Source organism: Taudactylus pleione, unplaced genomic scaffold, assembly GCF_031769625.1.
Source record: "Taudactylus pleione unplaced genomic scaffold, aTauple2 ptg000824l, whole genome shotgun sequence".
NCBI classification, from domain to species: Eukaryota; Metazoa; Chordata; class Amphibia; order Anura; family Myobatrachidae; genus Taudactylus; species Taudactylus pleione.
Window position 1 is genome coordinate 1667680 of NW_028285226.1, and position 72089 is coordinate 1739768.

The 72089-nt window shown below is 44.9% G+C and overlaps 1 protein-coding gene and 1 non-coding gene across 5 annotated transcripts; both read left to right on the top strand.

The window, feature by feature from the left end:
* The first annotated feature begins 11050 nt into the window (after positions 1-11050).
* Positions 11051-60709, top strand: ATPAF1 (ATP synthase mitochondrial F1 complex assembly factor 1). Of its 4 annotated transcripts, XM_088458292.1 has the most exons (9): positions 11051-11300; positions 22028-22136; positions 23307-23348; positions 30966-31028; positions 33208-33258; positions 44332-44379; positions 55067-55162; positions 57919-58026; positions 59861-60708. In XM_088458292.1, the coding sequence occupies exons 1-9, from the start codon at positions 11086-11088 to the stop codon at positions 60026-60028; spliced, it is 900 nt and encodes a 299-aa protein (XP_088314418.1). In that variant the 5' UTR covers positions 11051-11085; the 3' UTR covers positions 60029-60708. The 4 variants fall into 4 exon arrangements, 3 of the variants coding, with proteins under 3 accessions (XP_088314418.1, XP_088314419.1, XP_088314420.1); XR_015872865.1 differs by lacking the exons at positions 55067-55162; positions 57919-58026; positions 59861-60708 and adding exons at positions 47921-48220; positions 48521-48686; XM_088458293.1 differs by lacking the exon at positions 55067-55162 and having other exon boundaries at positions 59861-60709.
* Positions 26598-26762, top strand: LOC148474650 (U1 spliceosomal RNA). The gene has a single exon (XR_015872867.1). It is a non-coding gene; the product is annotated as a U1 spliceosomal RNA (small nuclear RNA).
* Positions 60710-72089: the final 11380 nt, after the last annotated feature.

Genomic DNA, 72089 nt, shown 5'->3' on the forward strand with positions numbered 1-72089 from the left:
GAGATGACGTGTAATGCGTACGAGAAGGGGGCGTATTTTTTGTCTTACGACCGCATCCTCCCCTTGGTCGGCCAGCTAACGATCCGATCTTAAGGACGCAACTTGCAAGTGCATATCCGGCCCCTTTTCCCTTACGACCGTGCGGCTGCAACGACCGACTCTGAATGAGGTCCATAGTATCCCCAATGACAATACTACACTGACACAGTGTATCCCCAATGACATTACTATACTGACACAGTGTATCCCAAGTATTATTACTACACTGACCCAATGTATCCCAAATATCATTACTACACTGACACAGTGTATCCACAGTATCATTACTACACTGACCCAATGTATCCCCAATATCATTACTACACTAACACCATGTATCTCCAATGTCATTACTACACTGACACCGTGTATCTCCAATGTCATTACTACACTGACACCGTGTATCCCCGATATCATTACTACACTGACACAGTGTATCCCTAATATCATTACTACACTGACACAGTGTATCCCCAATATCATTACTACACTGACCCAGTGTATCACCAATATCATTTCTACACTGACCCAATGTATCCCCAATGTCATTACTACACTAACACCGTGTATCCCCAATATCATTACTACACTGACACAGTGTATCCCCAATATCATTACTACACTGACACAGTGTATCCCCAGTGTCATTACTACACTGACACAGTGTATCCCCAATATCATTACTACACTGACACAGTGTATCCCTATTATCATTACTACACTGACACAGTGTATCCCCAATATCATTACTACACTGACACAGTGTATCCCTATTATCATTACTACACTGACACAGTGTATCCCCAATATCATTACTACACTGACACAGTGTATCCCCAATATCATTACTACACTGACAGTGTATCCCCAATATCATTACTACACTGACACAGTGTATCCCCAATATCATTACTACACTGACACAGTGTATCCCCAATATCATTACTACACTGACACAGTGTATCCCTATTATCATTACTACACTGACCCAGTGTATCCCCAATATCATTACTACACTGACCCAGTGTATCACCAATATCATTTCTACACTGACCCAATGTATCCCCAATGTCATTACTACACTAACACCGTGTATCCCCAATATCATTACTACACTGACACAGTGTATCCCCAGTGTCATTACTACACTGACACAGTGTATCCCCAATATCATTACTACACTAACACAGTGTATCCCTATTATCATTACTACACTGACACAGTGTATCCCCAATATCATTACTACACTGACACAGTGTATCCCTATTATCATTACTACACTGACACAGTGTGTCCCCAATATCATTACTACACTGACACAGTGTATCCCTATTATCATTACTACACTGACACAGTGTATCCCCAATATCATTACTACACTGACACAGTGTATCCCCAATATCATTACTACACTGACAGTGTATCCCCAATATCATTACTACACTGACACAGTGTATCCCCAATATCATTACTACACTGACACCGTGTATCCCTAAAATCATTACTACACTGACACAGTGTATCCCCAATATCATTACTACACTGACACAGTGTATCCCCAATGTCATTACTACACTGACCCAGTGTATCCCCAATATCATTACTACACTGACCCAGTGTATCCCTAATATAATTACTATACTGACACAGTGTATCCCTAATATAATTACTATACTGACCCAGTGTATCCCTAATATAATTACTACACTGACACAGTGTATCCCCAATATCATTACTACACTGACCCAGTGTATCCCTAATATAATTACTACACTGACACAGTGTATCCCCAATATCATTACTACACTGACCCAGTGTATCACTAATATCATTACTACACTGACACAGTGTATCCCCAATATCATTACTACACTGTCCCAGTGTATCCCTAATATAATTACTACACTGACACAGTGTATCCGTAATATAATTACTACACTGACACAGTGTATCCCCAGTATCATTACTACACTGACCCAATGTATCCCTAATATCATTACTCATACGCGCAGTTCCAAGTACCTAGAACACCCCCCCTGCCCGCCACTCAATCGCAGTGCAGTTTAACAATATGTTTTTTTTTTGTAAAGAGACCTGAGCAGGCAACTGTTCCTGGCTGGGCTGGCTGTAGGAGGAGCTGCAGTGGTAGCGTGCAGCTGCTCCCGGGCAGTTCCGGGCACCGGTATTGATTGTGGGAGGCTGGGAGATTGGATCCCGCTGGGTGAGTCAGTGACCGGTGCTCTCTCCCAGAGCCGCACCGCAGGTGGGTGTAATGTATTACATGTGGGGGGAGCCAGCGGGGGGAAGGGGGGAGTGAAGGTGGTGGGGTGTTCTTTAATAAGCCATGCCAGCGCTAAATTTATATGGCTGAATTTGTGTTATTAAGTGAAAGGTGCGTTTGCGTCAGTGTGTGTATTTTGGCTTTGTCAGTGTGTGTCTAGGCTTTGTCAGTGTATGTGTGTCAGTCTGTGTGTGTATAGGGTTTGCTAGTGCAGTGTGTGTGTCTGTGTCATTGTGTGTGTCTAGGGTTTGTTAGTGCAGTGTGTGTGTCTGTGTCATTGTGTGTGTTTGTGTGTCTGATTTGTCAGTGTGTATGTGTGTCTAGACTTTGTCAGTATGTGTGTGTCTGTGTGTGTGTATAGGCTTTGTCAGTGCAGTGTGTCTGTGTCAATGTGTGTGTCTAGGCTCTGTCAGTGTGTGTGTCTGTGTCAATGTGTGTGTCTAGGCTTTGTCAGTGTGTGTGTCAATGTGTGTGTGTCTAGGCTTTGTCAGTGCAGTGTGTGTCTGTGTCAGTGTGTGTGTCTAGGCTTTGTCAGTGTGTGTGTCTGTGTCAGTGTGTGTCTAGGCTCTGTCAGTGCAGTGTGTGTCTGTGTCAGTGTGTGTGTCTGTGTCAGTGTGTGTGTCAGTGTGTGTGTGTGTCTGTGTCAGTGTGTGTGTATATGTGTCAGTGTGTGTATCTGTGTCTGTGTCAGTGTGTGTGTCAGTGTGTCTGTGTCAGTGTGTCTATGTCAGTGTGTGTGTCAGTGTGTCTGTGTCAGTGTGTGTCTGTGTCACTGTGTATGTTTGCAGTGCCGCCTTTTTTATTTCTTGGAGGGGCTGATAGAATTAATCCGAATTTGTGGTAAAGTGGCGATAAGAACCGAGTAAATCCGAGTAAAACCGAGCCTGCACAAGTTTGGTATATAGACAAGTAGACCGGCACTCCAAATAAAAAAGTTCAACAACCAGGGTGCAGGTCCTAAGAACTAAGCAGAGCGCTCAGTCTTGAACATGCAATCAGATACAGGCAGCGCTCCTCGGGTACTCAGTAATCCAAGCTTGTTAATCCATTACTGTGCAACGTTTCAGATGCAATTATTACATATTTCGTCAAAGCATTGACGAAATATATAATTAATCTGTGAGATCACTCTTATATGCACAAAAAACCACTGGATTCTGGTAGGAAGCTACCTTCACCTTTTGTGGATATATCAGCTGTGAAGCATTGTTGTATTTTTAAAGTCATTTTGGAATTCCATCATCTGGACATATCCAATTAAAACATCTTTTATTTTTTTGGAAATTTGTCTCCTGTTTTAAACGTGACTTTTCTCCATTTCATTATGGACACATGGAGAATACATACCTGAATGGGTTATATGTGTTTTAATTTGGGTTGGATCATATATACCCTTATATGTGAATTATCGTGCACTTAAGCGAATTCTTATACGTCTGCACTAGATTGTGTTTTATGTTTTATGTTCCCACATATTCATTAACATCGGAACATATATCCCATACCTATTATACAAAGTGTCTATTACAAAAGGATTTGAGGTCCCAAGATCAGGACATCATATTTAAGATAAGTAAATCTTATACTTTAAGTGAGCGCAGAGTGGTATTCTCCGAATATTTGTTTGTATTAATGTATTTTTGGTGAGGATAATACCAAGGAGATTTACTCTTTAGCAGCTTTTCTTAGCGCAATTGTTGGCAGACATCATTTTCTATACTCTTCAGAGAAAACGCTGTCTGACAAGATTTCTGAGGTCCATGTGGAACTTTCACTTATCTGTCATGATATGCAGACAATGTGAGAGCGTGTTGGTGAGGCATAGACCCGCATTTCCACTTTAGGAGATGTCACTGCTTCGGTTGCGGGATGACTTCTGGCACTGAAGTCCCAGATGGTGGCCTGTCGCACTAAAATCTCTGATATTGAGGGCCGACTTAGAAGAAACAACATCCGATTTGTTGGCTTGCCCGAGAAGGCGGAGGGCTCTCAATCCGGAGACGTTTCTGGACAAATGGATGGTGGACACCTTTGGCAGAGAGGATTTCACCGCCCAATTTGCAGTAGAAAGAGCACACTGTATTCCTGCCAGGGCCCTTCCTCCTGATGCTTCCCCACGCACTTTTATCGCCAGGATCCTGCATTTCAAAGACAGAGATGCGATCCTTCGTCTGGCACGATTACGTGGTCCTTTGGAATACAATGGAAATCGTGTAGCTGTGTTCCCGGACTTTTCTATGGATGTCCAAAAATCTAGATCTCAATTTGTTCAGGTTAAACGTCGCCTCCGTGATCTGGGCCTTTCCTATGCCATGTTGTTTCCTGCCCGTCTGCGTGTGGTGGCTGATGATCAATCCCATTTCTTTGATTCCCCCCGTGAGGCTGCGGTGTGGCTGGAGCTCAATGGACGTAGTGCTGATGCTCCTCCGGACTGACCTGGACTTGCTGTCTCATGGGATGTGCTTGTCTTTTTTGAGTGTTATCTTTTTTCATTGGACTCTATTGTAATACTATGTTCTTTGATATTACTAGTCTGATGTTTATTCGTTCTACTGCACTCTCTAAATTGCTATTATATTGAGGTATTTGTTAAATTATATTGCGACCTTTTGGGTCTGTTATTTTGGGTGCTTGGGTGGGTACTTTTGCCTTGGGCCTGGATAACACTTTATTTTTTGGCCAAGGTAAGACTTGCTCCCCCTCTCTTACCCCTAAAATTAACTAGGGTTCGTTAGTTTTTTTAAGATTTTTTTTTTATTTTTAGATATTAGGTTCAGGGGTTTGTAGTTAGTAGGTTAGGGATTCAGGTATACTAGGTTGGGATGGGTATACAGGGTGGGGGGCGAGGTTCTTCTTGGGATCATTGGATGAGATTTAATTCTATATTTAAATTTTTTGCCAATATTTGGGGTTATTGTTTGGGATTTTATTTTTTGTTTCTACTTCATGCCATTGTCGTGTTCAACTCAAAACTGTTATGTTTTTATTTTTTATATTTTCAGTTTCAACTCTGCCCTATTTCTGCTGTGTTTGTAGTGTCTCACCGGGTGCCTCCATCTGTGCTGTTTCAGGCGTTTGTATCTCCTCCCACTGGTGTGTGGCTGCCCCGTGATGTCTTCTAACTTGGGTCCTCCTCTCCAAGTTCACTCCTGGAATGTCCGGGGCCGCAATGACCGGGTCAAGCGCTCTCTAGTTTTGAATCAGGTGAAAAAGGCTCAGGCTGATATAATATGTTTCATGGAAACACACTTGGTGGGTGGGAAAGTCTTGGCTTTGCGTAAACCTTGGATAGGTTGGGTCATCACTCCACACATTCCTCGTATTCTAGAGGAGTGTCAGTACTTGTCCGTAGATCCCTCGTTTTTGTGCTTGATGACGTTAGGATTGACCCCTTGGGTAGATATATCTTTATTCGGGCATCTATTCACTCTTCTTCACTACATATTATTGCTGTTTATATTCCCCCTCCTTACACTAGTGAAGTCCTGAAAAATGTATTTCTTTGTCCTCTGATACCCCGGTTATTTGTATAGGGGATTTTAATAATGTGTTACACCCTACTCTGGATAGGTGGCGTGAGAGTTCGGTGGTGTCTGTTTCTTCCCCTCATTCTTTTGCCAATTTAGTGGAGGAACTTGGTTTGGTGGATATTTGGCGGGTTCGGCATCCTCGCCTGGCTCGGTACTCTTGCTTTTCAGCCTCTCATCTTTCCTTTTCTAGGATTGATCTTGCTCTAATATCCTGGAGGCTAGTCCCGCAGGTTGTTAAGGTGGAGTACCGGTCTCGTGGTGTGTCAGATCACGCCCCTTTAGTGCTGGCTATTGATATTGCTGTTCCACGAGGTCACTCTTTTTGGAAGTTCAATCCTTTCTGGCTCACATTAATGGGTGCTGGTTCGGAATTGGAATCCCAATGGTGTGATTTTTTTATTGGAGAATACTGGTTCCGTTTCCTTTGATATTTTGTGGGATGCCTTTAAGTCTGTCCTACGCGGTTCTTTAATTGGGAGGGTGATAAGTATCAAAACTTTTCATAGGAAAAAAGGGGAACTTGAAAATCGTTGTAAACTGCTTGAACAGCAATATCTGCCCTCTGGCTCTACTATTGTTAGATCCTCCTATATGGAGACAGCTAAACTATTTTCTGATTTTCTTTTAGATAAGTCCAGAAGGTGCCTGCTATTTGTTAAGCATAGTCATTATTCAGATTCAGATAAATCTTGAGCTTTCTTAGCTTATCTATCCAGGGAGGTTCGGCCTGTTACAGTTATAGCTCAGTTTCGGGACTCCTTAGGTAATTTGCACTCCTCTACCCCTGCTATTGTGAATGTGTTTTTTGAGTATTTTGTTAGTCTTTATTGTTCCCAGGCTCACTATACTTTGGAAGAGTTACTTGAATACTTGGGACATACATCCCTCCCTTCCATTTCCCGAGACAGTAGGGCTTTCCTTGATTCTCCATTTACTACAGAGGAAATTGAGGTGGCCATTTCTTCATTTCCAGGGGGTAAGGCCCCAGGTGTGGATGGGATTCCTATTGAGCTCTATAAAAAACATGCCCTTTTCTTTTTCCCTAGACTCCTTGATCTTTTTAATGAACTGTGTGACCTAAGTTCTCTTCCCCGTTCTATGTCAGAGGCCATTATTGTTATGATCCCTAAATCTGGCAAAGATCCTCTTGATCCTGGCTCTTATCGCCCAGTCTCTCTCCTTTCCACAGATATTAAAATATTGGCTAAGATGCTTGCACTTAGGCTTAATAGGGTGATTGATGAGGTGGTACATCCCAATCAGACAGGTTTTATGCCGGGGAAGTCTACCTCACACAATCTTAGGAGATTGTATTCGATTCTGCAGCTGGCAGACTCAATTGATGACGGGGCAGTGGTGGTGTCCTTGGAAGCCGCCAAGGCCTTTGATTCTGTGGAATGGCACTATCTTTGGGAGATTCTGCTCCATTTTGGGATGGGACCTAGATTTATAGCCTGTGTTAAATTACTATATTCTTCCCCTTTAGGGTGGGTCAGCATTAATGGGTATGTTTCGCCTTCTTTTCGCCTCTCTAGAGGTACAAGACAGGGCTGTCCTCTTTCCTCGACCCTTTTTGCCCTGGCCATTGAACCTTTAGCATGTCTTATTAGAAGTAATCCCGGCATACAGGGGATTCGGATAGAGCAAAGGGTCGACACGGTGGCTCTTTATGCAGATGACATGCTGTTATTCTTGTCTGATGCATCCGAGTCATTGGTCACCCTCCTCTCCGTGGTAGATTCTTTTGGAAGGTTTTCTGGGCTGCAAATTAACTGGAGTAAATCTTGCACTCTTCCTGTTCATGGTCCTTCCTCTCCTGTTGTGGCTGCGAATACTCCCTTGGAATGGACCTCTAAGTTGAAATATTTGGGAATTTGGATTACGTCGTCTATGTCAGACTTTATCCCACATAATGGCCCTCATTCAGAGGCGGTCGGAAGATGCAAGCGGTCGCTCAGAAACTGGGCGGCCGCTTGCATCCTGACCGGCCGCCTCTGTTTCGGTTGTTAGGCTGTGGGTTAACACCCACAGCTCTAACGACCGCTAGGGTGAGGGTCGCGATGGTCATTGACCATCGCGACCATCAGGGCTTACGACGAGACCCTAGGGTAGGGTCTCACTTGTCGTAAGCCCTGGAGAGCTTCTGGCTCTGTCAGAGCCGAAAGCTCTCCAATGACATCACTAGTGATGTCAATGGGGCCTCCCCCAAATGGCAGGCGTTCCCATGGGAACGCCTCCATTTGGTCTGCCACCCCCCCTTCCCGCCTTCCAAACGGGGCGAGCTGTCAATCAACATCGACAGCTCGCCCCCTTTGGAAAAAGACCCGCTACGACCGGCACTGTCGGTCGTAGCGGGTCTCATGCATGCGCACGAAGGAGCCGGCTCCCTTGTGCGCATGCGCAGTAGACAAACATCGAGGCGGCCGTGCGGTCGTAGACCGTACGGCCGCCTCTGAATAAAGCCGAATGTCCAGCCACAAGTTGACTTTTTGAAATCTAAGTTGCATGTTTGGAACAAACTTCCCTTGACCGTTACAGGTCGGGTGATTTTGGTTAAAATGGTAGTTCTCCCAAACTGGTCACACAGGCTCACACATTGTGGAAACAGGCCCGTAACTTAGTGGGGGTGGAGGGTATTGACCCTGAATTGTCCTTATGGCATTCTTCCGCTTTTGGGGAAATGGCCCTATTTGAAGGCAGCTCTTTGTGGTCCAAAAGGGGGTCTTCTCCCTTGGACATTTGTATAGTGATGGAGTGTTTAAGACCTTTGATACTCTTAAGACTGAATTTGGGGTCCCGAATTCTATGTTTTTCCGCTATTTACAGCTTAGACATGCCATATCCATCCAGTTTTCTTCTGGCCCTCCACAATTTGCTCCTGATCCTGTTAAGGCTTTGTTGCAAGTAATTAGTGGTAAAAGATTGACTTCTAGAATTTACTCCTACCTCCTTACTGTTAACTGAGATGATACCCTAGCACCGCTTAGACTTAAATGGGTGGAAGATTTGGGTCCATTAGAGGATGAAGAGTGGTCTTTAATGTTGAATAGCCCTCGGTCTGCCACCTCTGCAGTGTGATTTCAACAAATTCAGTTTTTCTTATTACACAGGGTGTATCTTACCCCCTTGCTATTAAATAGATTTGGGTCTGGTGTCTCTGATAGTTGTCCTAAATGTTCTACTCCACAGTGCTCGTTCTGGCAGCTCCTCTGGGAATGCTCTGCTGTCCAAGTGTTTTAGTCCCGGGTCACCAATTGTCTCACTAGAACAGAAGGAGGAATTCCCCTTTTATTCCCTAAAATTTTTATTTTTTTGGTCTAATACATAATCAATGCTTTGACTCTGGAAAAGGTCTGTATTGCACGCACTTGGATGGCATCTAGGGGCCCTACTTTTCCTGAGTGGTGTACACATGTCAAACCATAACGCAGGTGTCCTAAGGCGAGCTCGGGGAGGACAGAAACCTCCCGTGGAGCAGAAGGGCAATGAATGAAGTTGTGGGGCATGAAGGATTTTTATATACTAAGCATAATTGTATTCGCAAATATGATCGTGTTTGGGGCCCATGGATTGCTTCTTCCCATTATGTTAATGGAGGGAGTGGGATTACAGACACTGATGTACTGGCCCCCAGTGGAGTGGCACGATAATGTTTTGGTATTCTAAATCTATATTTGTAAATTTTCTACTGTTTTTGATGGTTGAGAATTATTGCACAGATATTTTAATTATGATTCTATTTTGATGGGTTTATATGACAATGGCTGTATACTACAAATGTTTTTTTGTTGGTTTGTTTTCCGGAGGTGGGGGGATTTTGTTTATAGTATTGTTTCTGGTTTTGTTTGTTATGAAGCAAAAAAAGTTCATAACGGACAAAACCGTTGTGTGTGAAATAACCCTTAGGGAGCAGGTTCTCAGCCAGGGTTAGGAGAGTGTACTACAATAGACAGAGGAGAGGGGGGACGGGGACTCCAGTGAAGTAGCTGGGGGAGGGAGTTTGTAGATAGTCACTCTAGTCTATAATGACGGGTAGAGAGGATACGAAGGAGAGGGTCCCCCTCCTCTCCTGCAGCCAGACCTCATGCTCCTTCATTACGGACTGCGACCAGCTGCAGCGTACGGCAATGATCAGTTTGACTCATTATTAGTACTGTACTGCTCTCTGATAACGCTGCCGGTTGTGGGCCCCTTGATTGCCGCGGGCCTCGGTGCAAAGCTTTATAGCAATAGGAGGCACAGCCCCACGGAGGAGGCGTAATGTGCGCTCTTTAAGTTAATAGACCGCACATTACACCCAGTAGCGGCTCCAGGCACGGGCAAGCCGGTTCGTCGCCGGGAGCACCACTGTATCCGGAGGGCGCAGGAAATGCCCACCACCCTCCCGGAGGTACAGGAAATATTTAAGCTCAGGTGGAGGAAGCGGAGGAGGGAAGGGGCGGCAACTCCTTACGGCGCTGGGTGCAGCACAGCCTAGCACCAGCCCTGATTACACCCAGTGTCGGACTGGTACATGAGGGGCCCATCGGGGGGAATCAGAGGTAGGGGCCCAAGCTAATAGGATGGGGGTCATCCACCAGAGGGGTGTGGCCAGCTACCATAGACGCTTGACCAACCATTAGGCAAATGTTGATCAGTGGTCCCACTCCACCAGTTAACTAATAGAGTAACAATCTATTATTTGAGGTCTGAAACCTGACACCTAGAGGAGGGGATTGGCCCACAGGCAGTGGGGCCCACCAGGGATTTCCCCTGTACCCCTGTGGGCCTGTTCAACCTACACCTCCTCCATGCGGTGCAGCAGAGCAGTCCCTGACCTTCCGCTGCTCCAGTCCCGAGTCTGACCCGGGACGGACATAACTTCGCTTGGAGGCAGAAGTGTGGTCCCATGGACACGGCGGGGTTTCATACCCACGGAGCTCTGGCGCAACACATAAGACTTGGGTTGAGGTTTGTGTAATTTGCTGAAGGAACGATTTTATGTTGCCCCCCACATGAACTCGTTCCGACGCCCATGTCACTGATACAGTGTTATGTTGATCACATACAGACAGTATTATATGATATCAAAGACCATTTCATATAATCACAGACAGTTTTATTATAGGTAGTTGTACACAAGGGTGCAGAGGGACGTAGCGGACAGGTACGCATGCGCAGTACTAGTCGTCATTGTCTGTGCGCGGAACGATGTGCGCCGTGTTCCTGTTTCCGGACGGGTGCACCGCGAACCGGATGTGGCCTGCTAGTGACGGCAAGATGGCGGCCGCCGTAGTGCAGATGTGCCTGAGGTTTAGAGGGATCCTGGCGGCCAGGAGCCGGGTTGGGGGAGCGGGGGCACTCGGACTGGTGTCCTCGCAGCTTCGCACTTTCTCGGTGAGGAAAGAGCCGGAGTTGGAGGAAAACCCTTACTACGGGAAATATCGGGACAAGATCCAGCAGCTGTGCCGGTGCGTCCTCCTCAGCGGTCCCCTGTAGCGCACACGTTACCTGTGGTAGCTGCTATAATTAATGATGAGGCTGCAGGATAGTCTAACTTAAATGGATTATGTGCACCTCAGCTGCAAGGTAGCGTTAGATGACCGCTGTGTTCTGTAGCTTTGACCCATCCGTCCTATAGCCGGGACCACTATCACTAGGAGCCATGATTCAGGATAATCATAAATGACTACTGCGTCCTATAGCAGGGACCTTAATGGTAGAGGATATTTTTGGATATTAATACAGCCTATAGGCACGACCCCCTGGTGCAGGGTAGCCTTGTATGAGTGCTGTGTCCTAATGCCAGGTGCCTAGGCTGCAGGGTAGCCTTGTATGTGTCCTAATGCCGAGATCCTATGTCAAAGGGTAGCCTTGTATGTGTCCTAATGCCGAGATCCTATGTCAAAGGGTAGCCTTGTATGTGTCCTAATGCCGGGATCCTGTGTCAGGGTAGCCTTGTATGAGTGCTGTGTCCTAATGCCGGGATCCTGTGTTACAGGGTAGCCTTGTATGAGTGCTGTGTCCTAATGCCGGGATCCTATGCTGCAAGGTAGCCTTGTATGAGTGCTGTGTCCTAATGCCGAGATCCTATGCTGCAGGGTAGCCTTCTATGAGTGCTGTGTCCTAATGCCAGGTGCCTAGGCTGCAGGGTAGCCTTGTATGTGTCCTAATGCCGAGTTCCTATGTCACAGGGTAGCCTTTTATGAATGCTGTGTCCTAATGCCGAGATCCTATGTCACAGGGTAGCCTTGTATGAGTGCTGTGTCCTAATGCTGGGATCCTATGCTGCAGGGTAGCCTTGTATGAGTGCATTGTCCTAATGCCGGGATCCTATGCTGCAGGGTAGCCTTGTATAAGTGCTGCGTCCTAATGCTGGGATCCTATGCTGCAGGGTAGCCTTGTATGAGTGCATTGTCCTAATGCCGAGATCCTATGCTGCAGGGTAGCCTTGTATGAGTGCTGTGTCCTAATGCCGAGATCTTATGCTGCAGGGTAGCCTTGTATGAGTGCTGTGTCCTAATGCTGGGATCCTATGCTGCAGGGTAGCCTTGTATGAGTGCATTGTCCTAATGCCGGGATCCTATGCTGCAGGGTAGCCTTGTATGAGTGCTGCGTCCTAATGCTGGGATCCTATGCTGCAGGGTAGCCTTGTATGAGTGCTGCGTCCTAATGCTGGGATCCTATGCTGCAGGGTAGCCTTGTATGAGTGCATTGTCCTAATGCTGGGATCCTATGCTGCAGGGTAGCCTTGTATGAGTGCTGTGTCCTAATGCCGGGATCCTATGCTGCAGGGTAGCCTTGTATGAGTGCTGTGTCCTAATGCCGGGATCCTATGCTGCAGGATAGCCTTGTATGAGTGCTGTGTCCTAATGCCGAGATCTTATGCTGCAGGGTAGCCTTGTATGAGTGCTGTGTCCTAATGCTGGGATCCTATGCTGCAGGGTAGCCTTGTATGAGTGCATTGTCCTAATGCCGGGATCCTATGCTGCAGGGTAGCCTTGTATGAGTGCTGCGTCCTAATGCTGGGATCCTATGCTGCAGGGTAGCCTTGTATGAGTGCATTGTCCTAATGCTGGGATCCTATGCTGCAGGGTAGCCTTGTATGAGTGCTGTGTCCTAATGCCGGGATCCTATGCTGCAGGGTAATCTCGTATGAGTGCTGTGTCCTAATGCCGGGAGCTTATGCTGCAGGGTAGCCTTGTATGAGTGCTGTGTCCTAATGCCGGGATCCTATGCTGCAGGGTAGCCTTGTATGAGTGCTGCGTCCTAATGCCGGGATCCTATGCTGCAGGGTAGCCTTGTATGAGTGCTGTGTCCTAATGCCGGGATCCTATGCTGCAGGGTAGCCTTGTATGAGTGCTGTGTCCTAATGCCGGGAGCTTATGCTGCAGGGTAGCCTTGTATGAGTGCTGTGTCCTAATGCCGGGATCCTATGCTGCAGGGTAGCCTTGTATGAGTGCTGTCCTAATGCCGGGATCCTATGCTGCAGGGTAGCCTTGTATGAGTGCTGTGTCCTAATGCCGGGAGCTTATGCTGCAGGGTAGCCTTGTATGAGTGCTGTGTCCTAATGCCGGGATCCTATGCTGCAGGGTAGCCTTGTATGAGTGCTGTGTCCTAATGCCGGGATCCTATGCTGCAGGGTAGCCTTGTATGAGTGCTGTGTCCTAATGCCGGGATCCTATGCTGCAGGGTAGCCTTGTATGAGTGCTGTGTCCTAATGCCGGGATCCTATGCTGCAGGGTAGCCTTGTATGAGTGCTGTGTCCTAATGCTGGGATCCTATGCTGCAGGGTAGCCTTGTATGAGTGCTGTGTCCTAATGCCGGGATCCTGTGTTACAGGGTAGCCTTGTATGAGTGCTGTGTCCTAATGCCGGGATCCTATGCTGCAGGGTAGCCTTGTATGAGTGCATTGTCCTAATGCCGAGATCTTATGCTGCAGGGTAGCCTTGTATGAGTGCATTGTCCTAATGCCGGGATCCTATGCTGCAGGGTAGCCTTGTATGAGTGCTGCGTCCTAATGCTGGGATCCTATGCTGCACGGTAGCCTTGTATGAGTGCTGCGTCCTAATGCTGGGATCCTATGCTGCAGGGTAGCCTTGTATGAGTGCATTGTCCTAATGCTGGGATCCTATGCTGCAGGGTAGCCTTGTATGAGTGCTGTGTCCTAATGCCGGGATCCTATGCTGCAGGGTAATCTCGTATGAGTGCTGTGTCCTAATGCCGGGATCCTATGCTGCAGGGTAGCCTTGTATGAGTGCTGTGTCCTAATGCTGGGATCCTATGCTGCAGGGTAGCCTTGTATGAGTGCTGTGTCCTAATGCCGGGATCCTGTGTTACAGGGTAGCCTTGTATGAGTGCTGTGTCCTAATGCCGGGATCCTATGCTGCAGGGTAGCCTTGTATGAGTGCATTGTCCTAATGCCGGGATCCTATGCTGCAGGGTAGCCTTGTATGAGTGCTGTGTCCTAATGCCGGGATCCTATGCTGCAGGGTAGCCTTGTATGAGTGCTGTGTCCTAATGCCGGGAGCTTATGCTGCAGGGTAGCCTTGTATGAGTGCTGTCCTAATGCCGGGATCCTATGCTGCAGGGTAGCCTTGTATGAGTGCTGTGTCCTAATGCCGGGAGCTTATGCTGCAGGGTAGCCTTGTATGAGTGCTGTGTCCTAATGCCGGGATCCTATGCTGCAGGGTAGCCTTGTATGAGTGCTGTGTCCTAATGCCGGGATCCTATGCTGCAGGGTAGCCTTGTATGAGTGCTGTGTCCTAATGCCGGGATCCTATGCTGCAGGGTAGCCTTGTATGAGTGCTGTGTCCTAATGCCGGGAGCTTATGCTGCAGGGTAGCCTTGTATGAGTGCTGTCCTAATGCCGGGATCCTATGCTGCAGGGTAGCCTTGTATGAGTGCTGTGTCCTAATGCCGGGAGCTTATGCTGCAGGGTAGCCTTGTATGAGTGCTGTGTCCTAATGCCGGGATCCTATGCTGCAGGGTAGCCTTGTATGAGTGCTGTGTCCTAATGCCGGGATCCTATGCTGCAGGGTAGCCTTGTATGAGTGCTGTGTCCTAATGCCGGGATCCTATGCTGCAGGGAAGCCTTGTATGAGTGCTGTGTCCTAATGCCGGGATCCTATGCTGCAGGGTAGCCTTGTATGAGTGCTGTGTCCTAATGCTGGGATCCTATGCTGCAGGGTAGCCTTGTATGAGTGCTGTGTCCTAATGCCGGGATCCTGTGTTACAGGGTAGCCTTGTATGAGTGCTGTGTCCTAATGCCGGGATCCTATGCTGCAGGGTAGCCTTGTATGAGTGCATTGTCCTAATGCCGGGATCCTATGCTGCAGGGTAGCCTTGTATGAGTGCTGTGTCCTAATGCCGGGATCCTATGCTGCAGGGTAGCCTTGTATGAGTGCTGTGTCCTAATGCTGGGGATCCTATGCTGCAGGGTAGCCTTGTATGAGTGCTGTGTCCTAATGCCGGGAGCTTATGCTGCAGGGTAGCCTTGTATGAGTGCTGTCCTAATGCCGGGATCCTATGCTGCAGGGTAGCCTTGTATGAGTGCTGTGTCCTAATGCCGGGAGCTTATGCTGCAGGGTAGCCTTGTATGAGTGCTGTGTCCTAATGCCGGGATCCTATGCTGCAGGGTAGCCTTGTATGAGTGCTGTGTCCTAATGCCGGGATCCTATGCTGCAGGGTAGCCTTGTATGAGTGCTGTGTCCTAATGCCGGGATCCTATGCTGCAGGGTAGCCTTGTATGAGTGCTGTGTCCTAATGCCGGGATCCTATGCTGCAGGGTAGCCTTGTATGAGTGCTGTGTCCTAATGCTGGGATCCTATGCTGCAGGGTAGCCTTGTATGAGTGCTGTGTCCTAATGCCGGGATCCTGTGTTACAGGGTAGCCTTGTATGAGTGCTGTGTCCTAATGCCGGGATCCTATGCTGCAGGGTAGCCTTGTATGAGTGCATTGTCCTAATGCCGGGATCCTATGCTGCAGGGTAGCCTTGTATGAGTGCTGTGTCCTAATGCCGGGATCCTATGCTGCAGGGTAGCCTTGTATGAGTGCTGTGTCCTAATGCTGGGGATCGTATGCCGTAGGGTAGTCTTGGATGGCAGATTAGTCCTATAGTGGGTACCCTCTGGTGCGATTTAGTCTGATGGGTAGACTTACTAAAGCTTCCTAAAATGAAAAGTGGTGGTGCTGTCCATAGCAACCAATCTGATTCTGTTAACCATTTTCTAGAATGCAACAGAGTGATCGATTCCTATGTGCAAAACCACAACTTTAAATTTTTAGAAGCTTTAGTAAATCTATCCCTTGGATCGATGATGACTTCTATAGTCGGGACCCTGTGTCCTAATGCCGGGAGCTTATGCTGCAGGGTAGCCTTGTATGAATGCTGTGTCCTAATGCCGGGATCCTATGCTGCAGGGTAGCCTTGTATCAGTGCTGTGTCCTAATGCCGGGATCCTATGCTGCAGGGTAGCCTTGTATGAGTGCATTGTCCTAATGCCGGGAGCTTATGCTGCAGGGTAGCCTTGTATGAGTGCTGCGTCCTAATGCTGGGATCCTATGCTGCAGGGTAGCCTTGTATGAGTGCATTGTCCTATTGCTGGGATCCTATGCTGCACGGTAGCCTTGTATGAGTGCATTGTCCTAATGCCGGGATCCTATGCTGCAGGGTAGCCTTGTATGAGTGCTGTGTCCTAATGCCAGGATCCTATGCTGCAGGGTAGCCTTGTATGAGTGCTGTGTCCTAATGCCGGGAGCTTATGCTGCAGGGTAGCCTTGTAGGAGTGCTGTGTCCTAATGCTGGGAGCTTATGCTGCAGGGTAGCCTTGTATGAGTGCTGTGTCCTAATGCCGGGATCCTGTGCTGCAGGGTAGCCTTGTGTGAGTGCTGTGTCCTAATGCCGGGATCCTATGCTGCAGGGTAGCCTTGTATGAGTGCTGTGTCCTAATGCTGGGATCCTATGCTGCAGGGTAGCCTTGTATGAGTGCTGTGTCCTAATGCCGGGAGCTTATGCTGCAGGGTAGCCTTGTATGAGTGCTGTGTCCTAATGCCGGGATCCTATGCTGCAGGGTAGCCTTGTATCAGTGCTGCGTCCTAATGCTGGGATCCTATGCTGCAGGGTAGCCTTGTATGAGTGCATTGTCCTATTGCTGGGATCCTATGCTGCAGGGTAGCCTTGTATGAGTGCATTGTCCTATTGCTGGGATCCTATGCTGCAGGGTAGCCTTGTATGAGTGCATTGTCCTAATGCCGGGATCCTATGCTGCAGGGTAGCCTTGTATGAGTGCTGTGTCCTAATGCCGGGATCCTATGCTGCAGGGTAGCCTTGTATGAGTGCTGTGTCCTAATGCCGGGAGCTTATGCTGCAGGGTAGCCTTGTATGAGTGCTGTGTCCTAATGCTGGGAGCTTATGCTGCAGGGTAGCCTTGTATGAGTGCTGTGTCCTAATGCCGGGATCCTATGCTGCAGGGTAGCCTTGTGTGAGTGCTGTGTCCTAATGCCGGGATCCTATGCTGCAGGGTAGCCTTGTGTGAGTGCTGTGTCCTAATGCCGGGATCCTATGCTGCAGGGTAGCCTTGTGTGAGTGCTGTGTCCTAATGCCGGGATCCTATGCTGCAGGGTAGCCTTGTATGAGTGCTGTGTCCTAATGCCGGGATCCTATGCTGCAGGGTAGCCTTGTATGAGTGCTGTGTCCTAATGCCGGGATCCTATGCTGCAGGGTAGCCTTGTATGAGTGCTGTGTCCTAATGCTGGGGATCGTATGCCGTAGGGTAGTCTTGGATGGCAGATTAGTCCTATAGTGGGTACCCTCTGGTGCGATTTAGTCTGATGGGTAGACTTACTAAAGCTTCCTAAAATGAAAAGTGGTGGTGCTGTCCATAGCAACCAATCTGATTCTGTTAACCATTTTCTAGAATGCAACAGAGTGATCGATTCCTATGTGCAAAACCACAACTTTAAATTTTTAGAAGCTTTAGTAAATCTATCCCTTGGATCGATGATGACTTCTATAGTCGGGACCCTGAGGCACATTATATTCTTGGATGGGTAATGAGTCCTATAGCTGGGACCCGCTGGCACATTATACAGCCGTGGCCAAAAGTTTTGAGAATGACACAAGTATTGGTTTTCACTAAGTTTGCTGCTTCAGTGTTTTTAGACCTTTATGTCAGATGTTACTATGATATACTGAAGTAACATTACAAGCATTTCATAGGTGTCAAAGGCTTTTATTAACAATTACAATAAGTTTATGCAAAGAGTCAATATTTGCAGTGTTGACCCTTCTTTTTCAAGACCTCTGCAATCGCACACTCAGCTGATGCAACAAACTGCTCAGGTCCAGTCTAGAGTGTGCTAGAAGCACCAGAGCAGAGAGCGACACCCCAGACAGGGAGGGTAACTGCACCTGTTGTGACAAGTGCAGGATGCTAGAATGATCACTATTATTGTTATGTTATAGTGGCTTTATACTTCATAGTTGCCTCTTCTCAGTAGTTTATTACTCCTATAGGACTGGCCTGTCTATTATTGGGAATTGGTCTGTTATAGTGCGGAAACAGCGTTTTCCACATTTTTACCTAATTTCCTCATTCATTATAGTTGCTGCGCTGGAGATATCGGGCCTTTGGCAGGCGTGCAGCCAAGGTCCTATGTGACTCGTGTCCCCGTGCACTAGTATGGGGGCGACTATTCATTTAGTTCCGAAAAGTGAACTTTCCTAATCCACAATTCTATTTGTCCCTCCCTGTATGTGAAATTATATTATAGAGGTAGCTTGCTATATCCCATATAGTACATTAGAGAAAAACCGAATCATGGTACATAAGGTGGCAAATCGGCTGCTTGGAAACATTAACGTTTACAGATCTGTCCATTGTTACTTCAGAGGTAGCTCAGTTGAATAGGAAAATGCAATTAAATATGTGTGTATAGAGAGAGAGAGATAGTGAATGGAAAAATAGATACTAGGCTATTAGCGGCACATCTGGTGTGTTATTCTTGTGTATAAACAATGAGATAAGTACTTTAAATCTTGCCAGGAGAGACAGATGATGCTCCCTCCCTTAATATCATTTTGTGGCCTTTAGAAATCACTTGTTGCTTCTCCTGTATAAAAATCTCTATGTGGAAAATAGAGTGAAGGATCTGATCTGCTTCAGCAAATAAAGTACAGTGTAGTGTTAAGCTGGGTACACACTGAACAGATATGTCTGCAGATTATGGTTGTTCAAACACACTGAATGCCCATCATCTGTATCTGTCCGCCAGTCTCGCTGCCTAGGGGCTTGTCCACCCCCCCGTGGTATTTGTTGCAAGTGTACGTGCGGGTCTGTAGACTGCCCGATGGACAGATTCATCTGCAGATATATTGTGCATCATCTGTGCAGCACAACCGACACGATATGTCTGTGAATGATGTTGTTCACAGACATATCGCTGGTACACACTGGCTGACGGGCACCCAATATATTGGCCGATCAATTGATCAGCCAATATATCTGTCAGTGTGTACCAGCATTAAATGGTAGGCAGGACCCAACTTGCCAAGTAATAACAAATGGTTCTCAAACACATAAACAAAATAATCCCGCACCAGTATACTGATTATTCTAATATAATATTATCAGTCTCATTTCTTTACAATACATTCATATATTCAAGATAATTTCTCTTGATATTTTATACATCTCCAATGAATTGGGGGCAATTCCCAGATGCCAGGGATGAGGCACATGTTGGAATTCCTTGATTTGACAATCCGAAACAAAATATGATCGTGATCAGCAAAGCAGGGATTTTTCACATGAAGAATTTCACAGATTCCCTGATTGGCGATCATCGATGGCCGCCCAGTGGCGTTTCCGATCGGCGGTTCCAGTTGGAACGGGGAAATGGCAGGCTGATGTATGGGGGCTTTTATTTTATGATAAATTCACAGACAAGAAAAAGAGGAGTTACTTATGTGACCTTAAATATGTATTAGTATAAAATAACTAATGTTTTATTAATATGCATTACAATTTATTTAGTTTGAAATTACATATAGGTCAAATATAAAATAATGCGCAAAAATAAAGAAATAATTTAAAAAGCCCTGCAGTGACTGTATTTCTTGTCTATTGTACAGTATAAAGTGCTTACACGCCTTTGGTTCCCAATATATATTTAGGCAGCTATAATTTATGCAAGTAATTAGTGTAAACAGAAATTGTCAAGCTGTTAGCCTTACCAGTAATCTATACACATTGCTCTATATTAAACAACCAATATATATTCTTAAGGTGCCTACACACTAGACAATTTTTTGCACGATTTGGACAATTCTGACGCATTGGAACGACAAGTCGTGTCCATGGACGATAACGAGGCACGCTCCCAAGGGTCGCTTGTCTTATCCTCAGATCTTACCTACTTGCAGTAAGAGCTGGCAATCTCGTTAACAATGCACAAAAAAAAGATTTCCCGGTTTGAAGCACGATATTGTATGTCCGGGAGTGCTGGGGAGTTGCCGAGGAGATCAAGTGAAATCATTGACGACATTGCATCGTTTACGAGTCGTCTAGTGTGTAGGCACCCTTATGTTGTCACAAGTTTGTATTCAATTACATCCTCATCTATTTAGAATTTGTAGCATCGATTAGGACAGAAGATACTATTACCTGCTCAACACCATACTCCAGGCCTGGCCAACCAGTAGCTCAGCTGTTGTGAAACTACAAATCCCAGCATACTTTTCAACTGCTCTGCTGGTAAAGCATGCTGGGACTTGTAGTTTAACAGCTGTAGAGCCACAGATTGGCCAGGACTATTATACTCGATCCTAGAATAATAATTACCAGCTTTTTTTCTGTATATAGCAGTACAGATCATTACCAATCACAGCTGTATACTTGCACTTTAAATAATGACATGGTTATATACTAAATATATTAAGTGATTTAATACATTCTATATAAACATCCAGAATCCTGCTTTTGTGTGAGCAGCTAGTTCTCTCTACTCGTTGTTTCTGCAACTCAATTAAATAATTTTTTAAAGTTAACATATATACTGTCTCTAAGGGTGGGTGCACATTAGATCGACCGTCTATCGTGCTGATGGACGGGACGATTTCCCTTTGCCCTGGTCCATCGCAGATTGCTGGTACACACTAAACAATTTATGGAACGAAGGTACGATATGTTGTTCCGTCCTTAATTAATATGCACAGTGCCGCATACTCTCTGGTTTGATTGACTGTGAAGTACAGACAATCAAATGATCTGGTATGTCATATGCGAGAGCGTGCAATAGTGCATACGCATTAGATGATATACATGATTTGCTGTTTCGATAGGCAAATTGTACTAATATTGTTCTCTGCTGTGCGAGGGGCACAGCAGAGGGCGGGCATCTAGACTACATTCTGAGGGTATCTGAAGCTGGGTACATATTAGACGATGTGCAAATTGTGCAATGCGCACTCCTAGGAAACTATATATAGCGCATACACACCGCAATCTTGCAAACGATATATATCGCACGCCGTTCGGTCGTTTCATCGTTAACTAATGTTAACATATCGCCTTGTTGTCCGGTAGTGCGGACACACGGCACGATTTGTGAAATATCGTTGCCTATATCCTCAGATTGAGCAGCATGTACGACAGATCTGAAGATGCGACGGACGACCCCACGGGAGCGCGCATAGTGCTTATACACTAGACGATTTGACGTCCTGATCCGTCGGAAAGCAACAAATCATTCAAAAAAATTGTCTAATGTGCCCCCAGCTTTATTGGCGATCTCTGCACGTTTCATCTGTCTGTTTCCTCAGGGATTTTCAGCATTGGAGGCAAAAAAGACAGCATGTGCATGTTTATAGACACTATATGAATGGTTCATATATATATTAAGTACAAAATTAATAATAAACCATTATAATCATGCTGCTAAAACTAACCTGAGATTGACAAATTGAATTGAGATGAATCAATTATTGTTATTGTTTGCCCACTACTGTGTGCGCTGATGCTACGTAGCATTCCTGGGAGGTGTAAATGGTCATTGTAAAATTTTTTTCTAGAAACAGATTTTAATCTGAATTTCTGTCATTACGGCAGCGTTTGCAGATGTCTGCATTCTAGTTAGTAGCTGTGATGGTTTTTTCCAGTATCCTTCATTATGTTACTATGTAATCTTGTCACTGTAGCTCAGACCCAAACGCTCTTGAGGCTCGCATGGAAAAGCGGCATGAGGTTAAGCAGCAGCCACTCGGCTCATCTAAACAAGCAGAGTACGTCCGGTCAGTGGAGGAGAAGGTACATGCAATGTGTTTATTTTGATTATTAAAAAAGTTTATAATTCTTGAACAGAACACTGCCTGTGAACTTTTTTACTAGAACTGCGTAAAACACAGTCAACACTGAAGTGTAATGCTGGGTACACACTAGACGATTCGTCGGTCAATCTGGTGGATCGGGACAACATATCGTCGACATCGGCCAGTGTGTACCCACTATGGACGCCATCCGCGCTCCCACAGGTCGTCCATCGAGGTCGTTCTGTCTGCCTACATGTAGGGCTGATGGAACGACCCAGCTGTCGACACCAGGCAGGTGAATAGAGCCGGTGCTCGACATGTCGGGTGGTCGGGCAGTGGATCGTGGAATGGTGTTCCTGCCGTCCAATATGTCAGCTGTCGCATCGCTTGGTACACACGTTTTGAAGTAATATTTGTATAATCTCTGAAATGCGTGTGGTAAATCTGGTTAATAATCACAAGAGCACACAGCTACAATGTAATCGAAGTCTTGGGTTTTGTGATAAAAGTGCATTATTCTAGAGAAAAGTGGAATTGCCTTATTTGTGGGTATGGGATAGCCCACGCCATTAAAATGGCATGTGGCTTCAAGTACTTTGTTGTAAAGTTGATGATAGAAAATTATAATGGTTCCTGTCATTGGCCTGGAATAGGTATCTGGTCGACAGTCATAATATTGACAAGGTCATTAGGTCGACAATCAGTATATCGACATGGTTAAAATGTCAACACATTCAGAATTTTGTCAATCAATATTTGACACCATGAGGAACAAATTTGAGAAACACTGGAAATTAAAATATAGTAGGACAACATTGGTGGTAAAAGTGAGAGCATTATATATAGTGTTCATTCTAGATTCTTGATCAGACACTGCTTCTCCCAACTTTTCACCCCAACGGAACACTGTGGGGGAGGGGGGGGGGCGTGGCAGGGACAGCGAGAGATGCAGTAGCACAGTGGGATGTGGCGGTGCCACGGGCCCACCACCATCAGGCTGTGATTCTTCTTAAGGGCACCCACTGAAGTAACTTAGCGGGAACGCTAATAGTTACCTATTAGATGAGAGAAAGCAATGGGAGTGACAAGGGTATAAAAGTGCTCAGCTCCTTCCACTGTTACAGATGTCTATAGGGTCATTATGTGTTTTGTTTCTAACCCCATACAGGTGACATCAGGTTCAGTGAAAGACGGTTTCCCAAAAAATAAGGTGAGTTTGTCCATACAGCACATGGCACATTAACCAAGGCTCCAATTAATGGTACATAAACTAAGGCTCCAGCTAATGGTACATAAACTAAGGCTCCAGCTAATGGTACATACATATTCCTTTCTCTCTGTAATAGTTGCTGATAAAGGAATCGGATATATGATAGAAAGTAGTGACATTAAGGTGAAATGTGCCACTCTCCAACATGACCCGTTTACCCTATACAGCATTTATGCAGCGGAAGAAAGACACAGCCAGGCTAGGAGACACCAGGTCCACTCCTGGTTTGTGGCTTATTGCAGTGTATTTGTCTGTCCTTTGTTTTTTGGGGCACCAGTCCTGCAAAATAACAGATCCAACAACACTATATTGGATATTAATTGGTGATTTTAAATTATTGCTCTGATTCATATGTAATTTGTACTACTCTATGCGTTCCATGTATGCATGTTTTTAATTTTCTTCAGGGGTTTGAGGGGGCCCACATTGTAATCACTTTATTATACCTTTTGACACGATTGTTGCTATTTTTAGGTTACTAATTTTGTGAGTCACAATGATATTTTAATGTATCGTTATACAAGTTAAGTATTAATCATAGCAAAATTATTCAGGATCACTAAGAAATGCCCACTTATTGTCTTATGGATCTGTCCCAGCGTTAGAATATAGATTTTACACACCCTAATTGACGTTATAGGTTTGTGATGTAAATCGTGAAATCCAAGATAGCCATGGTTCTGGCATATTCCCTTTGCCTTGATATTTCCAATTACCATGCAATAGCCCATTGTGCATATAACATCACATTTTTAAAAGCCAGTCCAAAGGTCTTTTACTCTAGAACATTCAAAAATGTATCCACCAGCACTTCCTTAGTATCCTAAACCTTCAAATGCGTCTCTTATTTGCGCAGCGATGTAAATAAAATGAACAAGCAGCTTCTGCTGATTAGAATGATATGCGGCATATATATATATATATATATATATATATATATATATATATATATATATATATATATTACATATTCACACACACACACTTACACTGAGTCTCCCATATCCAAAATGCTTGGGACTAGGGGCATTTTGGATGACGGAATATTCCGTATTTTGGAATATTTGCATATCATAATGAAATATCTTGGGAATGGGACCACAATATACACACAGAATGCATGTATGTGTTATATACACTTTATACACACAGCCTGCATGTAATTTTATACAATATTTTCAATAATTTTGTTGTCTAAACTTTGTTTACATACACAAAATTAATTTTTGTTTCTCCTTCATCCACTAGGGGACACTGGAGTTCAAGACAGTGGGTATAGACGGTGGTAGAGTAGAGCCTGGCACTTTAAATAATTCAGAAGTGTGACTGGCTCCTCCCCCTCTATGCCCCATCAGCCCCAGTTTTAGAAATGTGCCCGAGAAGAGCCGGTCACATAGGGCTGAGCTCCAGCCCACACTTAGTAATTTTACTTTTATTTTAACTTTTATTTATTTTCATAGCTTCAACAAGCATTGAGGACAGGCTGACAGAGTGCTGCGTCTGTCAGCCTGCTACATGGAGGCATCAGGAGACCCGCCACCACTAATAAAGAGTGCGTGTCCGGGTCCCAGACACCCTGGCAGTAGCTCAGGGAGGGACACGCCACAGCTTAATATAGAAGCTGTGTCCGTGCTTCCCCATGCCTAGCCGCAGTCCTGATGCCAGCAGCTGGTAAGTATAGCTCTGTTCCCCTGACTAGCGTGGGACTGAGTTAGATCTGCGGCCCCTCCGCCCCCTCCCAGGCTCATACAGTCCTGGATTCCTGTTATAACGCCGCTAGCGTTATTACAAGGGGCGGAGCTACAGCGCATATAGCGCGGATACCCATCAAGGGAGACTGTTCAGACAGTCTAATTACATAGGTGCGCTGTGCAATGCCCTTCTACGAGCTGCTGGCGCATCTCTTAACATCCCTGCACTGCTGAGTCAGCGCTGGCTCACTTAAAAGAGTCTGACAGCGCTGTTCTCATGTAAGTGAGAGACGATGTGATCTCCTCCTCCCTATGCTCTATGCCATAGTGGTGAGCAGCAGGGGTTAGTTTATTGCCGGTTAAGACCGGATGCAATAGCGCCGGGGCTCTACTCCCGGCAGTGAGGGGGCGTGGCTTAGGTCCGGCAGCCGTTACTGCTCCCGGGGAGCAGGCGCCGCATATTTTTTTCTAGCCTCTCAGTTGGCGCGCACTACAGCGCAGGCATATGCAGAGACTGTCACTGTACAGAATACAGGCAGTCTGTAACTTTGCAGAGGCAGCTGCTTGCAGTGCAGGGAGAGGGTAGAAGTTTGTGCCTGAAGATGCTGCACTCACTGTACCGCTGCTGGAGTTAGTTCCAAGCACATTTGTCTACCTATGACATAATGCAATATGGGTAGCTTTGTATACATGCCTACATGAGTTAAGTGTATGTATAAGTATATATGTGTATATATATGGGGCTTTCCTGCTTATATATACTGTCTGTTAAAACCAGTTTTGTTCTATAACAATGCTGAGGCATACTGAGCTGTTTACAAATTATGCACGCAGTGTAGCAGTCTTCCTGCTTACTTAGTCACGCAGCGGCATGGTCCATATAGAACTTGGCTCATTTCTGTAGTTCCTTTATGGTGGTCAGATAATGTACTTATATTCTGTAGGGGAGAGCACTTCAAAACTGTCGACTCCACAACTATCCTAACTGCTGCCCTACGTCATTGTGATGTCACTGTGTAGAGATAGTTGCGACTATTTTACAATTGTCTATCTCAAGATGGCTGCTGGAGTCTGTTTGATTAAGAAATTAATCAGTACTCACTAATGTCAGATGTTATTGACGCAGTACCTCTACATATCATGGGACCCGCCGCCACTATTATAGAGTGAGTGTCTGGACCCCTGACACTAGCTCAGGGAGGAACATGCCGCAGCCTAATACAGAGGCTGTGTCCATGTCACTTTGCCCTCCGCATGACAAATATGCCTGTATTCGTTAAATATAATGCAGTATACTTCATTGACCTGAGGTCGTCCTTTTGATCCCCACTTTGAAAAGGTGGGTTCAACTGGAGCTCAAATGGCTCACCTGATAAGGCAAGGACAGAAGGCTCCCAGGATCTATACCAGTCTGGGACAGCACGCTGCTAAAATATCAGGCCTACAGAGGACACACAGCACATCAGCAGTCTCCCTGCGTGGAGGTAAGCCACAGTTCATACTTACCTGGCAGGGGAGATACCATGATCACAAAGGTGGTTCTCCCAGGGCGAGGCGCATCCATTGCACCATGGGCGTGCTGACCCCCGATGATTTCTCAAAATGCGGAAATCTCGACTGCATAATTTGTGGAAGTGGGGGACTGCGTTCACGTTTTCTCCTGGATAAATTATCGTTATCTGTGACCTTGTATGAGGGTACATGTATGCGATATGTGTATATATATGTGTGTGTGTGTATGTGTATATATGTATGTGTGTATATATATATATATATATATATATGTATCGCTTCTTATCCTTGCCATAAAGGCAAGGGTAGGATTTGTTCTTATCAGTTTTATATCTGATACCTTGCATATTTTAAAAAGAAAGATACTGCAATTGGAGGCTGGACTCTCCTGCTGCGGTGGGTTGGTACAACAACTTCGATTTACACATACTATTTATGAATGTATTTGTTATATGTGTGGGTATGCCTATGCTTCCGCAATCATTAGGTTACCTCTAGTTCCACAGATGGGAAGCCAGCTGGGATTACCAGAAGCTGTAGGCTATAATATATTATATTGGCTCTATAGACTAGAGTCATGTTCTGCAGTTTACATTGTGATAGTCACAATTCCCTAAGGCATGGCTTCTAATATGCACCATATACTTGTCTGGGAGCCTTCTGGTAGTCCACACATGTATATAAGATAGGCACTTACACCCTTCTGGGGTTACAGTTTTGTTCCTGTCAGTTTATATCTACGGCGCCCCGTTTTTTGGGGGAGTTATTATTATAACAATGTATGTGTATATAGGTGTATGTATATATACTCGCTTTGACAAAGGGGCACGTATCCCCTGAAACGTCGGCCTGTTTGTTTCAACATAGTTTAGATATACCTTTTTGATCACTATTTAAGTCTCGGAGTGCCGCTATTTGTGGTTCCTACTATGTATATATTTATATATTATATAGAGCATAATGATCTCCTGGTGCAGGAGTCGGACAAGTATACTTACTATGTTGACTTCTCATGCAACTATTTGTCTAAGTGTACGTGTGTATGTATACCGATATATTCATGTTCCTCGTATGACTACTTCCTAATAATTGGGAAACGCCTGTTTTTTTAGCCCTAACTGGGGTTTTCTTTACAGATATATCCCTTCTTACTTGAGATAATTATTGCATTCTATGTCTATGTACAGGTACCTTTCTCTGTATAGGTTCCTGTACTCCATATTATTGTTTAGTCGCATATCTCAATAAAATGAGGCTATAAAGTGGCCCCTGGGTACATTCCTATCAGTACATAAAAATCCAGATTCTATTCCATCCTCAGGGCTTACTTGGTTAAATGACAACAGACCACACTTCTGTGCCTGGAGGTCTAGGGCCACCCACCGAATAGGCAGGGTCAGGCCTGGCTTGATTAGATTGGTGGGTATCCAGTAAATCATGGGCCCTGCGGTTCAAGTTTAATCCCTCATTGTGAACACTATGATTGTCAAGGGTCACTGGTGGGATCCATCATCAAATATGTAATATTTCTATGTGTATCTTGACCAGTACAGGGTCTTATTTAATTCTTTCACTATCCCGCCTCTTGACTAATACGCACTTAACCATTATAAGTGTTAATGTACTAATACTTACTCTAGCAGACCGTGCTTGGGGTATATGTATAATCTATATAAGGATACACATCCCTAATGGAACAAGCTCAGGTATAGAGTCCTGTAGTACGACCTTCTTGTTACCACTAACATTTTGCTAGTTTTCTACAGTCTCTCCTACGGCAACATCGCCAGACTGAAGACTCTGCTATGGAGCATTGGTTTTTAGCCCACTGAAGCTACTCTCTATTCCCGATGTGACGGGTTGCTGTGAGATGGAGAAGGTCAGTGACATTCTACATAGTTTCTAGAGTGCTTCTGATTGCTCACAGGTAAGCGGTACCCCACTATTGCCTCGGAAGATGCTCCGATTTCATGCAACCTGACACGACATAGCCGTTATTCTCCCTTATGCATCCTAGCTGCAGACTTAGTAGCCATCCGCTCTTTTTAGCAGTAGGCTCTACCCTTTAGAGCTTTCCTGGCGTGCACAGTTCCAACATTGAGAATGTCACTTTATTCTTCTGTTGGGGTTATAATGGACTGTGATTGTAGCGCCTGTGGGCTAATGCACATCTTTACATTAAAGCGTGACAGTCATTATGTTCCACGCAGGGGGCCTGGTTGGTTTTCCTGTTCAGTACTGTGAATATTTTCATCACACTGACAGGTACCTGATGGGTACCTCTATGGTTGTCCTAGTTCTGTAGCCTTGCTGTATGGTTGCTTCCCTATATTGGTAGCTCTCACTGGGTGACTGTTGCATCCGTGCTCTTTAACTGCTAGGGTAACTGGGTTGTTTTTATACTATGTTCAGGACAGCAGTTGATACTGCCTACGCACTTCCATCATGTTGGATGTTGTTTGGAGTTTGTTGCTGTGGGTTTCTTTTCAGGTCGGCACAGTGGCTTGTGCCGTAAGGTCTCCACCTGGGATGCCCCATACACTAATTCGAGACCCGCCCCAGGCAGTAGTAACCACTCAATAGGCAGACAGCTGATGGGCTGCCAGACATTCTGCCAGTGGTCTGGTATGGGGATTTACAGCTGCAAGGTTTCAGTTGCTGTTTTTCCCTCTGTTTCTGAGTTGATTGTACTGCTGTCTGACGCTCTGAAAGGAATTGTGGTCTCGATTCTTTCAGAGCTGCCTCTGCCTCAGGTCATTGGGATCTCTATCCTTATGGGAGACTTCTATGGTTTCACTCTGGTTGCCAACCTTGTAGTAGTTGGACCTCAAGAATGGTCCAGGGCGACTGTTCGGTCTTGTCGTTTGCTCCCTGTATACTCTTGTTAGGAGTCTGTGGACAGGATCAACTCTGTATCTGTAGATTGGTATTGTTATATGTATAACTATATGAGTTATGTCCAGCAGTGCTGGGATTCTGCTGTCTCCAAATTATACAGCTTCTCATGTTCAACTCTGGTTCGTGCTTGATCTTTTTCGGCTGAGCTTACGGTGTTCAGCTGTTTTCATCTGCGGTTGTTCTCTTGCTAGCAGTATTCCATTCGATTTACGCTGTAAGGTGTGGAATTTCTATGGCTGTTTAGCAAGGAGCCTTGATTGTCTCCTCTGCTCTACAACACTTGATCTTCAGCTCTTGCCTTTCCATTAGGCCTACGGTTCTTGGTGATCCCGGTTTTCGGTTTTGCCAAGGGTTCGGCAAGTTCTCCGCGCTTCCCACCCGGGAGGTTGGCTTTGGGACGTCCCCACTGTCTTGAACTCCAGTGTCCCCTAGTGGATGAAGGAGAAAACAGGATTTTGGTACTTACCGATAAATCCCTTTCTCCGATTCCACAGGGGACACTGGACGCCCGCCCAGCGCTGCGTACCTGCCATTTTGTTTGGTTTCTTATAAGGTTGTGTGACTGCATATGTTCCCTGCAGTTGGTTCCTCTGTTCTCCCTCATTCGGGTCTTGTTCCGTTCTGTGGTCCTCTCCTTCTCCTCGTTTTCCTATGGTCCTCCGTCTCCTCTCGGGCTCAGTTCTTAAACTGGGGCTGATGGGGCATAGAGGGGGAGGAGCCAGTCACACTTCTGAATTATTTAAAGTGCCAGGCTCTACTCTACCACCGTCTATACCCACTGTCTTGAACTCCAGTGTCCCCTGTGGAATCGGAGAAAGGGATTTATCGGTAAGTACCAAAATCCTGTTTTCATATACACCTTATACACACAGCCTGAAGGTAATTTTATACAATATTTTTATCAATTTGTGCCTTAAACAAAGTTTGTGTACATTGCTATCAAAAATCAAAGGTTTCATTATCTCAGTCATGCCAAAATGATTCCGTATTTCGGATTATTTGGATATGGGAGACTCAACCTCTATATATATATGTGTGTGTGTGTGTGTATATATATATATATATATATATATATATATATATATATATATATATGTGTGTGTGTGTGTGTCTGCGGCTGTATCTGCATGCCAGATGCTACGTTACAGTGTCAGCGGCTTTGACACTGTAACGTAGCATTTCGCATTCAGATACTCCGGCAGTCGCACACAGAACATAGGCATGCCGCATATCATTCTACGCAGCAGGAGCTGCTTGTGCTTCCTAATTGCCGTGCGAATAAGATGCATTTGATGGCAAAAAGTCGTTTGAAAAGAGATCTGCGCTACAGAGTCACGGCAAACCATGGCGCGGCTAGAAGGGCTGTTTAACTCGCAAGGAAGTAAGATGTATGTGCTGCACCCTGTGAACAATGACCATGACTATTTTACATTTTGGGGGCTTTTTTTTCCCTCAGATGCTGAGCTCTCTCCTAAACCTAGAACTAGTGAAAGAGAAGACTGCTGAGGATATTAAACAGGTGATGTTTACTGTATCTAGGATCCATATCTCATCTTTTGCACTTTCTCCGTGTGAATTGCACACACACAGCATTGATAAGTACCTGGCTCCTTGCTTTATCCTGTATCCTACTGCACAAACCAGCTGCCCCCCAGCCATCTTCCTAGCCTCTCTACTGTTAGTGCTGAGGTACTGAGCAAGAATAGGTCCAGTGGCAAATGTGCTACCCCAGTGGTCACAAATATGGGAAAGTGCTACCGATAACTCGTCTCCATTATACCCAAGAGATAAAAAAAAACCGATATAATAATCAAAAACCGGGGCCTCGGTCCTACACTAGGCATAAGGGGGTTGGATGGGATGCCGTCGCTCGGGATCCCGGCGGTTAGAATCCCAACGATGGCATCCCAACAGGGTTAGGATACGGACACCTGTTGATAGGTATCTTACTTAACCCTACCCCAAAACCTAGCGCCTCCCCCCTTTAACCTAAACCTACGGCTGCTGTTCCTGGGGTATCTTCCCCTTTTGTCTCATGGATCAATATCCACTATTAGATGATTGTAACTATTCTCTCTCTCGCTTATATTTACTATATATGGAAAGGGGAGCGTTTCCTGGGCCAAGCCTGGACGAGGGACAGTGGCAACGATTTTTGCCAGTTCCAAATGCCATTCTAAATTGCCTTTTTTGCTAATCTAGGATGGAAGTCCTATGCATGGCATATAAGGCACAGGACCTGGGAATTGCAAAATATCTTTAAACACATATATTAAATTTATTTTGGTATTCATGAAAGCTCCTTAATGTTTATATATGTTTTTCACTATTTTCACGCACTTGTATTATTCCATTCTGCCCCTCTCCCTCCTTATGTATCTGATATTCATTATCTCTATTTAGCACACACATCCCTAGGCCATTCCATTACATTGTCTATAAAACAGTTCTAAATTCCTACTTTAACCACTGTATGTGTATATATTACTGGCCGCTTCTAACATGGGCGGAAGTGACGTCATCATCGTCAGCCTTGAAAATCAGAAAACAACGGAACTACCTTGTGCTCATGTTAATTATATAATTATAATATATTAACATTATAATATCTTGTAATCGCTTGTTTAGTTCAGCCTTAGTAACTGTAATAAACTACTCGGGAACAGAATAAAAAAATATTAAAATTATCAGTGTCAACTTTGTATGTTTTTAAAGAGTTTTCCTCTTTGCTTATCAGTGTTTTGTTATCTCCGCTTCATCTGTCCAAGTCTGAGCATATTATGCTGTCTTAGTCCTGTCTGTTTAATGTACACACAAAATGTGCCATCTCTCACAGTACCTTAGGGGTAGATTTAATAATATAAGGCCCTCTGTATCATTTGGTCTGGCCCCCAGAGCTTTTGTCTGCTAGCCTCATTTGGCTAGCAGGATGCCTAGAATGGCACACTGCAGCCAGAATCTATGCAGCAGTGCCGCCTGGAACATCCTCAGGATGCTCCGGGCATTGCTGTAATCACCGGTGGTTGTTGCCCAGCCCCCATGTGACATCACGCGGAGGGGGCATGGCCTACACCAGGCCCGCAAATAATATTATATATATCAAAATGGCCCTCGGCAGAAAAAAGGTTCCCCACCCCTGATCTAGCACCTTCTAGAAGATAATAGCTAGAATTGATTGGTGGCTATTTGCAACATCTCCACTTCTAAAAACCCACACTTTAGTAAATATACCCCTTATAATGTACATCTTATTGACTGGTGCGTTACCCTATACTTAACAGTATATCTGTTACAGTATGGTCACAATTTGCATTCACCAAAGTTTATGACCCTCTAAAATATGATGTTTATGAAAAGTGGAGGAATATAAAATGGTATTCAAATGTGTACACGTATTTTTTATGTCCAACTTTCCTGTTAAAGTAGGAATGGCATGGTTTTTTTTCTTTAAGATTTTGTTCGGTCCTGAACAGAATGTGTGTGTTCTCATATTGGGTTATTTATACATTGGTCGTGTCCCTTTTTTTGTGTTTACAGCGTCGCAGCATTTTAATATTGGGTAGGTCAGTTTTATTTGCTAGAATTGTGTTTGCATTTAAATCGTTATAATGGAACATTCAGCCCCCAATGTTGAGTGAAATCGCAACTCCTTGTAGTCTGCTAACCCATAAATCTGTGTTTGTTTTTTTTCCCTCCAGATATGGAATGATTATTTTTCTACAAAAGACACAGTGTATGCTGTTATACCTGTAAGTAGCACAAAGGCTTATTATGTTGAGTTATGATTAAATGGATTTTCCACACAGTGGATTAATTTAATTTGCTGGATTTTTACCTACCCTTTTGAAGCTTTCAGTGAATATAGGCATTATTTTGCTCTTTTACTGCGCTTTTCAGCCATCTGTTTGTGCTACTAAGTAGAGCTGGGTGTTTCCCCCTCTGTATCCAGTGCAGAGAGCACAACCGAAGTCATCATTTCTGTTGCATTACAAATATATCTTATACAGAAAAGAGAGCGTGTAAAAAAAAGCGATACATTTAGTAAATGTAGCAGGCGCGTGTACAAGGTAATGGGCACACATGGTGGTGTTCCCGTCCTAGAGCCTGATTCAGAGACGGACGGAAAAGCAAACGTAGCTGCATACTCTTACGGATCGCAGTTGCTAAAATATGCTAATGCGGCTGCCGGTAGATTTTGCATTGGGCCGCCGCTTGTAGTTGCCCGCACTGCATGCACAAACGCAGCATTGGATGCACATCCTCAAAACATCGACTCCATAGTTATGTCTATGGTCACTGTAAATGAGTGTGGCATTTGAGACACTGGAGCTTTGGTTCTCTGCGAGCGCGATGGCAGACGCTGGCCAGAAAACGACCATGACATGTCTGCATTTTGGCTGCAACTCCCTGTAATCACCCACATAACTGTCTCTTCCTGTCAATCAATTGCGAGTGAATCCTCATAGCAAGTGCGATCGCAATTAATTTTCAGTGATGCATGTTCAAACAACCGATAATCGATCATCAGGAATAATGAGGATCCCATTATAATGTAGAAGGCTCTTTATTTCTGCAGTCAGGGTGTGTGAGAATTATATCTTTAATTTGATTCTGAGGAAATAGTTTCCGTATCGGGCTAATCATGATGACGCATGCTATGATCGCTGTCTTGTGACTGTCTCTCAATGTAAGGACCACAGGCTGGTTCTGTACCTGGTTTTACCCACAGCCGGTAAGGATTCTGGCACACAGCAAGGGCTGGATCTTAGACAGGCTCTCTAAAAGTGCTTTATTTACTGTCATCTTTTAGTGTATTAAAAGAGCCAATTAGTAAAATGTTATTCCTCCTACAATTTCAGCTTCTTCTACAGTCTGGTGGGATATAGCCATAGACTTCTGCAAAAACCTATAATAATTAAAAAAAAAAGTTAATTCGTCGATCCTTGTCTGAACAGCTGAATTTAGATGGTAGGCCCAGTATACCCCAACACTTTAATCTGGTGTCATGAAATGTGAATGGTCTCAACACGCCGATTAAATGCAAGAAGGTTGTGACCCACCTGCATCGGCTGCATCCGGATATAGTGTTGTTGCAGGAGACACATTACGTACAGGGAGATCTAGCACTTTGGGCTAGATAGGAGAATGCATAACCGCGTCTTATAGATCTAAATCACGAGGGGTAGCGATCCTATTTCATTGAAATTTACGTTATTCTATTTTAGATAAGCTAATAAATCCTGAGGGTCGTTATTTGCTATTAGATTTGGCAGTTGAGGGCAGCAACTATACTATTGTCAATTTATATTCTCCTAATCTATCTCCTAATCAATTTTTGGCTAAATTATCCCAGATATTAGTGCACCGCACGGTGCATGAGTTGATTCTGGCGGGTGATTACAACTCAGTGGATGATCCCACTATAGATAGGTCTCTTCCGATGAATAGGCCTAACACACCTTCTTCTTGGTATCATATACAGTCCCTTAAGATTTTACTTCAATTATGTGATCCCTGGAGGCTTTTACACGGCTCAGAGCGTGCATATACTCTCCTTTCCCAAGCTCACCAATCATTGTCCAAGATTGACTTTATCCTAATTTCAAATTCTCTAATGACACAGGTACGTGCATCAGAGATTCATGAGATTTTAGCCTGACCATGCCCCAGTGTCCTTGGATTTGTGGCATGCTTCTTTGACCTCTGCGGATCGTTTATGGTGATTCACAGATTATTTAACTAAATCAGAGGACTTTAAAAGGTTTTTATCACTGTCTTGGTCCAATTATCTTGATGACAACATGGAACATTGGCAAGATATAATTTTGTTTTGGAACGCTTCGAAGGCCGTTATGCGAGGCCTCATGACTTAAAAGAGAATCAAGGAAGCAGTACCATGAATTACACAACATGGTGGCAATAGCTTTATGGCGATATCATCTACTAATACCCTCGAGGAGTACATTACGAATAGGAAATTCTTGGAGTCCTTTCTATCTGTGCAAGCGAGAACTCCTTTAGATTACTCTCTAGACAAATGTATTATAAATGGCTGAACAAGCCTGGCAAACGTCTTGCACTTATTTCAAGGCCATGGGCGAAAAAATCTTTCCTTCCACCAATAGAACACATTTTACCACTAAAGAGAATTTGTCTCATTTCCATTCATATTGCACAAATCTATATCAGGCGATTTCAGTGGAGAGGAGTATGCAGGAACAACTTATATCAGCAGCTCCATTACCTGCTTTATCTCGAGAACAATGGTAACTGTTCGTAAAAGACACATTGGAGGAAGAACTCCATAGTGTGATAGCTACACTGCTCCCTCATAAGTCTCCTGGACCTGATGATTTTTCGGGCTCTTATTACAAACTTTAAAAGATAGTTTAACGCCCACTCTCTTAGAGCTATTTATTAAAATGCCGCTTGATGCCCCATCATTCCCATCCTTCAGAGATGCCTTCACGACTCTCATTCCAAAACCAGGAAAAGACCTGTTGTTAGCCGAGTCATATCGTCCTATCTCGTTTCTGAACTTGGACTTTAAAATACTCGCCAAAATAATGGCTTATAGGTAGCAGACCATTTTGCCGGACTTGTTAACCCCACACCAGACAGGATTTGTCCAAGGCAGACACCCTGTCAGAGCATTTCGCTTGACATTAGCGGCAGTTTTGGCGGGTACTCGTCAGGAGAGGCCAAGGGGCATGTTACTCAGCCTTGACACACACAAAGCTTTCGATTCGGTAGCATGGGCGCATCATTTTACGGGAAGCAATCGGGAAGCCGACTGTCTTATCCCGGCAAGGGTGAAATGCCGGGCGTCTAGATGTAGACGCCCGCATTTCCCCGACGCCTGGAGACCAGCGCCCGGCATCACGATCCTAGTGATGCCGGGCGCCGCGAGCGGACAGCCGCGGGGGGGGGGGGTTAGGTTTAGGGCTCCCGGGGGGGACTTAGGGTTAGGCACCCCCCCGGAGGGTTAGGCTAGGGGGAGGGAGGGTTAGGGTTAGGCACCCCCGGGGGGGACTTAGGGTTAGGCACCCCCCGGGGGACTTAGGTTTAGGTAGCGGGGAAGGGTGTGGTTAGGGTTAGGCACTTAGAGGGGGGATTAGGGTTAGGCACTTGGGGGGAAAGTTAGGGTTAGGCACCCCTAAGGAGGGTTAGGTTAGGTTAGTGGATACTTACCTATCCACGATCGGGATTTCCAGCGCTGTCGGGCTTCCGCTGCGTCGCACTCTGCTCCTGTTGGGCTGCCGCTGACGGGAATCGAACCATGCGGCCGGCGGTATTTCATACCCATTCCCTTTTTACAATCCTGGAAAGGAGGGTTTTGATCCTCTGTTCATCGAATTGGTAAGGAATTTTTATTTTCATCCCACTACGACATTAATAAATGAGGTACGTGGGGATCCGATATTAATGCATAGAGGAACCTGCCAGGGTCGCCCCCTCTCCCCTGTTGTTTAATTTGTGTATTGATCCCATGTTTCGGATCCTTAAGGCCTGGTCTGAGTTCCAGGGGATTCTAGGCGACAAAGATTAAATTATCCGCTTTCGTGGATGATCTGCTACATTATACTGAAAATCCTGAGTCGAGTCATCATTGGGGAAGATTATGTCTCAACTTTCTGATTTTGGAAAGATTTTGGGGTACGTGGTGAATCTTTCTAAAGGTGTGTACACACAACGATGTAAGTAATGAACAATTTTCGTTGAACGATTTTCGTTCAGTTTTTCCCTCGAAAAAGTGAACGAAAATAGTTTTACAAAGTAGTTGGTTTTACTTTGCTTAATAAACAATTTTCTGTATGTTGAAGGAAAAATGCTGCAACTTCTATTGAAAATCGTTCAGTTGGCCAGTCTGACTGAACTACAATCGACAAACGTGAATGCACATGAACGATAATAGTTCATCATTTTACATTGAACGATTTTTTGAACGATAACGACGTCATTATAGTTAAATCGTTTAAAAAATCGTTGTGTGTGTACGCACCTTTAGTCTCTATCTGAATCCAAACAAACGAGTCCCTAGATGGGGTCATCACTTGCCGGTAAGGTGGGCTGGGACCAGTATTAATTATCTGGGAATTCAGCTTCCAAAACATCCTTCTGAGTTATATAGGCTTAACTTCTCAAAAGCAATTACCGTATATACTCGAGTATAAGTCGACCCGAATATAAGCCAAGGTACCTACTTTTACCCAAAAAAACTGGGAAAACTTACTGACTCGAGTATAAGCCTAGTGTGGGAAATGGCAGCAGCTGGTAGTGCCCCCAGTAGTAATTCCCCCTGGTTGTGCCCCTAGTAGTAATCCCTCCTGGTAGTGCCCCCAGTGGTAATCCCCCCTTTCAGTGCCTCCAGTAGTAATCCCCCCCTGGTAGTACCCCCAGTAGTAATCCCCCCTTTTAGTGCCCCCTGTAGTAATCCCCCACTGGTAGTGCCCCCTGTAGTAATCCTCCCCTGGTAATTCCCCCAGTGGTAATCCCCCCCTTTTAGTGCCCCCAGTGGTAATCCCCCCCTTTTAGTGCCCCCTGTAGTAATCCCCCCCCTGGTAGTGCCCCCTGTAGTAATCGCCCCCTGGTAGTGCCCCTTGTAGTAATCGCCCCCTGGTAGTGCCCCCTGATAATGCCCCCTGGTAGTGCCCCCTGTAGTCCCGTCCCCCCCCCTAGTAGAGAGAGACGTGAAAAGAATAAAAAAATAAATAAACACTTACCTTAAACTCCCGCTCCTGGTCCCGCCGCTGTCCGCTCCTCCGGCCGCTTTACATGGGAGAGACGTCGTCATGACGACGTGTCTCCCATCACCCACTGCGGGAGCCTGAAGATGGCTCCCGCAGTGGGAGCAGCAGCAGCCGCTGAGAGTCTGACAGACTCTCAGCGGCTGCTGATTACACCAAACACGCAGCTGCCGGCTCCGGCGGCTGTGTGTTTGGCAGTGTGTAGCACTGACCGAACTCCGTCCGGTCAGTGCTACACTTGACTCGAGTATAAGCCGAGGGGGTACTTTTTCAGCACATTTTTTGTGCTGAAAAACTCGGCTTATACTCAAGTATATACGGTATACAAATTACTAGGTAATTGGAGGGCTGGAAACACCTTTTGTCTATCTTACATGGGCAGAGCTAATCTTATTAGGATGCTAACCTTTCCTAGACTGCTATATTTGTTTCAGGCTCTTCTTTTTCTTCTCTTAACCCAGAAGGATCTTCTACTGTTAAATTCACTTTTTCGAAAATGTATTTGGGTATCCAAACGTCCACGCATTGGGCTGATAAAATTACAGCAGTCTAAGGCGAATCGAGGCATTAACTTTCCTCACATCTTTAATTATAACCACGCGGCTTTAATGAGATATCTCTGGGATTGGCTTCATGACCAAGACCTTTATGCAAATTCGTCAATTGAGGGCCAATATTTAGAAGATTGTACTTAAGTTGGCTTTCTCCATATGTATGATGAAGAAATTCCAGATCATATACGTAGTAATCCTCTTTTGTGGTCCACACGAAGGGTGTGGCATATTCTTCGACATCATTGTAATTTAAATTCCCATAAATCAATTTTTTTGCCATTTATAGGAAACCCAGAGTTTCAGGGAGGTAAGGCATCGTTCCCTTTTACCAAGCACCATAAAGAAGGCTTGATTAATATAGTCACTTTTCTTAATACCTCATTGAAATGATCTCTTATATATACTGCTGCGTCTAAAAAGTTCCCTTCGTTTCGTATCCACCCCTTCGCTTTTATGCAGGCTAAGCATTATGTGGTGTCGGTCATTAGGTGGTTCTCATAGTTGGATTGGACCAACGCATTAAATAGTATGCTGCTTTTAGAGCCGGCTTCTAGTAAGGCGATATCGATTCACTATTCATTTCTGCGACGATCAATGCAACACAAGGAAGTACGTACTTGGATGAGTAGGTGGGTGCAGGTGATCCCCTCTTTATCTTTGAATACTCTGGTTAAAGCACTCCACCAATCACATAATCTGCTCCCTGCTATTCAATATCAAGAAATGTTTTTGAATATTTTTCACAAAGCATAATTCTCCCCACATCGCCAATTTCTAGCAGATATGTCTTCTTTGGCCTCTTGCCCTCGTTGTCAATCCCCTGTCGCATATTTGTATATTTATTTCTGGTCTTGACCTCTCCTAAGAGTTTTTTTTTGACTGCAAGTAAAGAAATTTGCCCTAGAGCGACCAGTGAATACATACCTTTTACTGATGTTTGGGCATTATTTGGTATGCTTCCGGAAGGCCAGCGAGTGGAGAAGGGTTGCAGAAGACTTTTACTTATAATTAGCGCAGCGGCCCATAAAGCTATACTTCAGGCATGGATCGATGCCTCACCCCCCCAACGTTGCAACTTTTTAGGGATAAGCTTTTCCATGTTTTTAACATGGATTGGATTGAAACTATACTAGAGAAGGAAACTCGTGTATGAAAAATGTATCAAATTTGGGAGAGCTATATTGGGACTCTGACTGAAGAACAGAGGCATAAAATCCACGAGTCATTAAAACTAAAGGTGCGTACACACTGGGCGATAAAGTGGACGACTGAACGATAACGATATCATTATCGTTCAGTCGTCCACTTTATCGTCCATTTTTAACCCCAAAAAGATGAACGATGACGACGACGCACGTTCCCGCTGGTCGTTCGTCATCATCGTTCATCGGGCTGACATGCAGGCCAACCTGACGATCTCGTCAGGTTGCTGCATGTCAGGGAATGGGGGAGAGAGCCCGGCGCTGAACGATATCGTTAATGATATCGTTCAGCAGCTGTGCTCAATGTCATGAACGACATTGAGCACAGCCTGCCGGGGACAACACTACACGATATCGCTCAGGGAGCATATCGTGTAGTGTGTACCCACCATAAGTGGTATTGTCTTCAGATGATTTCAGAGGACCCTCTGATTCGGTTGGAGCCCTGAGGAGATTTTTCTTTTCCCTCTTCACCCTGCTCTTTAAGGTCTCCTCGATTAGGATCACAGAGTGATTTTTGTAATAATTTCTTGAGAGATTGTATAATGGGACAAGTCGTCTTACATTTTTATTTTTTGTCTTACAACAGTCGATTTATTAATATATTCTCATTGAAAAATTTCTAATTGCTCACAGCCGTATTGTGAGTCTTTATCATTGGAATTCGATGTGTTTGTTTCTTTGTAATTTGTCATTATGTATGTAAATGCACCTTGTACAACTTATCATGGTGTTTCAATAAAAAAAAAGTAAATAATTGCCCCAACTTAGTGTCAAGACCATATCTAACCTGAAACTGTTATGACCTGGTTAATCACCAACAACCACCTGGTCCAGAGGTTCCCAAACGCGGTCCTCAAGGCACCCCAACAGTTCATGTTTTAGAGAGACCCATGGTTGAAGCACAGGTAGGTAAATCAATTTGACTGAGGTACTAATTAAATCACCTGTGCTCAACCATGGATATCTCTAAAATCTGAACTTTTGTGGAGTCTTGAGGCCCACGTTTGGGAACCCATGACCTGGTCTCTCTAAAAATGATTAAAAATCTCCCTTTTTCTGTCTCACAATTTTATTTTCCCATCCACTAAGATTTGATTTAAGGTCTTGTCCTTTATCAGTTCTCCCCCACTTTTACTTCAGTGTACTTTGATCAGAGATAATGTTACCTAAACCCTTTCTCCTGTAATCAGCTATGAAGCATTAAATATACCACGTTAAAAGTCGACATGTGAGTGTCATAACACAGAGTCAGAACTTATTGAATTTTTGTGATTTAATATTAAAAGATTCCACAATGCTTGGTTATGTACAAAACAGTAACAACAAGTGACGTACAATGAATAGAAATTGCACATGATACTCTAAAATAATAAGGATTTAAAACATATGAAAACGCTTAGGTCTGGTTTCTGTGATGGGGAGTTACCCCAAAGGTAGGATCACACCTCAGTGGACTCCCAGGGACTGACCACAATTCTATGTCTGAGATTACATTTTGGGGTCAATTCAATTGTGTGATGTACAGTGCTCGCATCACCCGCACATATGGGTATCCCAGAGATCGCACATAGGGCCTAATTCAGACCCGTTCGCAAGCGCTGAGCGCTCGCAAGTGGGTCGATGTTGGCAAAGTGCGCATGCGCACGAGGGAGCCGGCTCCGTTGTGCGCATGTGCGAGACCTGGATAGCGACGGCCAAGCCGTCGCTATGGGTCTCGCTACAAAGGGGGCGTGCTGTCGATGGTGAGTGACAGCACGCCCCCTTTGGTGGGCGTGCCGGGGGTGTGGCTGCCCAGACGGAGGCGTTCCCATGGGAACGCCTACCGTCTGGTGCTGGCCCCACTGACATCACAAGTGATGTCAGTAGGAGTGCTCTCGGCTCTGATAGAGCCGAAAGCACTCCAGGGCTTGCAGCAGACGAGACCCTACCACAAGGGTCTCGTCGCAAGCCCGATGGTAGTGATGGTCTTTACCATCGCGACCATCTTTTTGGCCGCTCGTTATAGCTGTGAGGCCGCTCTAAAATTCAGCGGGACGGCCCTGATTGAGAGTGAGCGCTCTGAAAGAGCGTCCGGCTCTGAATCCATAGTCATTCAGAGGCGGTCGCAAGAAGCGAGCGCTCGTTCTGAATGACGGTGGACGCTTCTATTTTTTAGTGTGGCCTCCTGGTCACTTAGCTTAGCGACCGACCAGGTTGATTGTCACGATGGTCAAGACCATCGCGACCATTGGGGCTTGCGACGAGACCCTAAGGTTTGGTCTCGGCAGCCACAAGCCCCTTGGAGCTTTCTGCTTTGATCGTGCAGGAATCTCCCCACTGATATCACTGCTGATGTCAGTGCGGCCGCCCACAAAACGGCAGGCGTTCGCTTGGGAACGCCTCCGTTTGTGTAGCCACCCCCCCGCCCCGCCTACAAAACAGGTCGAGTTTCTCTCTCGCTCCGGGGCTTGCGCACGCGCAGTGCGGCCGCTGTGCGTGCGCAGGTCCTTAACATCGACCTGGTTGCGAGCGCTCAGCGCTTGCGACCTGGTCTGAATGAGGTCCTTATTCCTTTACAAACCAGAGAATCATCCTGATTAAGGGTCAGTGTAACTCCATTCTCTTGTGACTTTTACTTTCATGTTACACAGTTACCTTCAAGGAATTTGGATTATCGTGTCCTATGAACATATATGGATATATTAGGCATTTAAATGAGATAATGGACCTAGTCATTTACTACTCCCTGCCATAAACAGTTACTTGTCGTCATACCAATTTAAACAGGTCCAGCATACATCTGGCTGACTCTGAACAGGTCATGGGAGTCCACAAAGAGATGGACACAAACAGCACAGAAAATAATAAAATGAAAGAAAAATACTGGTCAGGCTGAGCTTAGCCTAACAAACAGCTCCCAACTCCGTTGGGAACTTAAAAAAGAAAGGGGTGATTGGGAGGGTGTTAAGGTTAAACGGTTTTAAAGTGCCTGTGTTCCTCCACAGTGTTCCAGAGTCCCCAACTGGATGAACATTTGATTGTGTCCTAAACTGATGGCATGCTAGAGATGCCCAGGCGCAATGATGGGGTGGCGCTGATGCCCAGGCGCAATGATGGGTTGACGCTGATTCCCAGGCTCAATGATGGGGTGGCACTGATGCCCAGGCACAATGATGGGGTGGCACTGATGCCCAGGCGCAATGATGGGGTGGCACTGATGCCCAGGTGCAATGATGGGGTGACTGACTATCCCAATCTGCTCTTTTGAATTGGGGATAATTATCTCTCTCAAGTTCCAGGGTTATTACTAATACAAATATTGGACTGACTATCCCAACCAACTCTTTTGAATTGGGGATACTTATCTCTCTCAAGCGCCTGGGTTATTACTATTGCAATGATGTGGTGGCACTGATGCCCAGGCGAACTGATTCCCAGACGCAATGATGGGGTGACACTGATTCCCAGGCGCAATGATGGGGTGGTACTGATTCCCAGGCGCAATGATGGGGTGGTATGGATGCCCAGGCACAATGATGGGGTGGAACGGATGCCCAGGCACATTGATGGGGTGGAACTGATGCCCAGGTGCAATGATGGGATGGTATTGATGCCCCGGCGCAATGATGGGGTGGCAATGATGCCCAGGTGTTATGATGGGTATATTAATGTGTATGTGAAAGCATTTTTATCAGTTTTGAATGAGAAAAAAATATTTGCTTGCCTTAGTCTGGACCTGGGAGATGTATCAAGCTTTCTAAAGAGAAGTTGCCTATATCACCTAGCCATCTTATAGCTAGGATTTTAGAGAATGTACTAGAGCTAGATAAATGCTAGATAGAAGCTGATTGGTTGCTATGGGCAATTTCTCACCTTCTCCACTCTTTAGAAGGCTTGATACACCTCCCTCTGGTTCTGATTTTAGACTAAAGCTAAAATGTAAAGTAACTATGCACCTGGGCAATCCATGCTGCAATACAAGGGGTGTAAATACAGGATAAATACTGGCTGCTTTTACATGTAGCCCACAAATGCTGGACAGCTTTATTTTTACACTGCACATGTTACATCTGCCCCACCCGCAGTGCAGCATGTTTTTACCAAGGTGCATAGTTGCTGGCTCTTTTCTGCTTTGATCGCAACCCAGAATCAGGCCCACAGTATCACCTACAGGCTGGAGTGTGACTGCACCTAATCATTCCCCCATATTCTTTACATCGGTCTCTGTGACATGGGCCTCTTAATGTATTTCAGTTATTGGAGCGGATATACTATGCTGAGGCACCAAATCTTCTGATCTCTGTGGATCATAATTTTTTTTTCCTTATCTTCTGCAGGGAGAAGCATTTCATCTCATATGGCAAAGAGTGCAGAACTGTCCCTCTGTAAGTTTTAACAGTAACTTCTGGTGAAGCCCTTTCGTAGATTGTCAGTATTCAGTTAGTCACGTTGGATCCACAAACAAAACACAGATGTTGGCATATTCCTGTGAATAAGAATAGGGTCTTGTCCTGTGTTGTTTGCCCAGCCTGGCCTCCCGGTGGCAGAAGTATATTTCAATGACCTCTGGTCGTCTTTTAAAAACAATTTGCATGTTTTAATTTTCTACATAAAAGCAAAGCCTTCCTGTGTAAGCCTCCGGGACACAGATTATCTTTAGGAGTTCTGCTCCGCAGGCAGATGGCAATTTGGGACAAGAACCATTAGGGAGGCGACATGCAGCTAAGTATTTGTGTGTTTGGTTTTCTATATCCATTAGTGTTTTATTACAGCAGCTGGTCCTGGAGCAGGATATAATTTTTAGGTTTTTTTAGAGGTTATATAAGTTTTCTGAAAACTACGTTTGGTTTGCATAATTGCGTCTGTTCTTATAGACATTTTTTATCTATATCTATTTGTCTTTTTCATTATAGCGTTGATAATAACAAACTGCTGTCGTGTAATCTTTGCATAAGTTTGTTATATATCACCAGTTATTTATATAGAGCACACATGCAGCCGCCGTACTGTACAGAAAATATTTGACTACTCACATCAGTCCTTGCCCCGGTGGAGCTTACAATCTATGGCCCTGATTCAGAGCCGGACGCTCTGACAGAGCGCTTGCTCTGAATCAGGTCCGTCCCTCTGAATTTTAGAGCGGCCTCCAGGCACACTAAAAAATAGAAGCGTCCACCGTCATTCAGAACGAGCGCTCGCTTCTTGCGACCTATGGCCCTGATTCAGAGCCGGACGCTCTTTCAGAGCGCTCACTCTGAATCAGGACCGTCCCGCTGAATTTTAGAGCGGCCTCCTGGCATTCCCATGGGAACGCCTCTGTCTGGCCAGCCACGCCCCCGGCATGCCCACCAAAGGGGGTGTGCTGTCACTCACCATCGACAGCACGCCCCCCTTTGTAGCAAGACCCATAGCGATGGCTTGCCCGTCGCTATCCGGGTCTCGCGCATGCGCACGACTGAGCCGGGTCCGTCGTGCGCATGCGCACTGGCCCAACATCGACCCGCTTGCGAGCGCTCGCGAGCGGGTCTGATTCAGGTTCCCTACCACTTGCACATACCAGGGTTAATTTTTTGTCCAGAGCCAGTTACCCTACTAGTGTATTTTTGGATTGTGGGAGTAAACCGGAGCACCTGCAGGAAAGCCACGCAAGCATGGTGAGAACATACATACTCCGCACAGTTCAGTTAGTGAGCTTAGTTGCGTTTTAGAGATTTTATTTTGATGGGAAAAATACAGAGTTGTGTGGGATGTGTTACAGATGTGTATAAGCATGTGTCAGAGGGGGTGGAGTTTATATCCTGGCTGTACAGTAGTGATGCTGGCAGTGAGAATGCTGGCACTGGAATCCCGACGGTAATTATTGAGAATAGAGGGAGGGTTAGGCTGCTGGGAGGGGTGGAAGGGGGGATGTTTGGCTGCGGGAGGGAGGGGGTTTATGGGTAAGGGTAAGATTAGGATATTTACCGACAGGTATCGGTATCTTAACTCTGTCGGAATGTCAGCGGCGGGATTCTGAGCACCAGGAACCTGAGCGCAGGCATTCTGGACCTATCCCGTTGCAGCAGACAATATTTTGAAAACAAGGGTCAGTGTCTATTTAATTGAACAACTGTAACAGTTCATTTGTGATTTTAATAGTAGTGTGCACCAAGCAATACTGCTAGTAACTAAGGCCCTCATTCAGACCCATTCGCAAGCGGGCGCACCTACGTTAGGCGTACGTACAAAAATATTTAAATTCAATGGCTCGCTCGTATTTTCGTTCGCATCTAAAATTCCTCCCTAAACTCTGACGACCCCTCCTCTAACTAACGAGCGTACGAAATAGCGAGCGTACATCCCCGAAATGGCTTGAAAGGAACGCACGCACACGTATAAACAGGAAGTGGCCTTGTCAGATGTCGATTACCTGCTCCTTTATTCTGCCTACCTCCATCAATCGTATCATGGCAATCAATGTATCAATTAGCTTAATTGTTTGTTTTTTTTCAACACAATGCAAGAAACTTTACTCTTGTCCGTGTTTGTGTTTACCCGCAGAATACGTACGGATGAAACATTCGCTTTTATTGTTCAAAAAACATGTGAACCACAATTAAACAATTGTACTATTGCTGTGGATCCCCGCATATTTCCCTGGGTTCATTTCTTTATTTAAATTTGCTTACGCATGTCACTGCATCAAGCCTATCCTAACTTGCTCCTGTTAATTTCCAAAATACATTAGCCAATCAGAAAATTTTTACACACTTTATCAAAAATGATTTTTAAGAAAAACACCATTGCCATCATGAGAGCCTCCGCATTCACCAGGCGTGAGCTGCTGGTGCTTACGGAGGTCATGGATCGCCGGATCACCAGCCAGCCTCAACCCATGACCAACCGGCAGAAGCGCTCCGCGTATGCGGAGGTACGGTCCCGCCTGCGGTCCTTCGGCTCACGCCGAAACATCGGGCAGCTGGAGCGCAGGTGGTCCGACCTGCAACGGCGAACGCCCCGCTTGCTGGCATGCTTTCGCATGCAGATCCTGGCAAGTAAGTGTTATGTATTGTGGTTTTCATGTTTGTGTTTGTGGGGCAAACTGCGTGTGCATGTTTTCCTGTCTGTTCTATTTATTATTTGTACTCATATCTGCGTCTGCATGTTTTCCTGTCTGTTCTATTTATTATTTGTACTCATATCTGCGTGTGCATGTTTTCCTGTCTGTTCTATTTATTATTTGTACTCATATCTGCGTCTGCATGTTTTCCTGTCTGTTCTATTTATTATTTGTACTCATATCTGCGTCTGCATGTTTTCCTGTCTGTTCTATTTATTATTTGTACTCATATCTGCGTGTGCATGTTTTCCTGTCTGTTCTATTTATTATTTGTACTCATATCTGCGTCTGCATGTTTTCCTGTCTGTTCTATTTATTATTTGTACTCATATCTGCGTGTGCATGTTTTCCTGTCTGTTCTATTTATTATTTGTACTCATATCTGCGTGTGCATGTTTTCCTGTCTGTTCTATTTATTATTTGTACTCATATCTGCGTCTGCATGTTTTCCTGTCTGTTCTATTTATTATTTGTACTCATATCTGCGTGTGCATGTTTTCCTGTCTGTTCTATTTATTATTTGTACTCATATCTGCGTGTGCATGTTTTCCTGTCTGTTCTATTTATTATTTGTACTCATATCTGCGTCTGCATGTTTTCCTGTCTGTTCTATTTATTATTTGTACTCATATCTGCGTGTGCATGTTTTCCTGTCTGTTCTATTTATTATTTGTACTCATATCTGCGTCTGCATGTTTCCCCTCTTTTTCTGAATTTTTAATTCTACTGCTTTTTTTTTTGGTTTTATTTTTTTATTTTTTATTTTTTTTAGTTTGGTTGCCCGGATTTGTCCATAAACTAAACGCAATTTATTTGACATATTTTAGGGGGACAGCCAAGACTCCGCCGTCAACGTCGGCGTTCCCGCCCACTCTCCCCAACCCCCAGCCAACACTCCACCCCAAATCTTCCCCCTATTCCCCACTCCTCCCCATCCTTCCCAGACCCTCTCCCGGAAATGTCGGGCCTCCTTCCCCTCCGTCCCACTTCCCCCTCTCCTCCACCCACCCCTCTTCCAATTACCCCCTCCCCGGAGTCCAGCATAACTCCGCCCCATTCTTTGGGGAATGACGGATCCTCCGAGGAGGATCATGGAGGTTTGGCCGGAGCTCCCGATTTGTTTCCCGGTATGTTTTTTATTTATTTTTTATAAAGCACAAACTGTTTGTATGTAATCATGTGTCGTGCCTTTCTTTGTGTTTTTGTGGCTTGACTTTTGTTGATTGTGAAGGTTTGCCTTTACCTCTTCCTGGTGATTTAAGCATACACATATCATACCTGTGGGAATTTGTACCTAGGCCTTGTATTTTTGCCAGCCCACCCTTTTTATTTCTGTTTTTGGGTTTAGGAGTGATTTGGTTTTTTTTTTATGTTTTTCTGTGGAGTCCCTATTGTTGTATTAACCCACACACTTTTCTCACCCACAGAGGAACAGAGGCGTCGGCAAGAGGTGGCGGATGTTGTGGGGCAGATGCGCCACCATGTAATCGGCCTTCTGGTGGCCCTCGACCGGGCTGTCTGGCCTCCTTCGGCATTAGATTTTTTTTTTTTTTTTCTATTTTCCAAATAAATTTATTAAGACAAATATACGTTGTGGCTCATTTTTAAAAACCAAAACCAAGATAGTTTAGCCTGACATAAGTTCCTGCAAGGATTTCCCTTTTTTAAAAGTTAGATTGTGTTTTGTCTTTGTATGTCAAACAGACACCAGAAACACATAACAGTAACAATGTCATTTCCCTTTTTGGGTGTAGTGTCAATTTCAGATTTCTACATTTTCCAGGTTCCTACTTGGTGCGCAAGCTGCTTAGGCCAATCTTACAAATCCCAAGGTTGGGCCAGGCTTCCTTTTGGTGTGGATTGGGAAGCTGAAAACATATTTCAGTTTTGCTCAACTGGCGTCAGTACTGGTTTACCCCTTAGTCAAATGTAACTTGTGTTAACCTGGTTACACTTGCTGTTAACGTCCCAAAAAAGGAAGACCATTTCACTCTTCAAACATTTATTGACAACATAACAGAGAAAACAAAGTGGTCACTCCCAAAAAAAATACACAGTGATAAATTCAAATACAACACATACCAAGAAATAATTAAATAAAAACACAATCAAGAACTGGTTGACGAAGGACCATGCCAACATGATTCCACAAACATGGCGTTGCGATATGGGTTCAAGAATATATGCCCAAAAGGAACAGATCCAGGTTTGGTAAGGGTAGCAGGAAGTAGTGAGCGTTGGAGTGCCAAAGATTATGTGAACAAACAGAAGATGGTGAGAAAATTAAAAATATATTAGATGTTCGCCAAAAAACACAAACACATTAGGTATAAACACTGGAGTTTTGTTCAAACTTACCTAAAAAATCTGGCCACCACATCATCGCGTATGGCCCCCCCACATACTGACCTTCGACCAACCTCGGGGGGGCCATCCTCAGGTAAGGCATCCTCTGGCTGCATTGGGACACCACTCCTTATGGCAATGTTGTGAAATATCCCACACAGGACCACAATTTTCGACACCATATCCGGCACATACATGAGCTCGCCACCAGAGCGGTGGAGGCATCTGAATCGGCCTTTTAAAAGGCCGATACAGCGCTCCACCACTTGCCTGGTGGCTGTAAGTGCGGAATTATACGCACTTTGTGGCCCTGGTGTGGGAGCCAAATAAGGAGTGAGCAGCCAGGACATGCAAGGGTATCCACTGTCTCCTGTGAACAAAAATAGACCATGTCAGGAACACTGTGTATCAAGCTTAACATTGTTATGTACTAAAGGTCTCCACTTACCCAGAAGCCACGCATCACCAGCTTGTAGGTTGGTTAATTTCTGCCATATCCCTGATTGCCGGATGACGAAGGAGTCATGAGCACTTCCGGGTAATTTAGCATTCAGGGACAGGATCTGGAGGGAGGCATCACATACCACCATTACATTCAGGGAGTGATAGTGTTTCCTGTTTCTAAATATTGCCTCCAGCCGTGCTGGAGGCTGAAGTGGTATGTGAGTACCATCCACAACCCCTATGATGTGTGGGAAGCCAGCTATTTGGTAAAAATTGGCCTTGGCCACACTAAGGGCACCCATATCCAAAGGCATTTTAATAAAATGATGGAGGTGCTTGAAAAGTGCCTCCATCACTGCCCTCAGGATCCGGGAAAAGGAGGATTGGGAGATGCCCGCCACTATTTCAACCGTTGTTTGAAACGATCCTGAGGCACAGAAATGTAACACCGCCATAAATTGCGTCAGTGGTGGTATTGCTGTTGGACTGTCAATTTGCCGCTCAAGATCACTTTCTATTATTGAGAGAGTGTCTATGATGATTTTGGGAGGTAGACGGTAGCGTCTTAAAACCTCATCATCGGGCATTCCAAAAAGGGTGACACGTGTTCGAAATATCTGGGGCCTTGCATGCCTACGATGCCTACGCCTGGGACGAGTTTGAGGTTGGTCGTCTTCCGGGAGCAGGGCCAGAACAATTCGCCCCAGATCTACCTGAAATTCAAAGTTTACAATGTAAGGCTTTTGACCCACCCCAAAAGTAAGAAAAAACAACTTAGCTTTCTGATACCATCCATAGCTGCTTACATGCCGGGGTATTGTCATGATACGTATAAACTGTAAAAAAGCCAACAATGAGACTTCAAAAATTTAGAGGGTGTTTTTTTTGTTTAAAAATTGTTGCAAGCCAACACAGAAAATAGCGGAAAAACACATTTGGCCATCGATGAAAACTACATTGCACACCGTACGTCAAATAGGGTTCAAATGGACCCAAAAAATGGAAAAGGGAAAAGCAAAACTGGATTATATGATGAATAAGCCGTCAAAAATGCGGTAATTAATTCTCAAATGCAAGTCACTACACCAACAGTCAAAAATGCGGTAATTAATTCGCAAATGCAAGTCACTACACCAACAGTCAAAAATGCGGTAATTAATTCGCAAATGCAAGTCACTACACCAACAGTCAAAAATGCGGTAATTAATTCGCAAATGCAAGTCACTACACCAACAGTCAAAAATGCGGTAATTAATTCGCAAATGCAAGTCACTACACCAACAGTCAAAAATGCGGTAATTAATTCGCAAATGCAAGTCACTACACCAACAGTCAAAAATGCGGTAATTAATTCGCAAATGCAAGACAAAAAATGGACTTACCCAACTCGAATATATAAGATTTCCACAAAAAACTTCTTTGGGTCCGAAAACAAAAAAAAACTAAAAAAGATGAAATGAGTGTTAAACAAATTAACGAACCACAAAACAGAAGAATACACCAATTGGCCACAAATTTGAATGCACAAAACTTACCAAATCAGGAAAGGATGTTGAAAAATTGAAAAAAATGCGAACGGAAAAACCAAAGAAATGTAGCAAAAACAAACAAAAAAACAACTCTGCAAAATCCTCCAAACGCAACCAACCAAATCCAAACCACTTAACCGACAACACTCCAACAACCCCACCTCGAATCCACACACACCAAGCCATAAATAGTGTTTATTTTCCCGCACAAATTAAGGATGAATCATAGGGACGCACAATCAATGATGCGGCCGCAAACTAAGGACGCATGTATAAATACGTCACGAAATCACATAGAATTTCTGGATGATTTCATGCTGGAAGCAGAGACATGGCTTCAAACCAGGGAAACAATGGTCAAAATTGCGGCGGTAAGGCCTTCATGCATTTTGTGTCAATGATTCTTTTAAAACATAATATTGTGCAAGTTGTGAAGTGGCTAAATCTGCATATTTACCCAAATAGGTGAGGAGGATGACATGGAAGAGACTGCTGGCCCCAGTCAACCCGCCAAAGCTGCCAAAAAAAAAAGGCAGCCACATTTCACAAGCAAGGAGATGGAGGTTTTGATCCAGAAGTGCGTTGACATCCTGCCCCAGGCAGCCAGGAATATGAGCCAAAGCCAGAAGTGGAGAATGTGGGAGGAGGTCGCCGTTGCTGTCAATAGGGTGGGTGATTATGTCCGTCTAGCCCGGGATGTCAAACGGCGGTAAGTAAACACTTTCCCATCCTATAAACAAACCCCATTGTAAAAAAAAAGGATAATGGTTCCAAATTCATTCCACAGATGGGCAGACTTCAAATATCGTCTCAAACAAAAACTTGCCGACAGGGCTAGGCATGCAAGGGGGACAGGTGGGGGTCCCACCCCTGTGTCATTGGAGTTGACAGACTTAGAAGAGATGGCACAGGGGTGTGTGCAGGCTGTGGAGGTGTTTGGCGTGTCCAACATGGATACGGACATGCCAGACTTTGCGGCTCCTCATGTTGGCCAAGGTAAGTCTTGTGATGTCACCAACTCAGAAATGCTATTGTGCCAATATGTAGATTCTAATGTGAGTCTTTTCTCCAATTTCCTAACAGAGACAGAGGCGGATGAGTCTGCTCCAGAGGGGAGCCTTGGCCGCAGAATTTCTGCTGACTCTGCAGGGGAGGAACCAGTACATCCGGCTGAGGACCCTGCAGAAGCCAGTCCAGGGCATGCCCCCTCGCAGGCAGTGGGCCTCCTCACAGAACTCAATTTTAAATCGGATTGCCATACGGAGATTCTGCAGAGGATGGACGCCAGTCTGATACGGGTGGCTGAGGCCCTGGAGCAAAATGCTGCGGCCAACGTGACCATTGGTCAGGCCCTGGCGGAAAATACCAGGGCCAACATCCGCATCGCCGATGCCCTGGAGCAGCTCGTTCGCCAGCACATGGTGGAGCCGACCTCCCTTCCTGCCGGAACATCCGGATCCTCCACCTCTGGCACAACATCAGGCAATCCTCCAAATGTGCCTAGCCCTGTGCCTAGTCCAGAGGCCACAACATCTGCCTCTGGACAGGCCAGCCCGATGGCATCCCGGACCCGGTCTGGCGCCCACCCTCACCCAGCCAAACGGGCGAGAAAACGGTGACAGCAATGGCGACTTTTCCCACACTCCTTCTGTGCTTGGCTCATATTCCTTTCTGGTCAAAACTTCCCTCTCCTTTCTTGTGAAATGTTTTTAAATTTTGTATTTACGCTTATGTTAGTAGTTATGTTTTTTTTTTTTTTGGATCAAATATCTTGGCCACAAAAAAAGGCAATACAATATTAGGCCAATTTGTTTGTGTGTAAACAATAAATTAAAAACAAAACACTGACATTGTATTGTGACATTATTGGACAAATGGGTTACATTTAATCCTGGCCTTAAACGCAAAAACTGACCCTCTTTAAAAAAAAAAAAGGCCTCTTTAAGGAACGTTTAAAAAATCACATAGCGATGCAAATTCCACAGTAAACCAAAAAAAAGGGGAGCTAATTAAAAGATGATGACATTATTGTTACAATAGGCCATAACCACCAAATTGTGGCCAAAATAAAACCCCAAAAATGTACGCTAATTGATTGTGTAATCATGACATTAGCAGCTCTGATTTCCACCTGCGTACGCTTTTGTGCTATCCCAATAAACTGCTTTCCAAACACATACCAAGCCGGATTTCAATCCAACACTAATTACTTTACTGACCAGCCGCGATTAATCGCTGCACCATCGTGGAGTCCCGGGACGGAGGAGAAGGCCATCGCCAATGTGGTCGAGTAATCCTGACCCTAAGCTGTGCGAGCATTTTGAAGGGAAAGCGGATGTTCCAGTGACGTATGAGACGGTCCGAACACATTTGACGTTCGCATCTGCTAATGTATGTACGCCCCAAAAACGCCTCGCCACGCCTGCGTTTTTTCATCTCCACCCCCGTCAACACCCAAAAACGCCCTGTTCTGTCAATCACATTTGACATGTCACTTCCTGTACGCTATTTTAGGAACGAGAGAAAAAAAGCTCGCAATCTGCCGTACGCACATGCGCAGTGTAACACCGACGCATGCGCGGTTAGTCAACATCGGAACGCAACGAGCGTACTGTTGTTAACGTGCGGCTCTGAATGAGGGCCTAAGTGAGCTGTTTGTTACAGATCCCTATTGCACCCAACCCACACATGGTCTGAGTATGGCACTTATCCTATAAATGTTCTGACTCCCCAACATACAACACTTAGTTGCAGTCTCTATAAATAACTGACCCCTATGCCGTTCGTACAGGTAAATCGTATTGATGTGCCGTGTATCCACTAGCAGATATTAATGAGCGATTGCACGATTATGACATCGTAATCGTGCAATCGCTCATTAATCGTGCACTATAATGTCGGAAACGACCAGCGATGCACGCTCTCTCTGGTCGTTTCCGACATCAATCATCGGCTGAACATGCCGGTCAGTCTGCCGATAACGACAGATTGGCCATGTTCAGGGATGATGGAGGGTGCCTACACTGAACGACTAATCGTTCAGTGTAGACACTGCAGGGGATGGGGACAGACGGTACGATTACTATGTCGTAATCGTACTGTTGTTCCACTATCTGTTAGTGGATACGCACCTGTAGTCTGCACTTATAAGGCTTGATTCTGAGTTGGATGCTGCAGCCCTCGTGTGTTGAGTCGTTTGTTGGTATTGCTTCTGTGATTCTATGCAAATACCGCTACCAGCTTTTCCACCGTGCTCCTGCATGTGTAAGGACTGAGACACCCACGCTGAGTGTCTGTAGACGCTGAAATACTCCTTGGTGAGTCTTCAGATTGCACGATCGAAACTTGGACCAGCCCCATGGTAGGTGCAGGTTGTCAGTCAGAGTCTGGCCTCTCCCACAACACGCCCGTAAGACTGACCATTGCTGTGCATCTGCTTAGCCCCTCCCAGTCATTGCCTGGGAACGCCCACTACATTGTAATATCTGAGACCATGCATCGTTATCACAATTTCTGTGCTGTGCACACGGATGCTGGAATCAGGCCCAAAATGTTATATTTCTGTGCCAAACATTATATTCTTTATACTAACAGTTGTTATTTGTCTTGGAAGGATTTGTATCAATTCTTTATCTCTCTTTTGTATTGTTGCAGTTCCTATACGCATTGCCGAGGAAGGAGGGATACGAGTTTTTTGTGGGTCAGTGGTCTGGATTGGAGCTTCATTTCACTGCACTTATTAATATCCAGGTCATGTCACTGTACCCCGCACAGATCATTATGGAGCAGTGCCTGCCCCTGAGTAGGATACTGCATTTATTATGTTGTTATACAGATGTAGCAATGATTACATTGACACCTTGAGATCATTAAATTAATGCATCACAACAATTCTGAAGTTGGATATTGCATTGCAATACTGTAACGGTCTAAATTAGCATTACTGATATGCCTGTAGTACTAGTACTGGCCACTTGGGGGACTTGTACCTCTCATTGCAATCATTGATAATGCAAAAAGTAGGCAGTGGTGTAACTATAAATTTTGCCCCTTCAAGTAGTGCCCCCACTTATCTTTATCCCTGCTCCAATGCTGCTGCCGTCCATACCCCGGCGTTCGCTCCTCGGCACTATGTGAGTGACGTCATGGTGCCCTGTGGGACCCGGAAGACGGAGGGAGCTTGAATAGGAGCCGGGTGCCCGCTGGTTACACACTCAGCGGGCGCCCGGCAGATGGAGGGTTAAGGGGGTGCGACCACAACCCCTGCACCCTGCGTAGTTACGGGAGTTCCGCAACTGAGTGGCGTAACTACTGCCCCCGTCGCTCCCAAGCTACCCAGCGCCTCCAAGCCAACGCGGGGACTGTTGGGGGCAGTAGTTACGCCACTGAAACTAGGTTCTGGTGGAAAAAAAATGAACAGTATGCTCACCACCACAAACGTATAGCCGGCACCAGTGCTGTAATGTGGGATAGCTAACATGACAGCAGGGAAGTAAGCATAGTCTCCCGTAGCAAAAGCATCACCATGCTAGGCTGGGTTGGTCACATATCAGGGAGACCCTCTGCATCGAGCCCCAGCGTGGAAGTTCCCCAGCAGATTTGGGCTGCAATTACCTGCCGGGCGCGATGCAGCCAATTCAGTAGCTCCGGGTACTTAACCCGTGAACCACATCCCCATGTAGATTATTGAATTTCTCCCATTGTGACATAAGATATAACTGTGTCCTCAGCTGCTTGGGTTCCCTTTGTCTCATACAAAGCTCCTGTAATGCACCTAACATCTCTTAAGTGAAGAGGCGAGTCAGTGACTGTAATGTAACAATTTTCCAAATATTTTTATTATTAATGGCTGAAGGTGTTATGACCCTAAAGATCATAGTAACGATGTTATATGAAATGTTGATAGTCTATTTACAGATATATTTTGTGGATAAGTGCTTTGTCCAATTCATGTAAAATGTATCTTTAACTGTAAATATCTGTTTCTTCTAAACGTAACAGAACACTTTCATCCACTCACCTTGTCATATGCGAACATAACTCCCCGCAACCATACTGACCCATGTTTCCAAGATTGTACCCAACTGAACTCCATAAATGCTTATTTTCTCATAATCTAAGGTGCAGATGCTCAGTGTTCACTCTAGGACCTAGAAAGGACCCTGTAGCGAGCGCTCGAAAAGGGGGCATGGCCATGAGCAAAAGGGGGCAAACTCTCCTCTTTGTGAATAGATGCTGTGTGCATGGCATCTATTCACCGGCGGTGATCTCTGTACTGCCATGTTATAGCAGGGCTCCACCATAATGGCAGGGCGCATTCTGCCCTTTTGAAATCGGACAGGGCGCGGCTAAAACAGCCTAGTGGGAATGCGGAGATAGATTGGTATAAATGTATTACCTTATTTGCCACCCATAAGAAATGGGATGTTTTTTCTAGTCTGTGCAATCATTTGGTCACATATGTATCATGGTTTTTAATGTAAAAATAATGGGACCCCGGTCTGCGTTTAAATTGGGTGCCAGACTATAGATAGACAGTAAAAAGGTAGACCAGATGTTAGACAGTTAGTAGGTCCACACACTAAAAGTCGACAGGTTGCAAATGGTTGACTGTCAAAAGGTTGACATGAAAATGGTCGACACATGATTTTTGTTTTTAGGGTTAGGCACTTACCGGAGGGTTATGGTTAGGCACTTACCCTGACGGTTAGGGTTAGGCACCAGGAGGGAGGGTTAGGCACTAGAAGGGACTGTTTGGGTCAGGCACCTACCCCGACAGTTAGGCACCAAGGGGAGGGTTAGGGTGAAGATTAGGGCTAAAAAACAAAATAGGCGGCCATTTTTGTGTCGACCTTTTGACCATGTTGACCATTTGTACCTGTCAACCTTCTTACATGTCGACCCTTTGTCCCTGTTGACCTTTTGTGCCAGTCGACCTATCGACTGTCTAATATCTGGTGTCTATCTAGACATTGTCATTTTACTGTCTATCTGTTAATCCACACCAGTTTACATTTATATTATGGGTAATGTGCCACTGAAGCAGTAAAATTGGACAGGTGGGTGCAGTATGGCCGCGTCTGACCTTGGTATAATTTGTCTCCGCTGTATTGTAACAGCAGAGATCAATAGGCTAAGGTCCTTTCATCACGATAACCGCCACAGAATATATAAATAAACAGTGCCTGGCTTTAAAAAAATAAAAATATCTGGGTCATTCGCTAAATTCTTGTCATAGGTCAGAAGGCTCACATTACCTAGGAGACTGCAAGCCAATTAATATTCTCATGTACTTACCAGCTGTGATATCGGACAGATCACATGCTGGATAAATGTGAGCTAACTCTGTATTCATATTGCTTTATTAAAGACTTTATATGCAGCTGACTATAGCTACCCACAATGTAGGGTGTGTTTTGAATCCATAACTCCCAATGGCCAAATAATTGTCCCCACTATAGACAAACCTATTATAATAATCAGTGTCTCTTATTTTCCATCTACAGACAGCTGGTGAGGCAGCACCCAGTCAGCTAATCCTATATCATTACAATGAGCTCCAGGAGGACAAAGGGATTGTGTTAATGAACTCTGAACATGACACCAAATTCCTGGTAAAGTACTTTTCCTGCTGCCACAATGTGTGATTTTGGCTGCTTGGCTCGGTTGCTGTGATCTCCACTCTGCGCCTGCTGAAGAACAAGTTGTACAGATTTCAGCACCATGCTGAACTGTATGACGAGGTGCAAGGGGAGCTGCTTAAGCTGATATATCAGCCGTTCCATTGAACGGTCCATATATATCTAGAGTACATCAGTGGGTGTGTACACCTGGTATGTCTGTGAACGTCATCGTTCAGACCTATCGGATCAGCCCTGCAGCACAGTAGATGGCCGATGTATCTGAAAGTTAAAACTGTTATCTGCTGGTGTGTATGGGCGACCCAACGATCGCCCGTTCACATGATACGGGGATCCGACGGTGATTGACATCTCAGCTGTGGGGGCAAATTCAAATGCCCGCCCAGTTGTGACGTCAAGCCCAGCACATCGGGCATGCGATTGGTAAGTGTGTAAGCACTCACCAAATGTTTGATTTGTCGACCTAGTGTGTACCGGTCCTTACTTCCAAGCTGGGCGATGACTCACTCACAATCTCTCCCTGTTGGGGGATTGGGGATGTCATCAAGTCACCAGATTTTCCATCTTCCGCTTTGCTTGAAGACCTGACATGGTGCAAAATTGGTTACATTTGTTTTCTGGCAAATTTTGATTTTCTTGGGTGAAATGACATGAAGTACTTGTACAAAGTGCTGTGTTGTATGAAATAATGCTTTATGTAGAAACTGCCATTAAACCGGTCTTATGTATTTTGCACAGGGAGAGTGTTATCTGCTAGTATCCTTTTGTGACTATGGGGGTATTTAATTCAGTAACGAGAAGTCGCTGATGATGTCATGTTCGCCTGTTTCAATTATCACCGTATTCAAGTTTTCACCATGTACATGGCGAAAAAAAGTGCAGAATTGGGGTTTAGGGGTGCCGGCTTAAAAAAAATAGCCTGCAGCCCTGGGAGTGTCCTATAAAGTAATCTGTGTCAAAAAACATTTTAAAAAATCCTCTGGATACCCCAAAAAATTTACTTACATTTTGGGGGCAAAAAAAAAATATAGGGGAACAAAGTTTTAAACTAGCGAAAATGATTCAGGGGGGGTTTCCAAGTATACAGCAGGTGTTTTCTAGAATTCGGGTGGCAGCGGCAGGTGCATTTTTGAAGAATTAAAAAAAAATGACTTTAGGGACTTAAAAATATGCTTGCATCCGTTTTCATGTACCCCAAATTTGATGGGAAAAGTTATTTAAAAAAAAAACCTAAGTGCTATTCTGCACCTCTTCTTCTAAAGCTATAGATTGTAAGCTTGCGAGCAGGGCCTTTCTACCTATATATCTGTCTGTTTATTACCCAGTTTTGTTCTATCAATGCTTACAATTGTAAAGCGCTATATAAGAAACTGTTAATAAATAAATAAAATAATAAAGCCGCATTTACGCACCTGCCGCGTCTATTAAAAACCCTGACTACCTTCAGTAGCCTAAATCGGTGCTACCCGTAGTGATCCCCCGTGTCAGGACATCTTTAGGGGGGTGACAGGAAGATTTCCCGAAAATTGAATGGACTTTTTGATACTCACCTTTCCGCCGGGTCCCGTTTTCACCGGGTCCTAATTGATCCGACCTCTGACTTTTCGCCCCATATTGAATATGGCCCTATGAGGAGAATGGGAGTCATCGTTGGCAGTTCCTCTGGCTAAGTTAGTCATTTGTGAGCTAACCTTCAATTTTAAGATCCGTGTTTATTTAATAATTAATTATTGAACTATAGCGGTTGACTGAAGTAGCTCTTGGTTGTTACTTTATCAGGCTGTTTATAGTATTTTTTATGTTGCAGAATGTCCAGGAAGCGCAGTGTTTGGCCAGTCAAGTGCAGCTCTTCTATGCTGGGGACCTGTTTAAACTGGTGGAGACCTTCAATCACAATCCCATTGATTTTAAGTACATGGCTGTAGTGTCTGCCCTGGAGCAAAATGGACTGGGCAAAGACCAAGGGCAGCACTAGACCAGAGGACATGACTTTGTTATACCACTTTGTGTTACGTCTCTTGCACTTATTCTGAATTGGATTCCCCCTGCATTTTTCTGTATTCCAAGTAAAGCCGGACAACTGGAATACTGTATAGTGCTAAGAGAGCTAATTTATACAATGACTATAGAAGATTGGGGACTCGTGCTGTAATCTCTCACCTAACACCGCAAGAAGTCTGAGAAGATTAATCAATGTTATTTGATCCTATGCCTCCATTATAATTATACATTTTGTTTATTTCTTTTATTTATAATGTATACATAAATTATGCAGAACGTATTGATACACAGACTTGATTTTTAAATTCCTGGTCTGATTGTGCACTGTAACTAATGGATCCCCTGGAGCTATCCAATTAGCCTTGAAGCCCGGCCCGACGTCGGCACTTATTGGGGATTTTTTTTCAGGACCCGATGGGTCCTGAAAAATTATCCCCAAAAAGTGCTGGTTTTTTTTTTTTTTTTCTAAACCACATAAGTCCATACTTCTGTATATTTTCAAGAACAAATAGGATAATTCGCCCGAAACAAATAGGATAAGGTATAAAAAACGTGGATTGTTAACGAAAAATACCAGTTTTTCGCCCCCGAAAATATATATCAAGGCTAATTGGATAGCGGTTTTAGATTTTTCTTAGACTAAAGGGATACATTTACTAAGCAGCACTTTTTAAAGCTAATGCATCTTTGGCAGTTTCGTCTGTATAAGTATATTTAAATTGCTGTCTGAAAAGTGCTACTTGGTAAACTTATCGCTTAGTGACTAACAATATAGTATACTTAATTTTTTGTTTTCAGTTAATGTCTTGGGCACCATACCATAGAACTAAATCCTAGAATATACAGCGTTTCTCTGTGTTATAGAGGATAATGGACTGTTCTGCTTTCCTTAGATGCAAAAACAGTTGTGTTTGTTCAAAACCTCGTCATTCCACTGCCATATTTCTCTAACAATTTAGTTTAAAGGTTCTGCTTTCAGCGTATACATTCTAATTATACTTCATCCTATGGACTGTGTGTCCTTGTGCACAATCCTACCAACTCTTCTTACATTCCTCATTCTGTGCTCTTTCATTTGTTTTCTATAGAACAGTGAGGTAGAAAATTAGACCTCCACGTGCTGAACTAGGAGACACTGAGGTAGGTGGAGGACGTAAGGTAGATTCATTTAAAAGCATCTGTTTACATTTTTAAAATCAAGAGACCATTGTAAAAACAGACTCATCCAAACTGGTTCTCCGAGGATGTTACAGCAGTTAGAGGTGCCATGATATCTGCATGTAGGAATAAGAAGAGGACCAGATATTATGTAAGAGCTGCCAAACACACAATAGAACACAATCAGAAGAAATGATGCCACGTTCCAATGGAGATGTATCCAGCCTTGTAGAGAGAGAAGTGGAGTAGTTGCTCAAAGTAGCCAATCAGTGTAATTTCAAAGGCTGTGCTAGGTAAATGTAAGAAGCTGGTTGCTTTGGGCAACTGCACTTTATCTCTCTCCAAGGCTTCATACATCTCCCTTTCAGTAACAAAGGGTGCCAGTGCTATTTGTATAGAAAATTGGAAAGGGTGTGGCTATATTTGAATGAGAGACAGAGCAAAAATAGTTATATAGAGAGTCTGGAATTTCTATTTACTGTTGAAAATGGAAATGGCTTGCTACACTAGAGGAGAATATATACTCTACTGCAGTGGTTCTCAACCACAACCCTCAAGTACCCCCAACAGGCCATGTTTTTAGGATTTCTGTCAGTGGAGGCAGGTGTGATAATTATTGACCCAGCAACATAGATTAACTTGCCTGTGCATAATTGAAGAAATACACAAAACATGACCTGTTGATGGTACTTGAGGACTGGAGTTGAGAACCCCTGCCCTACAGTATTGTAAACTCCCAGGGGTATATTTACTAAAGGGGGAGTTTTTAGAAGTGGAGATGTTGCCCATAGCAACCAATCAGATTCTAGCTCGTATCTTCTAGAAGGTGCTAGTTAAATGTTAGTAGATTCTGATTGGTTGCTATGGGCAACATCTCCACTTCTAAAAACTCTCCCTTTAGTAAATATACTCCTCAGAAGTTAAAAAAATAAAATAAAAAAGATCAATTCATTGTTCACAACATCCTAGAGAAGTAAAAGAACAACTTGTTGCTGATAGTGCCATTAGCCAAACATTTTGACCAGTAGGTGATGAGTTTCAAGAGATTGTAGGATGGCATTTGTACATCCCATACGCAAAAGGTTAATAGGAAAATATATAAATCTAGATTTGTGACATCAATAGTAGGGAAAATAATGGATCTACTAAAAAATAAATGTTGACTAGAGTAAAAAAAATGAGTCTGCCGGAATTGCTGTGGGGAGACCCTGCCCTATAAATCTAGTGGATTTTGTAGCTAAAGTGACATATAATGGTAGTAGAGATTAGTGGCACTTGCTGTGGTATGTCACATGACATTAGTTCAAAAACAAATTATTTGAATTTGATGTTTAGATCACAGAATGAGTGAGAGACTGGATAAAGTACACCTGTGTAATGTCAGATATATGGCTCTTACATCTGTCCAGGCTCCTGTTTAAACTGCAAATAGATATATTGGATACAATAAATGTGCATTAGCCAGGAAAAGTAAGCAGCTGGACAATACAATATTTACCTTCTTAAATAGATGTAGAATCAGTGGGGATGTATATCTACAGGGGATGTAGTTAGGTACCCGGCGGTCAAAATGCCGACCGCCGGCTTCCCGACTGTGAAATCCCAGCAAGGTACTAATGATAGGCATCTAAATACTGACGCCTATCATCAGCCCTACGACGAAATCCCGACGCCTGGCATAAGGCGTTGGGATTTCGGTATTTTTGAGTAAGCCGGGCATCGGGAGTGGATAGCCAGGGGGGGGAGGGTACGAAGGGGGGAGGAGTTTAGGGGCTCCCGGGGGGACTCCCCGGAGGGTTAGGTTTATGTTAGGTTTATGCACCCTGGGGTGGAGGTTAGGGTTAAGGGGTGGGGGAGAGGGTTAGCGGAGGTTGGATCTTCTGCTGCCGGCCCTCCGGCGTCAGTATTTCATCCGCCGGGCTTGTGACATACCGATTCTGGGCCTGATTCAGACCCACTCGCGAGCGGCTGTCCGCTCGCAAGTGGGTCGATGTTCTGGACTGAGCATGCGCACGACGGAGGGAGCTCCGTCGTGCGCATGCGCCAGACGCAACGAGTGAAGGAAAGTCCTTCGCTCGTTGTGTCTAATCAAAGGGGGCGTGCTTTCGATGTTGATTGACAGCACGCCCCCTTTGGTAGGCGTGCCTCCCTGACGGGGGCGTTCCCACGGGAACGCCTCCCGTCAGAAGCCGGCCCACTGACATCACTAGTGATGTCAGTGGGAGTGATTTTGGCTCCGATAGAGCCAAAATCACTCCGGAGCTTGCGGTTGAAAACCTCAACCGCAGGCTCCGGCTCGCAGTTTCGATGGTCACGACCATCGCGGCCATCAAACAGCACGCTCGTATAGCCTGTGGGTGGTGACCCACAGCTATACGAGCGTCCAGGAGGATGCTCCATTTTCATGGAGGCCGGCCCTCATTCAGAGCGTGCGCTCTGCTCAGAGCGTACGGCTCTGAATGAGGGCCTCTATCTACAGAGGTGATTCTTACCATTTAGTTATAGAATATTGTGAAGAAATCTATTTAGTTAATGATAGTAAAACCACCCCTTATCACTCCCACCCCCCCTCCCCGCAGTGGGGCATGTTCTACTAGAACCATGAATGAATGGAGCCTGTAGTCATAAATGGTGACTGTTTCTCTCCTGTCTTGCTATAGGTGGTTGGTTGCTTTGGGCAACTTACCATATTATGTACTTTCTATCATGCGTAGAATCATAAAATTAGGAGAAAATATATTGTATGATTCAACATACATTAATGATACACAAATTGCACCCATACTACAAATAAGCAAAGCCAGTATATACTGAACTATACAGGCAGGCCCTCTTCACTTCAGCTAGTTCATCTACCAAATAAAATAAGACGCATAAGTAATACAAGTTCTGGACGCAAAGACATTCCCAATGGTTTCCTTCCACAATGGAGATGACAATCGCACAGTGGGGATTAACCCAGGAGTTGAACCACACTACAAGCCTCTTTGTTGGATGATTTATTTGAAGTTGTCAGTACATAACTAGTATGTTAGGGCTTCCTTGATACGGTTTTCAAGCCTGAAGTTTACGACTGAACTCCACAGGTCTCAGCAGATGTTCATTTCCAGCAAAAACTACGGCAAAATGCATTGGTGACTCTACTTTTGTTGCAGCCTGTTTGTTGAACAGCCTTTTCGGGATGTAAAAACAGATATTCGCTGTGTGCAATCTTTCTGAAAATGGAATCCGGTCCCTCTCGCGCTCATACAGATGTTGGCTTCAAGCTGGAGTTGCAAAGATGGAGCCATGTATTGAAGAGTCATTACCACTAAGGTATGGTGGTAGACCACCTATTCACTGTGCACATCTCTTGCAAATGTAGCATCTTAACTACTTAAATTTCTAAGCTTTTATGCTACTAAATTAGGTTTGGGTTACAGATACTTGCTGCTTGGATTAAGAGCTGAATGTGCTGTTTGAAGGTCTCAGTATCACTTAGGCAAAGATCTTAAAATTACTAAAGTGCTTGTTTCTAGTGGCGATGTTGCCCATAGTAACCAATCAGATTCTAGTTAACATTTATCAAGCACTTTCCAGAAGATATTACCTAGAATCTGGTTGCTATGGGCAACCTCTCCACTTCTTAAAACCTGTACTTTAGTAAAGATATCACAAAGTTTGCAAACCAAAGTGATCTCCTAATTTTTGATAGCTAAAAAGTCTGATCAAATCGTTTTTTATCATGTCTCTGCTGGTCAATACTTGAGGCGCTTTGGCCGCCTCTTAGGGGTTCGCAGCAGGTCCCCCTCTGCTGGTCAATTTTTTCGACGCTTCGGCTGCCTCTTAGGGGTTCTCAGCAGGTCCCCCTCTGCTGGTCAATATTTGCTGCACTTCGGCCGCCTCTTAGCGGTTCTCAGCAGGTCCCCCTCTGCTGGTCAATGCGGCTGCCCCTTAGGGGTTCTCAGCAGGTCCCCCTCTGCTGGTCAATTTATGCGGCGCTTCGGCCGCCTCTTAGGGGTACTCAGCAGGTCCCCCTCTGCTGGTCAATTTTTGCGACGCTTCGGCCGCCTCTTAGGGGTTCTCAGCAGGTCCCCCTCTGCTGGTCAATATTTCATGCGCTTCGGCCGCCTCTTAGGGGTTCTCAGCAGGTCCCCCTCTGCTGGTCAATTTTTGCAGCGCTTCGGCCGCCTCTTATGTGTTCTCAGCAGGTCCCCCTCTGCTGGTCAATTTTTGCGATGCTTCAGCCGCCTCTTAGGCGTTCTCAGCAGGTCCCCCTCTGCTGGTCAGTGCGGCCGCCTCTTGGGGGTTCTCAGCAGGTCCCCCTCTGCTGGTCAGTGCGGCCGCCTCTCAGGGGTTCTCAGCAGGTCCCCTTCTGCTGGTAAATTCGTCCGCGTCTTTGGGGTTCTCAGCAGGTCCCCCTCTGCTGGTCAATTTTTGCGGTGCTTCGTCCACCTCTTAGGGGTTCTCAGCAGGTCCCCCTCTGCTGGTCAATTTTTGCGGCGCTTCGGCCGCCTCTTAGGGGTTCTCAGCAGGTCCCCCTCTGCTGGTCAATATTTGAGGCGCTTCGGCCGCCTCTTAGGAGTTCTCAGGGGGTTCTCAGCAGGTTCCCCTCTGCTGGTCAATATTTGCTGCACTTCGGCCGCCTCTTAGGGGTTCTCAGCAGGTCCCCCTCTGCTGGTAAATTCGGCCGCGTCTTAGGGGTTCTCAGCAGGTCCCCCTCTGCTGGTCAGTTTTTGCGGTACTTTGGCCGCCTCTTAGGGGTTCTTAGCATGTCCCTCTCTGCTGGTCAATATTTGCTGCGCTTCGGCCGCCTCTTAGGGGTTCTCAGCAGGTCCCCCTCTGCTGGTCAATATTTCATGTGCTTCGGCCGCCTCTTAGGGGTTCTCAGCAGGTCCCCCTCTGCTGGTCAATATTTCATGTGCTTCGGCCGCCTCTTAGGGGTTCTCAGCAGGTCCCCCTCTGCTGGTCAATTTTTGCATCGCTTCGGCCGCCTCTTAGGGGTTCTCAGCAGGTCCCCCTCTGCTGGTCAATTTTTGCGATGCCTTAGCCGCCTCTTAGGGGTTCTCAGCAGGTCCCCCTCTGCTGGTCAGTGCAGCCGCCTCTTAGGAGTTCTCAGCAGGTCCCCCTCTGCTGGTCAGTGCAGCCGCCTCTTAGGAGTTCTCAGCAGGTCCCCCTCTGCTGGTCAGTGCGGCTGCCTCTTAGGGGTTCTCAGCAGGTCCCCCTCTGCTGGTCAGTCTTTGCAGCGCTTCGGCCACCTCTTAGTGGTACTCAGCGGGTCCCCCTCTGCTGGTCAATTTTTGCGATGCTTCGGCCGCCTCTTAGGGGTTCTCAGCAGGTCCCCCTCCGCTGGTCAATTTTTGCGGCGCTTCGGCCGCCTCTTAGGGGTTTCTCAGCAGGTCCCCCTCTGCTGGTCAATATTTGCGGCGCTTTGGCCACCTCTTAGGGGTTCTCAGCAGGTCCCCCTCTGCTGGTCAATTTTTGCGGCGCTTCGGCCACCTCTTAGGGGTTCGCAGCAGGTCCCCCTCTGCTGGTCAACATTTGTGGCGCTTCGGCCGCCTCTTAGGGGTTCTTAGCAGGTCCCCCTCTGCTGGTAAATTCGTCCGCGTCTTAGGGGTTCTCAGCAGGTCCCCCTCTGCTGGTCAATTTTTGCGGCGCTTCGGCCGCCTCTTAGGGGTTCTCAGCAGGTCCCCCCTCTGCTGGTCAATATTTGAGGTGCTTCGGCTGCCTCTTAGGGGTTCTCAGCAGGTCCCCCTCTGCTGGTCAATATTTGAGGCGCTTCGGCCGCCTCTTAGGGGTTCTCAGCTGGTCCCCCTCTGCTGGTCAATTTTTGCGACACTTCGGCCGCCTCTTAGGGGTTCTCAGCAGGTCCTGCTCTGCTGGTCAATTTTTGCGGCGCTTCGGCCGCCTCTTAGGGGTTCTCAGCAGGTCCCCCTCTGCTGGTCAATATTTGCGGCACCTCGGCTGCTTCTTAGGGGTTCTGAGCAGGTCCCCCTCTGCTGGTCAATTCGGCCGCCTCTTAGTGCTTCTCAGCAGGTTCCCCTCTGGTGGTCAATTTTTACGACGCTTCGGCCGCTTCTTAGGGGTTCTCAGCAGATCCCCCTCTGCTGGTCAATTTTTGCGTCTCTTCGTCCGCCTCTTAGCGGTTCTCAGCAGGTCCCCCTCTGCTTTTCTGCGTGATTATTATTGTTTTATTTAGAAATACAGTGTATAAAGTAATGTATTACTGTTCAACGAGATTAACACTGTCATCAGTTCCTGCCTCGTTAGAGCTTACACTCTACGTTACCTTACTTAGAAAGTATACACACTTGGTTATTGAGTCCCGACTCCAGTACACAGGAACCTCATCAGGGCATGTTTTACAGATATTTTCAGTATCACAAGTGAAAAAATTTGCACCACTAGTGTGAGCCAGTAATTAATACACCTGTGCACCATGTAGGAGATCCATAAAACATGCACTGTCAGGAGCCACTGAGGAATGGAGGTGGGAAACAGTGCCATAGGATACATTTGTAAAATACCAGTATGTTTTTGGTATGTGGGAAGAAACCAGAAAAGCCACAGGAAACCCCTATATAAACACAGGGAGAATATACAAACTCCACACAGACAGGGCCCTTGTCATCATAGTTTAGTAATGTAGTAAGAGGTGTTATGTGTATTTGTGCTACAAAAAAAAGAGATAAAATAAATCCATCTTAATTATCACAGCTGAGCAGAAGGTTATCTAAAGCTATTTTAATATGTATCCTAAATATTTGGGAATGGTCGGCCTTCAAGTACAATGTTATGACTGTAACATGAAATGTGCAGGAATTTCCCGGCTGCATTCCCCAGTGGTAGTGGAATAGATAGACAATCTGAGAAATAACAGATGCTTGGAAATGTCATACATGTTATGCACAATACAAGTAACTACTAATTATATTTTGCAATATTTATAGTAAACAGAAATTCTGTCTTGCAGTCATTTTTTTAAGACTATAATAATATGTGAACATTTGCATTACAATTTAAACGCCCTCTGAAATGGCAAATCAGTCAGGAATGTGAGTGCAAGCTCTTGGTTCTGGGACATAAATAAGGGTTTGAGACAATTAGTTTCCCTGTAAGAGGTCACATTAAAATGATGAAAATACAGAAGGATAATTATGATACACATAGTAACAGCTGCAATACAATTGTAATTCTTATTCTGTCCGATTACAAGATATACTCATGATATCACAGATAAATATTAGAGTAGAGCAGTTCGGTTATAGATCGGATCTACCCACAAAATCAGATCCTAGAACGAGGCAAAATGTCATCTTTCATGGACATCTTGGCACAGAACATAATGTTTTGCCTCGTTCTGGACTTAACGGAAAGACAATAGCAGATGTACCCGGTTTTGCTTCGGTAGTTATTTAATGTTTGCATTTCCAAGATGGAAACGGACCTCTCCAGTAACATATTAATTCTAGACTGGCAGTTCGGTTTTACTCGGATTTTAAAAACGGCATCGTATTGACTATCCGGCTGTCACGTGTTTTGGATAGCCAATAAGCTAAGTCCAAACTAATCCGAACTTGCGGTAATGTGGCGAAAAGAACCGATTAAATCCGAACCCGCACATCATTGCCATAGTAAGATTACCCTCCCTGACCTATATACTAACACATTCCACTCCCTCACCTCTGTAGTAACACATTACCCATGCTCACCCCTTTATTAACAAATTCTCCTCTGTCAACCATGTTGTAACTCATTCCCTTCCTTCACCCTGTAGTAACACATTTGACATTTTACTCTCTCACCTCTGTAGTAACACAATCCTTTCCATCACTGTTGAAGTAGGGGAGCCACACCAACTGCCAGTGATGTTTTGCAGCAGTTGGAGTGACAGTTGGTGTTTGATTGCACAATGAGATATATATTTGTTGTGTATCCTGAAGAAGGGATTTTAAAGTCCCGAAACGTAGATTAAAAGCACAAAGTTTTGTAGAAATAGTGCAAAAGTCTCCTGAGTGCCGCCAGTTCTTTATTTCTATATTGTGGGGGATTCGTACCCCAGTGGAGGGCACCAGGAGCAAGCTGTCTGCGGATATTGGAGGGGAGTGCCGGGCTGAATTTGGACTTACACATTTTTGAAATATATATATATCAGATATATGCAGTACCCATTCCCGAAATACCCCAGCCTTTCAAGAAGAAATTCCCTTACTGGTCACTAGGTTAACATAAAGTAAAAGATTAGTACATATAGTACAATGCACATATCCATACAATTCTAAAATTCAATGTCAACAAATGACTCTTAAGTTACAAAATACCTTTAGTGCAAAATTAACTGTTGCGTCATCCTCACAACACTTTACAAGAAATAAGTTGCCTGATACAAAAATTTACCTCTCCACCAATAAATGAATGTAATACTGCAGTAGAAGAAACCTTGCTTTTACTCGCTATTTTTCTGTTTCCTCTCGTAATATACACAGGGTAATGTTTGACTGACGAGTGTAAGTGTAAGTGATGTAAGCCTGATTAACATTAGAATAAACTGCTATTGCACGTCAGTGTAATATTAGGCTTCTCCAATGAGTTTCTTAGTTACACAGCTGTTACTATAGCTAATGGTTTATACAATGAGGATAAGTTACTCAGTTTGGGCACTGTACCCGAGGTGCGTCTCACAGCCGGAAGCAGTCCTCTTCTGTCTGACCACTCATCAGCGTTGATAGGGCCCAGCGTAACTTCCAGCACCGCCCCCTCAGTTGCCAGATATCTCCGCCCACAGCCTGTCACTCTCACTGGCTCCACCTCAAATCCTGCCCTCACACCTCCGACACAGCCTTCTCCTGCGGGTGACCTCTGGAAGGATGGTGGTTCCCTATACAGCAGCGCATGCAGCTGCCAACTGCCGCCCGTGTGCTGAGAGTTCCGGCTCCCGCCTGCCCACTCAGGTCTCCCGCAGCTGCTGCAGCACTTGCACAATAGTGTAAAAGGAGCATTGGGTACTACCATTAATAGTATGGGGCAGCTCTCATAATTCCTATCCATATGAACCCCTTTTTAGTACAATTATATTATATTCTACGGCTATTGGGTCATGATTCCAGCCGCAGGACAGATTAGATCTTCATTTGTGTATTTGTTTATTCATTTAGACAGAAAAAAATGCAAACAGACCGGCTCTTTTTTTGCCAGGTTATCACCCCCTCCCTAATGATAGATTACCGGAAAAAAAAATCGTAAGTTGCAAATTTTGGGGAAAAAAAAAAAACGTTGAATAAAGATTGAAAGCTTTTTATTTTCCAGGAAATGACTGTTCCACGTAAATTGGGGGTATGTGAAAATGGGTACAAGTATATTTTCGTGTCGTAAAAACACAGTTTTAAAAACTGTTAAAAAACCGCCTGCTGCGACTGCGTGCGATGTTTAAAACACTTGACGCATCCATACCGCCCATCGAAAAATCAGATCCAATACGTTAAAACCATTTTCAACCTTTTTTTTTTTTAGCGTATTGGATGGAGGTGTAATGATTACAGTGAGTACAAGATATTATTCCACAATATAGAACTTTACAATGATATACATACTCTGAGTCTTCTTCCTCCGGTTCTCCAAGTTTGTTACACATAGGGTAAAATAAATAAGAATATGAAAATCAAAATATATTATATAGCTACAGTCAGGTCCATAAATATTGGGACATTGACAGAATTTTCAGATTTTGGCCTCTATTCACCACCACAATGGTTTTGAAATGAAACAAACAACATGTGCTTTAACTGCAGACTTTCAGATTTAATTTGAGGGTAATTACATCCAAATCGGGTGAACGGTGTAGGAATTACAACAGTTTCAATATGTGCCTCCCACTTTTTAAGGGGCCAAAAGTAATGGGACTATCAACGCAAAAGCTATTCATGGACAAGTGTGGGCTATTCCCTCATTATTTCATTATCAATTAAGCAGGTAAAAGGTCTGGAGTTGATTCTAGGTGTGACATTTGCATTTGGAATCAGTTGCTGTCGACTCTCAATATGAGATCCAAAGAGCTGTCACTATCAGTGAAGCAAGCCATCATTAGGCTGAAAAATGAAAACAAACCCATCAGAGAGATAGCAAAAACATTAGGTGTGGCCAAATCAACTGTTTGGAACATTCTTAAAAAGAAAGAACGCACCGGAGAGCTCAGCAACACCAAAAGACCCGGAAGACCACGGAAAACAACTGTGGTGGATGACAAAAGAATTATTTCCCTGGTGAAGAAAAACCCCTTCACAACAGTTGGCCAAATCAAGAACACTCTCCAGGAGGTAGGTGTATATGTGTCAAGGTCAACAATCAAGAGAAGACTTCACAAGAGTGAATATAGAGGGTTCACCACAAGATGTAAACCATTGGTGAGCCACAAAAACAGGAAGACCAGATTAGAGTTTGCCAAATAACATCTAAAAAAGCCATTACAGTTCTGGAACAACATCCTATGGACAGATGAGACAAAGATCAACTTGTACCACAGTGATGGGAAGAGAAGAGAAGAGTATGGAGAAGGAAAGGAACTGCTCATGATCCAAAACATACCACCTCATCAGTGAAGGATGGTGGTGGTAGTGTCATGGCGTGGGAATGTATGGCTGCCAATGGAACTGGTTCCCTTGTATTTATTGATGATGTGACTGCTGACAAAAGCAGCAGAATGAATTCTGAAATGTTTCGGGCAATATTATATGCTCGTATTCAATCAAATGCTTCAGAACTCATTGGACGGCGCTTCACAGTGCAGATGGACAATGACCCGAAGCATACTGCAAAAGCAACCAAAGAGTTTTTTATGGCTAAAAAGTGGAATGTTATGCAATGGCCAAGTCAATCCCCTGACCTGAATCCGAATGAGCATG

What these genes read in the sequence shown, in the direction of transcription:
- ATPAF1 (XM_088458292.1), top strand. Translation starts at nt 11,086, where the DNA reads ATGTGGCCTGCTAGTGACGGCAAGATGGCGGCCGCCGTAGTGCAGATG. An exon ending in GAGTGCAGAACTGTCCCTCT is followed by an intron (nt 44,380 to 55,066) that starts GTAAGTTTTAAC and finishes GTATTGTTGCAG; the next exon opens with TTCCTATACGCATTGCCGAG. An exon ending in CTGCACTTATTAATATCCAG is followed by an intron (nt 55,163 to 57,918) that starts GTCATGTCACTG and finishes TTCCATCTACAG; the next exon opens with ACAGCTGGTGAGGCAGCACC.